The 51,748-nt window shown below is 39.7% G+C and overlaps 1 protein-coding gene and 1 pseudogene across 2 annotated transcripts; one reads left to right on the top strand and one right to left on the bottom strand.

The window, feature by feature from the left end:
• Nucleotides 1-2,988: 2,988 nt before the first annotated feature.
• Nucleotides 2,989-50,219, bottom strand: YAE1 (YAE1 maturation factor of ABCE1). Its single transcript, XM_017956764.3, is given in 4 exon segments — nt 2,989-4,091; nt 4,093-4,317; nt 45,961-46,082; nt 50,042-50,219. Coding segments are annotated over 4 exon segments (606 nt in total). The 5' UTR covers nt 50,171-50,219; the 3' UTR covers nt 2,989-3,961.
• LOC100998579 lies at nt 46,081-51,352 on the top strand (annotated as a pseudogene). Its single transcript, XR_160332.5, has one exon. The product of XR_160332.5 is annotated as a thioredoxin-related transmembrane protein 1 pseudogene (transcript).
• Nucleotides 51,353-51,748: the final 396 nt, after the last annotated feature.

Raw genomic sequence — 51,748 nt, 5'->3', positions numbered from 1 at the left:
ATTTGCCAGTCTCCACAATTATGTGAATCAATTCATTAAAATAAATCTAGACAGCTATAGCTATAGCTATATCTATGTATCTGTGTCTGGAGAGCTCTAACTGATACAGGGACAATTCCAGGATATGACAGAATCATTGTAATGTGAGCCAGGTGGCTACCCCAACAGAATATCGGTGACAGGAACAGAGATGATACACAGAGGAATGGGAAAGAAGAAAAGGGAGGTGGGAATAAGAAAAAGTACATGTGGTAAATAATACTAGAATGTAGCTACGGATTGACTCACAAGGGACTAACTAAGTTACCTAACTTTGTCCTAATGCATCATGAGTATTCACAAAACCATGATGAATATATTGAAATTGTCATCCCTTTCTAATTCAGATTATTCCTTCATTTTGAATTACTCTGTCAGCAGATGGCATGTTTTCTATAATTCATGTCTTACCATGTTTTATTTTTCTTATTTAACATTCTACAACTGGTGGTTTTATTTCCTAAATATGTCACCTATTGCTGCTATAGCAGATTAACACAAATTTAGTGGTTTAAAACAACAACAAAAAAAGTTTTATTTTACAGCTCTAGAGGTCGAAGTCTAAAATGGATTGGCATGACTGTGTTCCTTCTGAAGGCTCTAGGGCAGGGGTCCCCAACCCCCTGGGCCATGAACCCGTACAAGTCTATGGCCTGTTAGGAACCAGGTGGTACAGCAGGAAGTGAGCAGTGGGCTAGCCAGGATTACCACCTGAGCTCCACCTTCCATCAGTTTAGCAGTGGCATTAGATTTTCATAGGAGCAAAACCCTATTGTGAACTGGGCATGTGAGGGATCTAAGTTGTGCACTCCTTGTGAGAATGTAACTAATTAATGCCTGATGATCTAAGGCGGAACAGTTTCATCCCAAAACTATCCCCGCTAGCCACCCGTCCATGGAAAAATTGTCTTCCACAAAACCAGTTCCTGATGCCAAAAAGGTTGGGGACCACTGCTCTAGGGGAGAATACTATTCTTCGCTTCTTCCAGCTTCTAGAGGCTGCGCAGTCCTTGACTTGTGGCCCTCTTCCATCTCCAAAGCCAGCAGTCTCATCACTCCGTCTTCTGCTTCCATCATCGTATCTCCTTTCCAACTCTGACTGTCCTGTCTGCCTCATAGAAGGTCTCTTGTGATTACGTTGAGTTTACCAAATGATCCGGGAGAATTTCCCCATCTCAAAATCCTTAACTTAATCACATGTGCCAAATCCTTTTGCCTTTAAAGTAATATATTCACAAGTTCTGGGGTTTAGGACATAAACGTCTTTAGGTGAGGGTATTCATTGTTCAGCATTGATGCACATAAATTAAAAAATCAAATAATATTGAAAAATGCCTCTCGCCAAGGCAAGAATTTTTGGCTTTTGTATCTGTTTCTTCTAGTATTTATCTTCATCCTTCTCAATAATAGGCTTACATGGTCATTTCTTATTTTACCAGTTTTATTTTATTTTTGAGACAGGGTCGGTCTCTGTTGCCCAGGATGGAGTGTAGTGTTGCCATCTTGGCTCACTGCAACCTCCACCTCCCGGACTCAAGCAGTCCTCCCATCTTAGCCTCCCAAGTACCTGGAACTGCCGGTACACACCACCACATCTGGGTAATTTTTTGTACTTTTTGTAGAGACGAAGTTTAGCCATGTTGCCCAGGCTGGTCTCAAACTCCTGGGTTCAAGCAATCCACCTACCTTGAACTCCCACAGCACTGGGACTGCAGGGATGCACCGTGACACCCAGCCTATTTTATCAATTTTAGAAGTTATCTGTTGACTTCCTGTTTTTTTAAGAAGGCAAGGTAAACAAATAACTTAAGTAATTTATTTGTTTGCAATGAAGCTTGTTAATACCATATAATGAAAATGTACAAAGACCCATGTTGCAATTATTGGGTAGATTTAAGTTAAAGACATTCATTAATAAGGGATCTTTGAATATGAGTATTCCAGGACTATTTCTAAGCCATTTGATCAGAACATCTGTCTTTGACTATTACCTTATGTGGAAAGGTATTGACATACATTTGAATTAAGCTCAGAATTTTTCAACATAAGCCCTCATTAAAAAAAAAAAAAACTATGTTCTATATTCAAATAAATTAATATGAATAGGACTTTCCAGAAACAATAATAAAGAAAACAAGGTATCTTGTAAAATGTGGTCCTGAACAAATCACGGTAAAAAAATAAATGTACACTTAACTCCCAACTCCTCACAAAAGAGGCTACTTTCTGTGCCTCAGCCATGGAAACAAGGGGCAGAATACCCTATTAGCAACCTTGGGCAGGGGGTTGCCAACACAAAAGCTCAAGCACTTAAACATGGCTACCTCAAAATAATTTCGGGGAACCTGACCAAAGGATTCAAATTTTGTTTTTAATAACTGATACAAAGGTAAAGTGCTCCTGCAACTAGCAGTGTCAGTGGAGCCTGTCTCAGCCCAGCACTCACCTATGTTATGCCCCCGAGCAAACCCTGATACTCCTGCTCCAGGGGAGACCTTTTCCCTTTAGAGGTTCAGGACCCAGTGAACTCTTTGATTGTGTGAATGAGGTAAGCACCAACTCCATTTGGGAATTTTAAGGCTTGGTTAGAAATATTTTTCTAACACAGCTAGGCAGAGTCCATGTGTCAAACGCCGATCTCCAGTTTGTTCTAATTTCTCACTATGTATTTGTATATCTAAGACAACAGACTTTCACTGTATTGCCATAACCACAGGCAATGGCCGTCCTCACTTTTTCTTTCTTTCTTTTTTTTTTTTTTTTTTTGAGATGGGGTCTTACTCTGTCACCCAGGCTGGAGTGCAGTGGCACAATATGGGCTCACTGCAACCTCTGCCTCCCTGGTTCAAGTGATTCTCCTGCCTCAGTCTCCCAAGAAGTTGGGATTACAGGCACTTGCCACCATGTCCAGCTAACTTCTGTATTTTTAGTATAGACAGAGTTTCTCCATGTTGGCCAGGCTGGTCTCTAACTCCCCTCAAGTGATCCGCCCAGCTTGGCCTCCTCCCAAAGTGCTGGGATTACAGATATGAGCCTATGTACCCAGGCTGCATCCTGATTTATGATTCCTATTTTGCGCCTGGAAACAGTCCCTGTATTAATAATACCTACACATAAAACAATCCACTGTTACAATTTATATAGTCACAAAAAATTAAAGTTTTTCTGTAGACCAAATGTTTTTAACCATAATTTTCTGCATCAAATCCACAGCCAGAATGCCCAAGATCAAAAAAATCTGCACAATACAAACAAACCATAATCTGAAATACACTTAAGACATACACTCTCACACACATTTCTCTTACAGAACTGTGCTTGGGGAAACTCCATTTGTTGAGTGCTGCTGAAGGCGTGTTTTGCTAAACTGCTGCTCCAGGTTTTTGTTTGGAAAAATCTGTCACAGTAGGGTATGGCTATTTATTGGATGAACAGAAGAGAAAGACATACTTATGGCAACAAGAAAGCTTTAAGGTCTTTCAAGTCGTATAAAATGGACCTGCAGAAACGTTGGAATGTTCTCAGGATGCAAAATTGGAGCTGAAATGTGATATCAAACAGTTGCAAAAAATGTATAGCAACCATGCCTTGAGGTCAAACCTGATACCAAGATCTGCAACAAAAAGCTTCAAGACACATAGTTTGTTGGGCTTGTCCCACATGGTCGCATAATCTGATCATGTGTGAATTTCACAAACGACTCGTGTTGCTCTGCTAGTTTGGTATTGAGGATTTGCTCATACTCCTCCCAAATCTTCTCTTCATAGTTAAACAGACGTGTACATATTGTTACAGCTTGCCGGAGGGCCAAGGTGGGCTGGTCCATCTTCACTCAGGAGAAACCTGGAGCACTGGGTGCTGAGTGCTGAGGACTGAGGCTGGTTTTCCTAAGCACAAGCTGCCTTCTGATTAAGAACAACTTCTAAATGTGTCCACCTCTGATAATGATTCTATTATGTGTTGAAAAATGTGCTTCGGAGTTGGAAGGTGCCTCTGGTGGCCAGGCGGGGCAGGCTGCTGCAGTGTCGCGGTGGGGTCTGCGTCTGAAGCGACGGGCCTGGGGCCCGGAGCCGGGCAGGGAAGCGGGGAGTGGCGCGGCCGCTTTGGGGAACCGGGCTCAGCAGCGTCGCCTCGAGCTCTAGCTCCGTGGGCTGCTTCCGCGTCGCCCCGCTCGCCATGTGGCCGGCGACCCGGAGGGAGTGCGGCCGTAGTTGCATCTCAACCTCCGGGCTCCTCAGCGGGCCTCTCAAGCCCAGTAGGCTCCAATCCGTTGATTTCCTGTTTTGATAGACAATTGGACAGACAGAGATTTGGCTCTGTTATCACTGTCCCCACAAGTTTCCCCATTCTCCCAATTCGATAACATCATTATTTTCTGATAAACGTATAACGAAGATTTGTCTCTGTTACAACCCCCCCAACTTTCCCCATTCTCCCAGTTTGATAACATCATTACTTTCTGATAAAATAATAACCAGTGTTCCCACATGATAGTGATGTAAATATGATTCACTCCACGGCTTAATAGAGAAGTATGACTGCATTTCCTTTTAAAGGTTTTTGTTTGGCTTTGGTATCTGCCTTATTGTTTCACTTATCTAATTTTCTACCCAGATGTTCCTAATGCTTTCCAAATATTTCATCACATTATCTGTGGGGTCTCCCTTTTCCCGCAGCTCTTCCCCTGGGGGCTTCCAGTCCTCCCGATCTCTGGCCTGGTTATTCTCCCCCTCTACAGCACAATTAGATCCTGTGATTCTTCTTCACTGCTTTCTTGGATAGCGCATTAAAGGGGCTGGAGGGCCGGAGTACATAGAAAAGGTGACAGCTTTTCTGAAAGTGAGATTTCTGACATACTGGACTGAAATTGTCTATATGTTCTACAGTGATGGGAAGGATTTTTAAATCTGACTTAATTATTAAGCTCATGTCAGGCTTGACTTTGGTATAAAATGAACACTGACTTAGTATTTCTGACAATCAAGTAATAGTCAGAATGAGTATTGGTTGTTTTAATTATATAACTTCTTCAGTTACAAGCCCAAAGTCTTTTATGTAATGAGTGAAAGAGTAATTAAAAGCATTTGTTTACACTCCAAATCTGAATGCTTTCTGAAGGAAAGCATTGGTAGATCCCTTATCAGTAGTTACTGAGAATTCATACATAATTAATAAACTTCTGTAATATAGAATGAAATCCTAGAAAATGTAAAATTTTGTTTAGACTCTAATCATGTCTAAAATGTATGTTAAATAGAATTAGCTAATTTCCTGGCTTTCCTCTTGGAAGAAATCACAGTCCCTCAAATCGGTCATTCTGTAAATACTTGTTCGGTGGTTATTATGGTCAAGTGACCAGATCTCCTGAGAGATCTTATCTTTGCACATTCTCTTCCTCTCTTTGTTTTCTATCCTTTTCTTTTTCTTCTTTCTCAGAAATCATCCCTTAAACTTTCTCTATCTCCTGCTCCATCTGCTCTTCACTTCCTGTATCTCTCAATCCCTATGTCTTCTCTTGTCAGCAGTCACTTGATCAACGCAGGTGCCGTCTGTGAATTCCCAAGAACTTTGCCATATGTATTGTCCCAATTTTTAACTTCCTTAGGGTACTGTGCTGAATACTTTACAGGCATTAAAGAAATTATTGAAAGGCTTTAGAACTATAGGCAAATGGCATTTCACTTATGTCCTTGTTTCTAAGAAGTCAATTTTTAAAAGTTGCATACCTTTATAACAATGGCACCTTTGTTGATTTCAGGGTTATTCAGTAGTTTCCTTAATTAATTTTTTTTGACAGAAATAAAGGAGTCAAGGGAGGGTGAACATGTTCTATGATCCTTGGATTTGGCCTGAAGGCTATTAAGGATTTCAACAGAAAAGGAATCAGTGCAGAGGAAAGGCCAAAAACAAAACAAATATATTAGGTCCAGGCGCCCTGGCTCACTCCTGTAATCCCAACACTTTGGGAGGCCGAGGCAGGTGGATCACATGAGGTCAGGAGTTTGGGACCAACCTGGTGAACATGGTAAAACCCCGTCTCCACTAAAAATACAAAAATTAGCCAGGCATGGTGGCATGCGCCTATAGTCCCAGCTACTCGGGAGGCTGAGGCAGGAGAATTGCTTGAACCCGGGAGGCAGAGATCTCAGTGAGCCAAGGTTGCGTCATTGCACTCCAGCCTGGGCAACAGAGTGAGACTACATCTTGAAAAGCAAACAAACAATAACAACAAAAACCAAATATATTAGTTTTCTATTGCTGCTGTGATCAATTACCACAAACTTAATGGCTTAAAACAACAAAAAGTGTATTATCTTAGAGTTCTTTATTGAATTCAAAAGTCCAACATGAATCTTACTGGGCTCAGATCAGTGTCAGCAGGGTGTAGCCTAGAGGCTGCCTGATTTCTTTGGCTCATGGCCTCCTTCCTTCACCCTCAAACCCAGCAATACCAGGCCGAGCCCTTCCCATGCTGCCATTTCTCTGGTTCTCCAATTCCCTCTTCCGCTTTTAAGTATTCTTGTGATTATAGGATAATCCAGGATAACTTCCTATTTTAAAGCCAGCTGATTATCAACCTTAATTCCATTTCCAACATTCATTCCTTCCCTGTATAATCTAACATAGTCTCAGGTTCCAGGGAGTAGGACATAGACAACATTGGGGAGGGCAACGAACATTATTCTATTGACCACAGTGAATAAAGGAGAGGATCCTGACAATCCCAAAGAAAGGAAAGACTATGACATTAAGTAAACCTCATAATTTGGAGATATGGAAGATAACAGAGAAGCATTGAAGACAGTATAGCCCATGATACAGAGAATACTTGACATTTTCATAGAGCATGAGGCTGAGAAGAAATTGGATATGTCACGTAATTGTTGATAGAAAGCAAACCACTAGAGTCAATTTGCACTGGTATAAATACCAACGTTTTAGAAAGGAATAAAAATTTTATTTTTCTACTGAAAGACTCAAACTTAAAATAATGACAGTAGGCAACTCTATGCAAATCACCCTGAAACAAGAAAGTACATATTTTTGAAGCTCAATACAGTTTACTAAATGATTATATTCTGCAGTTATACAATTTGATGAAATTTGGATTTTAACTTATTCAATAGTTCATTCCGTATGGCTTCTCATAAGTACTGCATAATGCTATCTTGGATTTTGATTTTTATAGTGCTTTTTTGGTATTAAGTCTGGAATCTTCTAATTTGCCCTTAAGCCTAGATAGAAAATTGTGGGCACACCCTTGTGTGTGTGCACAAATATAGCAACTGGAATGTTATCTGTGTACCACTATTCACCCGGTTCCACCTCCATGCTCAGCAGAAGTCATCAGGGTGGAGTAGATTTATAAAGCACAGAATAATAGTTTCATTTTCTCCTTTGTTCTTGCTATGAGCCACAAACTAATCACTGTCAAAGAGAATGAGAATAGAATTATCTGTTCCTTTTGAATGTACATGAGGTTCCTCAATGTTAAACTAAAAATTTAACTACACGTAGGTGTTTAATACACTAGCATTCTTTTATTTGCTAAATTTCATTAAATGAAACTTGAAGTCAAAATCCCAAATGTCTCTATATTTTTGAAATGGTTATTTAAAAATAACCATTTTATTGTTGTTTAAAAATACAATCTGTAACTGTTCCTTCTAGTCTACTTCTGATTCTTTGTGCTTAAACTTTATCTATTATTTTTTTTGAGCACAAAAAGTACAGCTAGAAGTCCCAAAGGAAGAAAAACAATTGGAAGCAATAAGTAAATGTAATAATGAGATTTTAAAGTTGTAGGAGACTTTTGAAGTGGTTTTCTTGAGAGAATTTCTAAAAAAAAAAAAAAAAAAAAATTGTTTACCGTGATTCTTGGGGGTAGGGCAAAAGACCCTGTAGCTTACCTGTTTCAATTTTCTAGGAAAAAGAACTCTGTGATGATGAATGAAACAATAAAAATTGAAGCAGAACCATAATTCTAGTCATTCTCAAAGCCCAGCAGGAAGTAAAAAGGATAATCTAGAGAACGTACTCAGTTTACCTATAAGAACTTGCTTTGGGAGAAGTTCTCAGCCCATGTCATAGTGTTCTGCAAAGAAACAGAACCAACACAGAGAGAGAAAGAAAAAAGCTTGGCTCATGCAATAATTGAGGCTGAGAAGTCCCCAGATCTGTAGGCAATGAGCTGGAGACCCAGGAGAGCCAATGTGTAGTTTGTCTGAGCCTGAGCGCATGAGGACCAGGACAGCTGATGGTGTAAGTTCCACTCTGAAAAACAGCTGGCTCAAGACCCCAAAACAGCCAATGTTTCAATTCAAGACTGGAAGAAGAAAAGATTAATGTCCCAGTTCAAAGCAGTCAGACAGAAGTTCCTTCTCACTTGAAGGAGGGTCAGTCTTTTGTTCTATTCAGGCCTTCAACTGTTTGGACAAGGGCTACCCATAGTAGATAGGACAACTTGCTTTATTCAATCTTCTGATTCAAATGTTAATCTCATCCAGCACTAACCTCACAGACACACCCAGAATAATATTCAACCAACTATTTGGGCACTTTATGGCTCAGTCAAGATGACACATAAAATTAACCATCACATCTCATAGGTTAACCACAACCTACCTCATAGTAGGTTGCAGACCATGCTTACAGTCACTTTGACCTTGTCTGGTTTCCCACCCAAAGCAAGAATCTCTCAACAACATTGCTGCTAGATGGCCATATAGGGTCCTCTTCAAAATTTCCAATGGGGAAATCAATATTTTGTGAGAAAGCTCAGGGGCAGCTTTAATTATTTTAGATAGGGCTATGTTATTTTGAACTGAAGAGTATCTCACTGTAATTTCCAGACATTTGTCCTTCTTCTAACCTTTGGAACTACTCAGAATAAGTCTATATTCTATTCCGCACACCAACTCTTCAAGCAAATGAAGATTCTGTTATATTCTTCCAAACACTTTTTTCCCAAGTTAAACATTCCCAGCTTATTTTTCTAATCCTCATAGTATATGATTTCTTTGACACATTCTAGTTTTGTCAGTTTTCATAAAATGTGATATCTTAAACTGAACACATTTTAAATGTGTTCTAACTCCTTTATACTAGGGAAAAATCAACTCTGTGGCTCCGCTTCTCTTATTTTCATGTAAGTACAAGAAGTTTTCTGTTGAAAAAAACCCACTGAAACCATTATTTGTGATTATATCTAATTAAACTAGCCTTGATATTATTTTAAGTTGTCCAATCCAAGTAGTTTACATAAATGCTTTCCCAAACTCCTCTAAGATACATAATATTTCACATATATATTAACACAATCATCCTGCAATGTATTGTTTTCCTTGAGACTCAAATGTCAATGGAGGTCACACTGCATACCTAAAGCCCTGATTTTGTTAGGTTTCGACTTATCCCCCTTGTGACACTAAAGAAGTAAAGGTGACACTAAAGAAGTAAAGGTGACACTAAGAAGTAAAGCCTGATTGGTCTAAGCTAATTAAGGTGTTTCAGAATAGGAGCAATCCTTCTTGCCAAAAGAATGTTTTAATGGCAGGCATATGATATAGCTCTGGCCAATTAGATGTGTAAGAAACTCTGTTGAGTTGCTTCTTGAAAAGGTTTCCACATTTTTCAAAAGGAGATGTTAGTAAATGGCCTCTTTCCTTCCTCTGAATGTTCTGTGTGGATGTGTTGACAGGCACAGCTATAGCCATTTTGCTCTTAGCTGGAAATGTCAGAGGAACATATTGAAAGAACCTGTGTCCCTGACGTCAATCAACCCTTCCTCCATATTTCCTGCCCTTCCTCCATACTTCCTGTTATGTAGATATAAACTCTCTGATTCTTTAAGTCAAGTTGAATTAACGTTTTCTGTTACTTGCAACCAAAGTCATCTTAATTGATAGATTCTGCCCTTGAACATATCAAAAACTGAGTTAACCCTCATCTCACAGTTGGAAGATCTAATATCCTCCCGATATATCTTTGAATTTCCTCAGAATGACTTCCTCCAAATCCAACTTCCTGATACTGAACTCTTGAACACTGTGCAGATCCAGCTGTGGAACATGACTTCTTTATCTCAATTTATTTAAAAAAAAATCTACTCCCATAATACACACTAAACTTTGTGTGTGTTAAATTTTATTGAAGATTCAGACTGAGGGAATAGATTTTATATTACTCTGGTGAAACATCTTAAAAATGAATCATTAGATATTCTTGTTTTTGACATCCTCAGCAAATCCATCTACTGGAATTTTTTACTGGTCATCTTCCGTGGTCAGCAATCTCTGGTTTCATTCTCCAGGCTAATATCTTCAGGAAAAAGCACTTCAACACAATTCCCACTGCTTAATTTTCTAAATAATTTAGTTTTCCACCTACTTAGGGACTCTGGTTTATTTTTGCACATCGAAACTCATCACATGAGCTGGGCATAGTGGCTCACGCCTGTAATCCCAGCACTTTGGGAGGCCGAGGCGGGTGGATCACGAGGTCAGGAGATCAAGACCATCCTGGCTAACAATACAAAAAATTAGCCCGGCATGGTGGCGGGCACCTGTAGTCCCAGCTACTCGGGAGGCTGAGTCAGGAGAACGGAGTGAACCCGGGAGGCGGAGCTTGCAGTGAGCCGAGATCGCACCACTGCACTCTAGCCTGGGCGGCAGAGAGAGACTCCATCTCAAACAAACGAACAAAACAAAAACAAAAACGAAAACTCATCACATGCTCTGCTAAATTAGAGGACATCTACTTTGGGTCTTTTCTGGGGCACAGAATTATTGGCAGAAACTTTGAAATTTAGACCCGGCACAGTGGCTAACGCCTATAATCCCAGCACTTTGGAAGGCAAAGGTGGGCAGATCATTTGAGGCCAGGAGTTTGAGATCAACTTGACCAACATCGTGAAACCTCATGTCTACTAAAAATACAAAAATTAGCCAGGTGTGGTGGCGCATGCCTGTAATCCCAGCTACTCGGGAGATTGAGGCACGAGAATTGCTTTAATGTGGGAGGCAGAGGCTGCAGTGAACTGAGACTGTGCCACTGCATTCCAGCCTGGATGACAGAGTGAGGCTCTGTCTCAAAACAAACAAACAAACAAAAAGCAAATAAAAAAACACAAACTTTGACATTTCAATCTCTGTTTTCTTCTTCTTCTACCTGCCTCTGCAAATGGAAAGAAACAACATAGAGAGGAATTTTCCCATTGATATGAATTCAGCCACTCCACCTTAGAAGAATGAAGCTGCTATAGTCATTCTGGGTTTTAAATAACACATTTTTTTCTATGATAGACAAGAATGCTAATATAATGAGTAATTGTGCTAAGATATTTGCAAAGTGAATCTTCTCAGAAACTTTGAATCTTTTTCTGATGCTAAAGAGTTCTACAACGCGGAAATCCATCATTCATTATGAGTTTCTATTCATGGTAAGACTTGTTTTAAATCTCAGAAACTTATTGTCTAACTAGCTCTGCAGGTCTCTTAGGTATTAAGGAAGCCACACTGTGCCACTGTGTTTGTTTCAGCAATCTATTGGCTGCATTGGGCTGGAATATTCTACCTTTCTAGCATTAACAGTTTGATGATTTTTCAATGATGATAGACTCTATAGAATTAGTGCTGAATTTAGTAATGCATCTCTAACCAGATGTTCTCTCAAGTTTCTTATGTTCTTTCTGACTGGCTATCTCTTTGAGTCTTCTAGTTTGCCCTAAAAAGGATGGAAATAACAAACATGATTCCAGGACAATTAATACTCCACAAAAATTCCTGTTAATTACTCCTAGGTAACACAGTTTTTTCTAAAGTAATCTGCTCTCTTAATCCATTCATTTTTTTTCGTTCATTCATTCAGTACCTATTGACTGTCTTCTATAGATAACCACTTGCTGGGCACTCTTTGGCATTATGCCCCTCGAAGTTAGAATATTCATGCAAATAATTTAACTTTTCTAATTTCGTATCAGTGTCAAACCTATATAGTGCTCTACCCAAGCATCTGCTTAATTCAAATGCGATTCGATGCAAAAAAGGATTAAGTCAAAGAAGTTGGTCTGTTCGTTATAGTTGTTTTTTTTTTTCAAGATGGAGTCTGGCTGTGTCACCCGGGCTAGAGTGCAGTGGCTCCATCTCGGCTCACTGCAACCTCTGCCTCCTGAGTTCAAGCGATTCTCCTGCCTCAGCCTCCCGAGCAGCTGGACTACAGGTGCCCGCCACCATGCCTGGCTAATTTTTGTATTTTTAGTAGAGATGAGGTTTCACCATGTTGGCCAAGCTGGTCTTGAACTCCTGAGCTCAGTCTCCCAAAGTGCTGGGATTACAAGCGTGAACCACCGTGCCCAGCCCTTTATAGTTTATTGTTACATTTATAGTCTGTTATTCTTAAGAATTAAAAGGAAATACTGCCATAATCAGAAGCTTTGTTTACTTGTGTTAACTGCCCTGTAAACCTGTTACAATGTTTTTGTAATAGTATTAAAGGTGGTTACAGAATTTTGACTTGAGGAAAATTAAACAATGAAAACTGTTCTGTTGTTGTTCTCAGTCTGCTTACTGTAGCTACAAATTTAGCATTTATGTCAGGAATTAAGCATGTTCCTGGCACAGAACTTAGTAATATGATGCTGGTCCCCAAAAAACTTACTTAGATAACCTTTTAGAATTGTGCCTAACCAAAGAGCATTTTCACTTTGTGCTTGCTTTTGTTTGGTTTGAATAATGCCTGCTTATATAAAATAATATAGATGAAACCTTCTCTTTCAGACTAGATTTAAACCAGTCAAAATGACAGCCTATGAAGATGATGACAGTACTGACTTGCTGTCTTAGTTTGGTAGGGTTGCCATAACAAAGTATCACACACTGGGTGGCTTAAACAACAGAAATAGTTTGTCTCATAGTTCTGGAGGCTAGAAGTTCAAGATCAAGGTGTTGGCAGGGTTTGTTTCTTCTGAGGGCTGCGAGAAAGAATTTGTTTCATGCCTTTCCCTTAGCTCCTTGTGCTTTGTTGACAATCTTTCCCATTTCTTGGCTTGCAAATGCGTTACCTTCTGCCTCCATCTTCACACGGCATTCTCCCTAGTGTGCATGTTTGTCCCCAAATTTCCCCTTTTAATAAAAACAGCAGGCCGGTGGCTCACACCTGTAATCCCAACACTTTGGGAGGCCGAGGCAGGTGGATCACCTGAGGTTGGGAGTTTGAGACCAGCCTGACCAACATGGCGAAACCCCGTCTCTGCTAAAAATACAAAAATTAGCTGGGCGTGGCAGCACATGCCTGTAATCCCAGCTACTTGGGAGGCTGGGGCACAAGAATCGCTTGAACCCGTGAGGCAGAGGTAGTGGTGAGCTGAGATAGCGCCACTGTACTTCAGCCTGGGCGACAGAGTGAGACTCCATCCCAAAAACAAATAAATAAATAAAATTAATAAAAACACCATTCGTATTAGATTAGGGGCCCATCCTATTCTAGCATGACCTTACCTTAATTATATCAATAACTCTATTTCCAAACAAGGTCACATTCTGAAGTACTGGGGGCTAGAACTTCAACATAGGAATTTGAGGGGACACAATTCAACCATAACACTTACAATCAAAGCTATGTTTTATATTAGTGGTTCTTCCACTTCCTTAAGAAATATTTACTGTCTGTGTGCTAAGCCCTATGCTAGAAACTGGAAATACAATAATAAATTAGATACGGTCCTTATTCTCAAGAAACTTCAGTTCATGGATTTATGCCTCTTCCTTTACAGTCTTTTCACTTCCAAGGAAATGAAATAAAAAGGGGACTACCAATGTTTAAGGACCATATGGCAGAATACCTAAAAACAATAATAATGGCCAATATTTGTTGAATACTTGCAAATATCATCATGTACATTATCTCATTTAATCCTTAAAACAACACTTCAGGCCAGCAACGGTGCCTGACGCCTGTAATCCCAGCACTTTGGGAGGTTAAGGTGGGCAGATCACTTGAGGTCAGGAGTTCGAGACCAGCCTGGCCAACATGGTGAAACCCTGTCTCTACTAAAAATACAAAAATTAGCCGGGTGTAGTGGTGCATGCCTGTAGTCCCAGCTACTCAAGAAGCTGAGGCAGGAGAATCTTTTGAACTCCAGAGGCGGAGGGCGCAGTGAGCCGAGATTGTGCGACTGTACTCCAGCCTGGGCAACAGAGCGAGACTCCATCTCAAAAAAAACAAAAATGACAACAAAAAAAAAACACTTTAAAGTAGAAACTATTATTATCACCCCATTTACAAATGAAGAAATTGAGGCTCTGGGAAGCCTAGCAAGTGGCAGAGTGAGGATTGAGTTATTTATTTAATTAATTAATTAATTAATTAATTTATTTATTTATTATTCTGAGACCATGTCTCCCTCTGTCACCCAGGCTGGAGTGCAGTGGCATGAGCTCAGCTCACTGCAACCTGTGCCTCCTGGGTTCAAGTGATTCTCATGCCTCAGCCTCTCTAGGAGCTGGGATTATAGCCATGCACAACCACGCCTGGCCAATTTTTGCATTTTTAATAGAGACACAGTTTCACCATGTTGGCCAGGCTGGTCTCAAACTCCTGTCAAGTGAACTGCCGGCCTTGGCCTCCCAACAGAGTGAAGATTTTAGCCTAAGATGGCCTGGCACCTGAGCTAGATACCATTGCTACAGAACCCCTACATTATACATCTTCTAATGGTGGGGAGAATTGAAAAAAAAAGTCTTTCCTTTATCTTTAAACAGTTTATGTAACATAATACCTATTGTCTAATTTCTTCTTCTCTTTGTTGCCTTCTTTTTTTTTTTTTTTTTTTTGAGACAGGACCTCAGGGTCTCACTTTGTCACCTAGACTGGAGTGCTGTGGCATGGTCATAGCTCACTGTAGCCTTGACCTCCTGAGTTCAAGGGATCCTCCTGTCTTAGCCCCCCAAATAGCTGGGACTACAGGCATGTGCCACCACACCTGGCTAATTTTTGTATTTGTGGTAGAGATGGAGTTTTGCCATGTTGCTCAGGCTGGTTTTGCACTCCTGAGCTCAAGTAATCCACCCTTCTTGGCCTACCAAAGTGCTGGGATTACGGGTGTGAGCCACTGCACCTGGCCTGTTGCTTTCTTTTTTACTTGCCAACACATACAAGTTCATTTGTTTCTTCCATCAACATTTCCTTAAAAACAAACAAACAAACAAAAAGAAAATGGAAAAAAAACTGGACCCAGGTGTGGTGGTTTATGCCTGTAATCCCAGTAATCTGGAAGGTGAGGCGGGCGGATCACTTGAGGTCAGGAGCTCAAGACCAGCCTGGCCAACACAGTGAAACCCTGTCTCTACTAAAAATACAAAAATTGGCTTGGCATGGTGGCATGCACCTGCAGTTCCAGCTACTCTGGAGGCTGAGGCAGGAGAATCGCTTGAACCCTAGAGGCGGAAGTTGCAGTGAGCTAAGATCGTGCCACTGCACTCCAGCCTGGGTGACAGAGTGAGGCTCCATCACAAACAAACAAACAAACAAACAAACCTGGCAGGGCATGGTCGCTCATACCTGTAATCCCAGGACTTTAGGAGGCCAAGGAGGGAGGATCCCCTGAGCCTAGGAGTTCGAGACCAGTCTGGGCAACATAGTGAGTCCCTGTCCGTATTTAATAAAAAGAAAAAGAGAAAAAAAGAAAAATTTTTCTTATCTCACTTCTTTCCTTCCCATTTCCCTAGAGGACTCCCCTTTCTACCCAGAAACTGAATTTCCTCCACAGAACGTGCTGGTAATACAGAATTATCTGCTGGGAAATTGAGTGGGAAGTGGTTGGCTTACTATTCTGGGACAAAAACCAGCATCTCACTTTTAAAAGGTAAACCTTTTGGGAAGTGAAAGGATGAGGTTAAGTTCTTTCCAGAAAGGAAAACAATCCTATTTTCGGGCCATATCTATTGGCCCAACCACTACCACTACTATTAAAAACCCAGTTTCTCGGCCCTGCTGCTAACACTGGTTTTACATTGACATGGTGACAGTGGATAAAGGTTTGCTGGATGATCAGAAGTATATTTTTCCCCAGAGTCTGAAGCAAAACATAACTTACGAATGGCACTGCTATGAGGAAAAGTGAGATGTAATAACCGAGACCAGCTAATTATCAGAACTAAGTATCCAATATTAACCTCACAGTAAGTTAAACAGGTTCCCACTAATACATTCCAACACCTCTTAAAAAAATTTTTTTTAAATAGAGATGGAGTCTCACTATGTTGCCCTGGCTGGTCTCCTCCTGGGCTGAAACGATCCTCTCACTGCCACTTCTCAAAGTGCTGGGATTACATCTGTGAGCCACTGTGCCTGGCCTCAACCTCTCTCTTTTCTAATCAGTGACAAGATTCTGAGAGAGAAATGAATAGTGTTATGTAGCACATTATGAATAATTAGAGAAAGGGTTACTAGACTAAATATTTTCTCTTACATTTCTAAAGATTTTAGTAGAATCCTTTTTACTATGAAGAAGCCACAGTTCAAAAATGATTTCCTTTAAGGGACAAGTCTTGCATTTCTAATCTGTTAAAAGATGGCAAATGCCATAGTCATCATGACTTATCACAGAAATGTCTTTTAAAAGTCCAGGTACAAATTTTAATTGCAAGCACAAATTACAAGAGAAAGAAAGTCAGTTTCAGAGACGTCAAATCATATTTGCTTCTAAAATCTTTCCCTTGAAATTTTTGTGGACATGGCCTGTTTGCTTAGCATGTTAGTTAATATTCCTGTGTTAGTTGTGTCTTGTATTCATTTATTTATTCAACAAGTATGTATTGAGTATCTATTTTATTCCAGGTACTGACCTAAGGGCCAACATACAAAGTCAAGTGAGAGACAGAGCATATCCTCAAGGAGCAGATTGTCCGATGGGGAAGAGAGGTAAGTAAATAGGCACTTTTTATGTAATGTCATAAGTAATGTAATGTAAATATGCACAGGGAGCACAGAAAATGGTGCCTGAGCCAGGGAGTGAGGTGAACAGGGTTGGGAAAGTTGTTAAGGAGAAGGAAACATTTAAGCTACATAATGAGGAATAATTATTATTGGAAGTGACTTAAAGCTGGGCATGGTGGCTCATGCCTGTAATCCCAGCACTTTGGGAGGCTGAGGCGAGCAGATCACCTGAGGTCGGGAGTTCAAGACTAGCCTGGCCAACATGGTGAAACCTCATCTCTACTAAAAATACAAAAATTAGCTGGGTGTGGTGGCTGGCACCTGTAATCCCAGCTACTTGGGAGGTTGAGGCAGGAGAATTGCTGGAACCCGGGAGGCGGAGGTTGCAGTGAGCCGAGATCATGCCACTGCACTCCAGCCTGAGCGACAGAGTGAGACTCCATCTCCAAAAAAAGAAAAAAAATAAAGTGAATTACAGATTGCCAAATCTGGTAAGATTTTATTTTGTTACTTTTCAAATGTTCCATGTGATAAATGCCTCTCTTTTGCAAACTCTAAAATAAACAGTAGTTTGATCATAGAGAATTCAACCATGTGTGACCACCTTTGTCTCTTGTAGCTCTGTTATTAAGACCAGATATCAAGAAAAAGACATAGCCAATGGAGAAAATTAATGATTAGGTCTGGAATTTAGCTGCTGGAGTTAGAGAAAGAAATAACTGCTGTATATATCTGCTGTATATAGATTTGACCAGAAAAAAAGCAGAGATGATTTCTTCTCATCTCAAGAAGACTTGATGAAAGACAGCTTCCAAAATGAGTTCCTTGAGTGCTGAATCTCTATTCTTTTCATTTTTAAACTCATGATTCTAGGCTTGAAACTCACCCATGTTGATGCCACCACAGACAGCTTTGAATATGTACAAGGGCATCTCCAATAATTGTACTTGGTAGGAGGAGATAAGGCACCATTTCCCTCTTTATCTGCAATTGAGTAGTTACTGAGAGAGTTGTTTAAAGAGCTCTTTATTCATTCATTCAGATATTATTCATTGTTAAAACATATATAATTTGATATGTAAATTATATCTTAAGAAAACTGTTTTATAAAAGCCATTTGTAGTATACTCTCATGTCTTTTCCCCGAGGCCAGCATAGTTTGGCACATAAAGGCTTCTTGACTAAGTTGACTATGTGGCCTGGTTGGGTCCCTCTGCAGTGTTTACCAGCTCCTCTGGCATATGTCCCAGAACGACAATCCTTTTTCCTTTCAGATTATGACACTGTATGTGAACTCAAATCCCCTTAACTCAGAAACTTACTGTTCAAACCTCCAGAAAAACGCTGGACAAAATCCTCATCAATAAAAAGAGAATAATTGAACATGATGCTTGGAAATGTTCCCAGCAATGTCCTTAACCTTGGAAAAAAAATTCCTAGTCTATAATGTTTCTACTCACTTATCCACAGGAGTAAAATTGAAGGGTGAGTCAGAACAAGCAAAAGTCCTATTAGTGTGGAGGTTCTGGAGAAGAGGTTGCCTTGTTACTTTTTTCAGCAGAGAAGTTAGAAAAGAATACCACAACAGGCCGGGCGCGGTGGCTCAAGCCTGTAATCCCAGCACTTTGGGAGGCCGAGACGGGCGGATCACGAGGTCAGGAGATCGAGACCATCCTGGCTGACACGGTGAAACCCCGTCTCTACTAAAAAATACAAAAAAACTAGCCGGGCGAGGTGGCGGGCGCCTGTAGTCCCAGCTACTCGGGAGGCTGAGGCAGGAGAATGGCGTGAACCCGGGAGGCGGAGCTTGCAGTGAGCCAAGATCAGGCCACTGCACTCCAGCCTGGGCGGCAGAGCCAGACTCTGTCTCAAAAAAAAAAAAAAAAAAAAACAAGAAAAGAATACCACAACACGAGGGGGAACATAGTCCTCCTTCCAAAAGTTTATCTTTAAAAGATTAAAAACAAAAACAAAAAACTCCGAAGTATAACATTGATAACCCGGAGCAATCAGGTTGATTTAAATATATAAATATGATACAAATATCTAAACATGGAGCAGATTTTTCTTGGTTAAAAAAATGAGGTTCTGGCCGGCCGTGGTGGCTCACACCTGTAATCCCAGCACTTTGGGAGGCCAAGGCAGGTGGATCACTTGAGCTCAGAAGTTCAAGACCAGTGGGCCGGGCGCGGTGGCTCAAGCCTGTAATCCCAGCACTTTGGGAGGCCGAGACGGGCGGATCACGAGGTCAGGAGATCGAGACCATACTGGCTAACACGGTGAAACCCTGTCTCTACTAAAAAAAGTAGAAAAAACTAGCCAGGCGAGGTGGCGGGTGCCTGTAGTCCCAGCTACTCGGGAGGCTGAGGCAGCAGAATGGCGTAAACCTGGGAGGCGGAGCTTGCAGTGAGCTGAGATCCGGCCACTGCACTCCAGCCTGGGCGACAGAGCGAGACTCCATCTCAAAAAAAAAAAAAAAAAAAAAAAAAATGAGGTTCTACTTCCATTAATGGGAGAGTAGCATGTATCAGACCAACCATTCCACATTCCACAAGTAATGCTTATAAACTCTGAACAAAATATATGTATATATAAAATGTGAAGGCATTGAGAAGGGACCAAAGTAGGCAGAAAATGGAAAGGAATCAAATTTAGAGGAAAAGAAAGACATTGGGTGAGTTTTCCCATTTCTTATGACTGTTTACCTAAGGGTGGGCTCCAGCAAGCCTTGCACAGGGTAGCTAATGCTCACAGACTGATAATCATACAGGTTATGTATTAAGAGTCAGAGTTTGGAGCAACCACAGCTGGAATGTAAGGGAGAAGATTCTAGAAAGCAGAGAGCCATAGAGGAGGAGCCCCAGTTTGTGAATATAAAATCTGCTTGAAAATCTGGCTGACTCCTGCACTATCCCTGTGCAGGGCAGAACCTGAGAAGCCCATACATGGCTAAAAGAATGGAACAAAGATTTCAGCTACTGCTCAACATAGAAGGGGTAGAGTATGGAGTTTGAGTTCTGCCAAGTTATCTGTCTACTAAAACAAAAATTAATACTCTTGAGAAGAACATAACAGAGTCCAGAGTTTCTCCAATTTATCATTCACTGACTATGTCCAGGATACAACCCCAAATTACTAGACATAAGAAGAAACAGGAAAATGCGAACAACACTCTAAGAAAAAGACAGTCACTAGAGACCAACCACAGAATGCTTCATATATTGTAATTAGCAAAGATTTTAAGGCAGTTATTTTAATTATACCTAAGGATGTAAAAGAAAACATAATTTAAATGAATAAACATATAGGAAATCTCAGCAGAGAAACAAACCATAAAGAAATAACCAGGCTGGATGCAGTGGCTCATGCCTGTGATTCCCAGCACTTTGGGAGACTGGGGTGGGCAGATTGCTTAAGCTCACAAGTTTGAGACCAGACTGGGCAACGTGGCAAAACCCTGTCTCTACTAAAAGTACAAAAAATTAGCTGGGCATGGTGGTGTGTGACTGTAGTCCCGGCTACTTGGGGGCTGAGGCAGGAGGATTTCTTGCACCCATAAAAGGCTGGGCACAGTGGCTCATGCCTATAAATCCAGCACCTTGGGAGGCCAGGGCAGGCAGATCACTTGAGGCCAGGAGTTCAACACCAGACTGGCCTATATGGTGAAACCCCATCTCTACTAAAAATACAAAAATTAGCTGGGCATGGTGGCACTGGCCTACATGATGAAACCCCGTCTCTACTAAAAATACAAAAATTAGCTGGGCATAGTGGCAGGCATGTGCAATTCTAGCTACTTGGAAGGCTGAGGCACAAGAATCGCTTGAACCCAGGACTTAGAGGTGACAGTGAGCCAAGATTGTGCCACTGCACTGCAGCCTGGGTGACAGAGCAAGACTGTCTCAAAAAAAAAAAAAAAAAAAGAACCAAATGGAAATTATAGAACTAGATATTAAAGTATCTGATATTTAAAAATTCATTAGATAGGCTTAACTGCAGATCGGAGATAAAAGAAGAAAGAATTAGTACCCTTGAAAATAGATCAATGTAAGTTATCCAGTTTGAAAAAAGAAAACAGAGAAGAAAGCCTGGGAGAAAATGAGCAGAGTCCCAGTGACTTGTTAAACAATATTAAGAGGTTTAAATATGTGTAATTGGAGTCCCAGTAGAGAGAGAATGACCAAAAATTTAAAGAAGTAATGGCCAAAGCATTTCCGAATTTGGTGAAATATGTGATTTTGGCAAATTCTAAGCAGGATAAGTGCAAAGAGAACTACATCTAGGAAAATTGTAATGAAATTACTGAAAACGAAAGTAAAACAAATCTTTAAAAGAGCCAGAAAAAGCAGCACATTGTAGATAGGATAACAATGATACATAAACAGCTGACTTCTTACTAGAAGCCACAAGGTAATGAATCATATGTTTAAAGCACGAAAAGGATAAAACTTAGAATTCTGTATCTATTTCATATCTAGTAAAAGTACATATGGTTGCCTACATATGATGTTTCAACTTGTGATTTTTTGACTTTACTACGGCTTTATTGGGTGGTAGTACGTGCATTTTTGACTTGTGATATTTTTGATTTGTCATGGGTTTACCATGGGTTAAATCCATCACAGATAAATTTATCATGGGTTTATAACTCCACGGTAAGTTGAGGAGCATCTGTATCTTGCATTTTACATATAGCAAAAATATCCCTAAGGAAATGCCAATTAAAACAATGAGTTACTACTACAAATAGATGACACTAAATGCTGATGAGGATGTGAAGCCACAGGAACTTTCATTTATTGCTTGTAAGAATGCAAAATGGTAGAGCAACTTTGGAAGACAGTTTGGTGGTTTCTTTAAAGACTAAACATACTGTTACCATATGATCCAGCAATTGTACTTTTTGATATTTACCCAAAGGAGTTGAAAACTATGTTCACGCAAAAACATGCACAAAGATGTTTATTGCAGCTTTACTCATAACTGCTGAACACTGGAAGAAACCAAGAAGTCCCTTTGTAGGTGAATGGATAAAATGACTGTGAAATATCAACTATGAAATATTCAGTGCTAAAAAGAAATGAGCTATCAAGCCATATAAAGATATGGAGAAAACTTAAATGCATATTGCCAAGTGAAAGAAGCTAATCTGAAAAGGCTACATAATGTATGATTCCAACTATAGTAAATGACATTCTGGAAAAGGCAAAAATACATAGGTGTAAAAAGATCAGTGGTTGCCAGGAATTAGGTGGGGAGGGAGAGATGAATAGGTAGAACACAGAGCATTTTTTAGGGCAGTGGAAATACTCTGTGTGATACTGTAATGGTAGATACATGTCATTATACCTTTGTCAAAACCTATAGAATGTACAACACCAACTGAATGCTAATGTAAACTGTGGACTGTAGGAGATAATAATGTATCAGTGTAAGTTCAGTAATTGTAACATATGTACCCATCTGGTGGGGGATGTTGATAATGGGGGAGTCTATGCATGTGTGGAGGTAGGAGGTATCTGGGAACTCTATCTTCTGTTCAATTTTGCTGTGAACTTAAACTTCTCTAAAACATAAAATCTATTTTTAAAAATGCTTCAAGAATAAAAGGGAAATAAAGGCATTTTAAGATAAATGAAAACTAAGAGAATACATTGTCAGTGGACCAGACCCACAACAAATGCTTAAAAAGTATTTAGTACTATGTGTCAAGCAGTATCCTCCATGTTTTAGCTTGTGTTTCCCAAGGCCAATGCTGAAACAAAATTTCAAGTGAGGTGGTTTATTTGGTAGGTGTTTTGCACTGAATTGTGTCCCCCCACCAATAAATTGAAGACCCAACCTCTAGTACCTCAAAATATAATCATATTTGAAGATTAGGTCTTTTAAAAGGTTACTAAGTTAAAATGAAGTCTTTAGGGTGGGCCTTAATCCAGTCTGACTGGTTTTCTTGAAAGAAGAGAAGTTTGAACACAGAAAGAGACACCCCAACACATGCACACACAAAGGGATGACCACATGAAGACACAAGAAGGCAGCCGTCTGTAAGTCAAGGAGGGAGGCCTCAGAAGGAACCAAGCCTGCCAACACTTTCATCTTGGACTTCCCAGCCTCTAGAACGATGAGAAAATAAATGTCTGTTGTTTAAGCCACCCAGCCACCCAGTCTGTGGTTTTTGTTATGACAGCCCTAGCAAACTAATACAGTAGGTGATCTCAGGAAATGTGGTAGAGAAGTGGGAAACGAAGAAAGGGAAAAAAGGGCAGCCAAGGTAAGATGTTATTACAGGTCGAGTGTCCCTAATCTGAAAATCTGAAATCCAAAATTCTCCAAAATCTCAAAGTTTTTCAGTGCCAATATGATGCCACAGGTGGAAAGTTCCAGACCTGACCTCATGTGATGGGTGGCAGTCAAAATTTTGTTTCATGCACAAAATTATTTAAAATAGTGTATAAAATGGCCTTAAAGCTATATGTATAAGGCATATATGAAACATAAATGAATGTCATGTTTAGACTTGGGTCCTACATAATGAGATATCTTTATCTCATTATGTTTATGCAAATATCCCTAAATTAAAAAAAAAAAATCTGAATTCTGAATTTCTGGTCCTAAGCATTTTGGATAAGTGATACTCAACAGCATTGGAGTCAGGCAGATATGGGTTTATCCTCTTAGCTCTTTAGTTGTAAAATAGGAATAATACTGCCACTTTATGAGAATAAAATAACGTAGTCCATATAAAACTCTTAGCCATTATCTGACGTATCTTAAGTACTCAATAAGCATCTTAAAAAAATCATTTAATTTCATGACAACTCTAAGATTACAGTAAATGATTATTTGTTTTAAAATATCTCCATTAATTAAAAAGATTACCATTTAAGTTGTGTTGGGAATCTTAATGGTATTATTCTGGTGTATTATGTTTAGTGCAATGGCTTAGTAAATACTTAATGTGCTAAATACTTAAATATATAGCATACATTCAGTAATGATTCATTTATACACACTTTTGATCTTCCTATTCATGTGGCTGGGCTGGGCTCAAATTACATTCCCTTGTATTCTGTATTTTCCTATTTCTGCAATCACACACTGTAAACTACAACACGTACATATTCTGTTATGACACATGTCAGGTGTTTTCTTCCTCTAAGTCCCAAGGTTTTTGGAAAGGGACTTTTGGTGAGTCATAGTCTCGGTCTCTTGTGGTGAAGTGTGTGACCTTATCATCTGCCTACCGACTCTAAGCATTGTTTCTTGAAATAAGGCCACAGTTCCCTAAATGTGACTGCCTGCAGCTCCTTTGGTCTTGCTGTAGCTGCATTCCTGGAATTGCCCTTCATAGGTCTCCAGGGGCCTCCTGGGAACTGGAGAGCATTTTGTAATGGAGATGTCAGATACCTAAGTAAATTACCTTTAATTATGGAAAGCACAAAAGCTCAGAACAGAATTAGTGATCAAAATGGATTAATGGATTATCTTTCTATTAGTAATAATTAAGAGAAATACAAATTTAAATACAGAACTCCTACCTTCACATTTAAAAATACAATCTCAGACTGGGTGCAGTGGCTCACACCTGTGATCCCAGCTCTTTGAGAGGCCAAGGTAAGGGGATTGCTTGAGCTCAGGAGTTTGAGACCAGCCTAGTGAAACCCCGTCTCTACAAAAATTTAAAAAATTAGCCAGGCGTGGTGGTGCATGCCTGTAGTCCCAGCTACTTGGGAGGCTGAGATGCGAGAAATGCTTGAGCCTAGGGAGGTCGCACCACTGCACTCCAGGCTGGGTGACAGTGACCCTGTCTCAAAAATAAAAAATGAAAACAACTCTCAGATTGTGTAACTGAGTATGAGAAAGCCAATTTACTTTTTTAAAAGTTTATTCTTTAAGAAAATATTAAAAACACATTTGTAATGGTTTTATTGGATTACAAGCATGTTAAGAATTTTGCTGGTTTCAAGAAAAGAAAAAATCAGTTTGTGTGTATATTAAACCAGTACTAGGAGTTGAGACATTAAAAAAAAGGATTTGATTTATAATGTTCACTCATTAATTGAACAGATATTTATTAACCACCCAATATCACCAGGCACTGGTCTAGCTGCTAAAGTTATAGCTGTGAATAAAAGAGACAGATGAAAAAAAAAATTAGTACCCTCACATTTGAAAAAAAATATTTCAATAAACAAAATATTTAGAAAAAATGGTGAAAGAATGATGAGCCAAAACAACTCTTTAAGTTCAGCGAATGTCAAAGAAGCAGTCAATCAAACCCCACATGATGAGTCAGGGATAGCCACATTATTTCCAATACAAAAGATTATTTACAAAAACAAAACAAAGTTAAAAATAGAAACAGGCTGGGTACAGTGGCTCATGTCTGTAATCCCAGCACTTTGCGAAGCCAAGATGGGCGGATCACTTGAGTTCAGGAGTTCGACACCAGCCTGGGAAACATGGCAAAACCCCGTCTCTACCACAAATACAAAAATTAGCCAGGCGCGGTGATGCACACCTGTGGTCCTAGCTACTAGGGAGGCTGAGGTGGGAGGATCATTTGAACATGGGAGGCAGAAGTTGCAGTGAGCCAAGACTGTGCCTCTGCACTCCAACTTGGTGACAGAATGAGACCCCATCTCAAAATAAATAAATAAATACGAAAACAGAAACAAACACGCATTACAGACAGCTAAGAAAATTACCTTGAAAATGACAATAATGAGCAGAGTAGTCAATGTTAGCCATTTAAAATGTTAAACTTAATGTATCCACAAGTAATGCTAAACTAATCTATAAATCCATCAGATCCAGTGAGACAAGATTCCAGGGATCGAATAAATTAAAAGTTAAGATGAGAGAAAATGAAACAACCATCTGAATGCTCTGACAAGGTATATATCTTGATGAGGTCCCTTGGATGCTTGATAGGCCCTTACTATGTATTCAGAAATTCTATTTATTTTATTTTATTTTTATTTTATTTGCATTTTTTTATTCCTCCTGTAAACCTGAAATAAGGAATTCTATTTCTTTTGTTCAATAAGAGCAATTGTGTTCTGGCAGCTTGGGCCATATGAACTAAACTCAGAAGAGACCTAAATTGACAGAGCAGGAGCATTGCCATCTTGGACACGCAATGCCATTTTAAAGTTCCCCTTGATCAAATACCACCTAAATCCAAAGGGCATCAGCCTAATGGCTAAGGTCAGCATGACTATAAACCACAAATGACATTTCTGACCAGAAACATTCCAATCCTAAGATAAACCCCTCCCTGACCAGAGACATGCCATCCCTGATATAACCTCCCCACCGGCTGGAGAGATGGCAGCCCCAAGATAACCTCCCCTCCAACAATCGACATCCAACCCTGCAATAAACTTCTCCTCCACACAGAAACATTCCAAGCCTGTGATAAGCTCTCTCATCCTAAAACCCTTAAATAGTCTGTAAGAGAGAGTACTCCTGACCAAAAATCGGCCAGAAGCCCCTCTCAGGTTTATTCTCCAAAAGAAACCCATCTTTGACTGTTGAGCCGCTTTTTGTGTTTCTTTCCTCAAACTCTTAAACAAGCCAGACTGTTTATGTCACTTTATTCATTAATACAAAATCCTCATAGATATTCAGGAGACCTTCCTTCAGATAAAAAGGGACTTAGGGCTGGGCATTGTGGCTCACGTCTGTAATCCTGCACTTTGGGAGGCTGAGGTGGGCAGATCACTTGAGGCCAGGAGTTTGAGACCAGCTTGGCCAACATGGTGAAACCTGTCTTGACTAAAAATACAAAAAAATTAGCTAGGTGTTGTGGTATGCACCTGTAATCCCAGCTACTAGGGAGGCTGAGGCAGGAGAATCACTTGAACGCAGGAGTTAGAGGCTGTAGTGAGCCAAGATCATGCCATTGCGCTCCAGCCTGGGCGACAGAGCAAGACCATCAGAAAAAGAAAAAAAAAAAAGGGGACTTGGATGAATTTAAGGAGGTCTTCATCTAGACTGTGGAAGAGCTGAAAGAATTATCCTGTGGAAAGCTGTTCATTTAAAACATGTATGCTGAGTACTTACTGTGTACCTAGCACTGTACTAAGTGCTGAGGATCCAGATTTGAATAAAATCAGTTCAAACCCTCAAAGAGCTCACAATTTGATGGGGCAACACTGAGGAATCATTATAATACATTAGGGGGGATGTAGGAGGCATTAGATAAACAGACGAAAAAGTGGTGATCTGGAGAATGAGTAATGGCTTCCTAAAGGTGATATTTTAGTTGAACTGTAAAGGACAGATAGTGGAAAAAATTCATTCAGGCCTCAGCAACCAATATTTACAAGGACATAGAGTAGGAAACAGCAAGTGTTACTATCAGTGATGTGTGAGGCCCTTTGGTTGTACTAATAGGAAATGACATCAGAAAGGAAGGCTGGAACTAGTTGTTTCAGAGCCATGGAGAGACAAGGAAAAGAACAATATGATCAAATTCACATTTCAGAAAAATCCTTCTGGCAATGTTGTGGAGGACAGGGGAGCTATGGGAAGTAAAGGAAGGAAGATAGGAGGGCTGTTCCAATAGACCAGGCAAAAATTGATGAAAGTCTGAATTAAGTCCATAGAAGTTCAAATCTGTGGGATTTTATCTGAACATAAGTGAGCGTTTAGCTAAAGAAAACCCATTTTGAAGGACAGCATTGGACATACACCAACAAATATTTTTGCGTGGATTCTCTTTTTTCTCAAAACCATCTGAACAATCAGCAAACTACTTGGTATGTTTCTCTCTTATTAGACATTAGATTTCTGTCTGTCTAGTGGTGTTCAGGAGATAACCTAAATCACTGACAAGATTTTCAGAGGGAATAGACTGTAATAATATTAAATCTACCTATTAAATACTGAAGTCTAACAATCACCTAACCAGGTAGTAGGAAACTGAGGTCTTTGATTGTACCAAGATTTCTCAAAAGTTCAGAACTGGTAAGGGAGTAAAATTAGATCATGCTGGTTCTTAAAAACTATGGAGAAGAAAATAGGGTTTCTTGCACAGTTAAGAGCTAGGTTTGGCAGGCACAGTAGTTCATGCTGGTAATCCTAGCATTTTGGGAGGCCGAGACAGGAGGATCTGGTAAACACAGGAATTTGAGACCAGTCTGGGTAACATGGTCAGATCTTCCCTCTACGAAAAATAATGATAATAAAAAGCATGTCCTTCCTAAGCAGTCTGTGAAGCTTCCTTTTTTTTTTTCTTTCATTCATTTTTTTCTTTCAAGAAAGAATTTTTTTTCTTTTTCTTTTTTTTTTTTTTTTCTCATTTTTTTCTTTCAAGACAGGGTCTCCTTGCTCTGTTACCCAGGCCAGAGTGTTAGTGGTGCAACCATGGCTCACTTCAACTTTGACATCCGGCTCAAGAGATCCTCCCACCTCAGCCTTGCAAGTAGCTAGAACTACGGTCACACACCACCATGCCCAGCTCATTTTTGTAATGTTTGTAGAGATGGTGTTTCACCATGTTGCCCAGGCTGGTCTCGAACTCGTGAGCTCAAGCGATCTGCCCACCTCAGCCTCCTAAAGTGCTGGGATAACAGGTGTGAGCCACCATGCCCAGCCAATGAAGCTTTTTAAACTTTAACTTTAAAGTTCATATTCTAAAACACATGTGTTCATGAGGGCACTGAAATAGCTATATAGAAAACTACATAGTAAAAATTTTTATTTATTGACATTGTTTTTCAAAACTTCATCAATCTATAAGGTAAATGAATAATTTCTAAAGTTAGTATGTGGCTTATTTTATAATAAAAAGCCCTTGTTTTAAATTAAAACTAAAATTGGCCAGGTGCGGTGGCTCATGCCTGTAATCCCAGCACTTTGGGAGGCCAAGGCAGGTGGACAGCTTGAGGCCAGGAGTTCGAGACCAGCCTGGCTAACATGGTGAAACCCTGTCTACTAAAAATACAAAAATACTCTGGGTGTGGTAATGCATGCTTGTAATCCAAGTTATTTAGGAGGCAGAGGCAGGAGAATTGCTTGAACCCAGAAGACGGAGGTTGCAGTGAGCCGAGATCATGCCACTGCGCTCCAGCTTGGGCGACAGGTAAAGACTCTGTCTCCAAAAAAAGAAAAATATAATAAAACTAAAATTATACACTGTTTACATTTTTAAATTCTAAAATCAGTGTGATTTATTTAAAACTCGGAAGCAGGCAAGGGAATAAACAGGAAGCTTTGCTTAATCTGTTAATAAGACCAAGTAAGTGGATGTAAACAATGTTAGTACTAAGCAAATATCTACATACTTGATATATGTGTCAAAGCCTTCTCCTTTGAGAGGAAACTTTCATTACTAGGAAAGAAACCCTGTGGAGGTTCTTGCTACCGCTGTGCAGTGTGTGTGGGGTAGCTGCCATTTTTCCCTTCTTCTTCTTCTTTTTTTTTTTTTGGATGGAGTTGCCCTCTTGTTGCCCAGGCTGGAGTACAATGATAAATGATGAGATCTGGTGTCACTGCAACCAGTGATCTCCTGCCTCAGCCACCTGAGCAGCTGGGATTACAGGCGCCCACCATCACGCCCAGCTAATTTTTGTATTTTTAGTAGAAACAGCGTTTCACCGTGTTGGCTGGGCTGTTCTCGAACTCCTGACCTCAGGTGATCCGCCCACCTCAGCCTCCCAAAGTGCTGGGATTACAGGCGTGAGCCACCGCATCCAGCCCATTTTTCCTTCTTCTAAACTTTGTCAAGCTTTCAAGCCCACAACGTGTACAAAGAAGGACTAAGTAATACTAGCTTTTCATAACTAAATAGTCCACAGAAATATGTTAATTAAAAGTTTAGACTGGAGCAAAAGGAAGATTGGAGAATTTTTAACACCTCAAAGTGACAACCATATAGGGGTTGGGAGCGACTGTTATTAACAAGTCCCAGAAACCAGCAGAGACTAAGAATGAATTGGAGCCAATTGGTCAAGAAAACAAAATGAGATTAAATCGTGCTTTTAAAAAACTAAAGAGTAGTAAGGATACATACAAAAGTTTTTGTTTTCTAAATTTTATTCTAAGTTATCTTTAAAGCAGGGTTTTTAGACACAGCACCCCTTTTCATAACGAATATATTGTAATGCTCCCTGTACTGCCTTGAAGTGAAATTTACAGACAATATAACTTACCTACACACATGATTTTTAAAAAGTTATAAGGCCTTGCTTGTAATATAGAAGATAAATAAAAGGGAGATACTCAACAGCAAAATAATATGTATTTTGATACGTAAGTGTTTGTACACAACCCCATTAAGGCATCATAAAGGAACCCAAAGCAGGGGATGTGGCAGGTGTGTTGCGTGGGTGACCCAGGACGCAGAGCAGTGCTGCTGTCAGTTGGTAAATTCCAAATACAACGTGGTACAACAGGGTGCAAAATTCCTTCTGTTTAGACATTAGTCATATCCCTGGAAAATTCAGTGTATATTAAACTATACCTAAAATTATATATATATATATGTGTAATAGTACAAGAGTGGTAAAGGAAGGAGTTGTAAAAAAAAAAAAAAAAAAAAAAAAAGATTAACTGAAAGTCAGGACGCTTGATTTCTTTTTTTTTTCTTTTTCTTTTGAGCTAGAGTCTTGCTCTGTTGCCCAGCCTGGACCAACAGCCTATAATCCCAGCACTTTGGGAGGCTGAGGGGGGTGGATAATTTGAGGTCAGGAGTTTGAGACCAGCCTGGGCAACATGGTGAAACCCTGTCTCTGCTAAAAATACAAAAATTAGCTGGGTGTGGTGGTGCGTGCCTGTAATAACAGCTGCTTGGGAGGCTGAGGTGGGAGAATCACTTCAACCCGGGAGGCGGAGATTGCAGTGAGCCAAGATCATACTACTGCACTCCAGTCTGGGCCACAGAGTGAGATTCCATCAGAAAAAAAGGAAAGAAAGAAAGAAAGAAAGAAAGAAAGAAAGAAAGGAAGAAAGGAAGGAAGGAAGGAAGGAAGGAAGGAAGGAAGGAAGGAAGGAAGGAAGGAAGGAAGGAAGGAAGGAAGGAAGGAAGGAAGGAAGGAAAAAACCCCACTCTTTCCAGGTTTTAGGCTGGTGGTGAACCCATGACCTACAGCTGTGGAGAGAAACCCCTTTGTATTTCGCTTGAGCTTTAGCGTTCCCACAGGGCTTGCACGGATATCATCTCATCCATAAGATGACTACTCCAAGGCAACGTAAGCAAAGTGTTTATCCTGTGTCCCTGAACATACAAAGCCTTCCTACAAGAAATGGCTAGTTATCAGTAAGGCCAGGAAGTCACAACACCTGTAATCCCAGCACTTTGGGAGGCTGAGGCGGGCGGATCACGAGGTCATCAGGAGATCGAGACCATTCTGGCTAACACAGTGAAAACCCCCGCTCTACTAAAAAATACAAAAAAATTAGCTGGGTGTGGTGGCGGCACCTGCAGTTCCAGCTACCGGGGCTGGAGGCAGGAGAATGGCTGAACCTGGGAGGCGGAGCCTGCAGTGAGCCAGGGGCGATAGCCACTGCACCTCCAGCCTGTAATGAGCCGATCCCATGTCTCAAAAAAAAAAAAAAAGGAAATGAGAAGTTATCATGCTACTGTCAGGCGTGGTGACTCACGCCTGTAGTCACAGCACTTTGGGAGGTCAAGGCTGGCAGATCATGAGGTCAGGAGATTGAGACCATCCTGGCTAACACGGTGAAACCCCATCTCTACTAAAAATACAAAAAACTTACCGGGCGTGGTGGCGGGTGCCTGCAGTTCTAGCTACTCAGGAAGCTGAGGCAGAAGAATTGCTTGAACCTGGGAGGCAGAGCTTGCAGTGAGCAGAGATCGCCATCAAAATTCCAGCCTGGATTATGACAGAGTGAGACTCTGTCTCAAAAAAAAAAAGGAAAAGAAAAGAAATGGTAGTTATCATTACCGACATAGACTGATACCTAGGATATATATATTTCTTTGAGATAGGGTCTTGCTCTGTCACCCAGGCTGGAGTGTGGTGGTGTGATCATGGCTCACTGCAGCCTTGACCAGCCTTGACCTCCAAGGTTACAGCGATCCTTCCACCTTGGCTTCCCAAGTGGCTGGGACCCCAGGTGCACACCACCACGCCTAATTTTTGTATTTTTGGTAGAGACGAGGTTTTGCTATCTTGCCCAGGCTGGTCTCGAACTTCTGAGCTCAAGCGATCCACCTGCCTTGGCCTCCCAAAGTGCTGGGATTACAGGTGTGAGCCACTGCTGCCGGCAAGATATATATTTTAAGTGAAAAGAGCAGGCAGCTTTTGTACATTTGGTATGATTTCATTTCAGTAGGAACTTTTTGTCCACCAATGTATCTATTCCTCCTGAAGATAGTAGGTATTTAATAAATATCTGTGAAGAAATACATTTCTATAAAAGGAAATTGTGCCATTTGCTAGTCTGCACATAGAAAAAATCTGGAAGAATCTGGAGGAGTAGTGTATGAGCTTGCCAGGGCTGCAATAACAAGGTACCACAGACCGGGTGGGTTGAACAGACATTTATTTTCCCCCAGTTCTGGAGGTGAGAAGTCCAAGATCAGGGTGTCAGCTGGTTTGTTTTTATCTGAGGCCTCTCTCCTTGGCTTGCAGATGGCCACTTTCCCTGTGTTCTCACGTGGTGTTTTCCTCTGTATATGAGCATCCCTGGTATTTGTGTGTCCAAATTTCGTCTTCTTGTAAGGATACTGGTCAGACTGGGTTAGGGCACACTCCTATCTCCAAATACAGTCACCTACTGAGGTACTGAGGACTGGGGCTTCAACATGGATTTTGAGGGGACACAATTCAGTCCATAAAAGGTGGGATTATGAAATATTCATTTTTCCTAAATAATATTTCCTACAGTGTTTCTGAATATCTAAATATTTTACTAGAAGCCTATATGGCAGACATACCTGATAATAATAACTGAAGCATAGCCTGAGAATGACTCTATGGCCTAAGAAGAACGGGTTGGTCAGAGTCTCCACCTAAGAAATTGGGAGTGGCCAACCTGGAGATTCACTCCTTATCTATGAAGGACCTTTGAACCTCTGGGCCATTCCCTGTAATGCAGGACATCCAAGGAACTGAGGCCCTTTGTTTTGGGTTAAATGGAGGTTGCTAGGTAGAGGTTGCTAGGTGGAGGCTACTAGGTGGAGGTTACTAGGTGGAGGTGCTAAGTGAAGATGCTATATAAATTGCATGGTTTTTTTTGTTGTTGTTGAGATGGGGTCTTACTTTGTTGCCCATGCTGGTCTCAAACTCCTGGCCTCAAACGATCCTCCCAACCTGGCCTCCCATAGTGTTGGGATTGCTGGCCAGAGTCACCATGCCTGGCCAAACTACATGCTTGTTACAAATGATAGCAGTCTTCCTGTCCAGCCCACTGCCACTGGACCACCCCTGTATGTAAGTCCTCAATAAACGCTATATCTCGTTTGCTGGCACCAGGTCTCTTCTTTGGCCTCTTGGACACAGTGCCATCCCTACAGGAGTTAATAGGGGTCAGTACGATAGACCCTAATTATTTTATAATATGAAAAGGCAATAAATTAGAATAAGGCAAAAATACTGTGTTTATATTTAAAATATAGTTAGATTATAGGCTTTGATACTTATAAACAGATTTTTCATTTATAAGAACATCTCCTGGGGCATTTGAAAGTCATGAAGGATGGAGGGCAATTCTTTTTGTTCACTATTGACCCAGACATTGCAAGACATACAGCATCTCCTCCTCATAACCATTGCTAGTAGTACCCCCTTTTCATCCCTCTGGCAAACAAAAAATATGCCCTGAGAGTTTCCAAAAACTATCTTATTGATAACCACCACTTTAAAGTATAATTTTATATGAACTTTGCAAATGTTTAAAACATTTTCTTCTTTTCCCTCCTTCCTTAGTTTTCTTTTAAAGTAATAATGGAGTGGGGGGCGGTGAGGAGAAATCATGCTAATTACCTTTAGTTCTGCCAGCGGGAAGCTTGACTGTGTCTGAGTCATGGCAGAGTTTCATGATGGCTGTTGTGTAAAGACAGTTAAACCTCTTGTAGCTTATTCAAATTCTTGCAGTTTATTCAAATTGCAGGTATGATGTTCAGGAGAAAATATGATAATAATACTAACGTCCAGTGAGTTCTGAACATGTAGCAGGCACTGTCCTAAGTGCTCCACATATGCAGATTCTTTACAAAAACCCCAGGAGGTAGGTTCTATTATCTGACAGATGAAGAAACAGGCACAGGAAAGTGAACTGACCTGTAAATGATGAAGCTGTGCTTCAAAGCAATCACCAAGCAAGTGCTTTACGTACATTATTGCATGTAATCCCCACAGAAACAATGACATCACTGCCATTACCTCCATTTTATAGATCTTACACATTTGGAAAGTAGGAGGCTCAAATCTCCTGGGAAATACATGGCGTATATGCACACTGTTTATTAACATGTACAAAATAATGGCAAACAAGGCCAAAGTTATTGCCACAATCAAATCAATGTGGAGAACCAAATAAATTCTGTAAATATCATATTCTCTTTCAAATCTATTTAAGTTAAAGATCAGTCTCTTCTCATAGAATTTTCTGAGGTTCTGCCTGAGTATCTTATTGGATATTGTGGAGAAGTGACTTGTAAGTATGATATTCATTTTACCCTAGAGTTAATGAAAAATCACTCAGTTCAGCTAAGAGTTGTCCCAGTTTTGAAAACTCGTCTTTCTCTTTTAAAACAGAAGCAATATTGTGACAAATGCAATAAAGAACTTTACTTTCATTTCGTTAAGAGCAGGCAGTCCCAGAGTTTTATCTGCAAAATACACATTTTTGTATAATATGTTCACATGGATACATACATTTTATATTACTTTCACTTAAAAATATAACATTTTCCTTGTTTCTGTAGTTCTCATAATGATAAATTTTAATGGGTGCACAACATTTCTTTGAGTGGATGTTATAATAATTTACTCAATTTTTTAAATTGTTGATCATTTGGGTTATTCTAATTTTTCTCTACTCTAGACTGAATGCAGCAACAAAGAGCTTTGTGCTGAAAGTTTTTAAAATCACCTTTATAATTCCTTTAACTAAATTCCTAGACGTGGGATTTTTAGGTAAATATATGTAAATGGCTTTGATTTGATACATCTTCTGCTATACCAAATCAAAAGCTATACTGATCTTCGGCATCTTTCTTTGTCAGTTTCTCCACTCATTCTTTCCATCAGCTGAACACCATCTGTCAATGGCCACTTACTTTGCCTGACTTTCTCAAGTTGTCCCTGGTTACTTCCTTGGAGACAAAAGCAACCTGTGATGAGGTCAGAAGTATCATGTTCACACTAAAGAGGCAAGGCCTCTGATGAGTAGCTGAGTGAAATCCCATCTCTGACCTCAGTGCTTCTGCTACCTTTCATGAAGGCCATCCTTTGTTCCAGCACACTGACAGAAATAAAAATTCTCTCTAAGCTGACAAATGGGGTGGGTCATTAGTGAACACTGTGACAGATTTCAGACATCATACAGACCTCATATTGGCCTAAAAGATAAAAATCACAGACAATATATCGTTTGGCAGCTTGAATGACAAAACAATGTGATTTTAAATGAAAATACTTTTAATTTGCTCCTACAAATGAATTAATGAGTTTTCCTTCTACAATCAATTCTATTTGCTGTAATTTCTAAACAGCTGATAGATTAAAATTATATGGTTAGTTAAAATAACTATTTTTTTGTTAAATTTTTTTTTGCCTATAATTCAAGCACTTTGGGAGGCCGAGGGAGGAGGATCGCTTGAGCCCAGGAGTTCTCAACTAGCCTAGGCAACATAGTGAGGCCTATCTCAACAATAACAACAACAAAAGCAACAATAACGAAATTAGCCAGGCATGGTGTAGTCCTATCAATAGTCTGATCTTTCCAGAAAGAATATCACCAAAGTACTAATCAGAACTACCTACAGATTCAGTTTTCAGAAGCTGGTGTAGTGCCTGTAGTCCCAGCTACTTGGGAGGCTGAGGCAGGAGGATTGCTTGAGCCCAGGAGATTGAGGCTGCCATGAGCAGGAATTGTACCACTGCACTCCAGCCTGAGTGACAGAGTGAGACTCCATCTCTTAAAAAAAAAAGAAAAAGAAAATTAACTTTTACTTTTTAAAAAGCTATTTTTATGGTTATTTTCTTGTTTCTTCTTTTTTCTGAGACTGGGTCTCACTCTTGGCCACGCTGGAGCACAGTGGCAGGATCATGGCTCACTGCAGCCTTGAACTCTTGGGCTCAAGCCATCCTCCTGCCTCAGCCTTCCAAGTAGCTGGGACCACAGGTGTGTGCTACCATGCCCAGCTAATTTTGTATTTTTTTGTAGAGATGGGGGTCTCCCTATGTTTCCCAGGCTGGTCTCGAACTCTTGGGTTCAAGCAATCCACCTGTCTCAGCCTCCCAAAGTGCCGGGATTATAGGCATGAGCCACCATGCCAGGGTGGTTAGTTGTTAATAAGCAAATAATTTGCTGTTCTATGGTATAATTTTTAATTACAAGTTAGAGAGTTTTTGGTTATTTCAGAATCTGATTTTGGAAGAAAGATGTTGTGCAATGCCTCCAAATAAGAAAAAGAAGATATTTTATTTTCAGGTTATTTACAGTATATCCTCATTTCAGTCATTTTGCTTTATTGGGAAAAGCTATCATTATACTATTGTCAAATCACTCATATTTCATTATTACGAGAGATTTGACAACTCATTTGTTTTGTGTTTAAAAAACTATCTAGAACTGTATACTTCTTTTATAAATAACAAAGCCATGTTACATAGATAACGAGGATTAGGTCATTAATAAGGAAACAGGCTTAACTGTTCTAGAGTTGTATTTGATGAGAGGAAAATCTTCCTGGTTGTCCATTTGTTGACTAAAAAGAGAAGGTTGTGATATATTTGAGTAGGTTAACAAAGTTGTTGTCTCTCCCTATGGTTACATCCTGAAAAGTTGTGTTTGTGTGTATGAGAGAGACAGCTGAAGAGTGAGACCAAGAGATGAACTGAAAGTATTGTTTGAAACAGTTTAGGTGCAGTCCTGCTTGCAAGTAGAGACGCTTCCTGCAGGTAAGATTAGATTTTTACATGACTTCTGATTGAAGGCTGCATGCTTTGGGTTCTAGGTGTTTACTTTTAGGCCTCAGAGCTTTGGAAAAACGGTGCTTTTTTCTTTTGAACAGGTTTTCTTACTGATCGCTTATTTTGATTTAGAAAAATTCTCAACCTAGAATTTAAACAAGAACAGGAGGATCCTGATTTCTTATTTGTTGACATACCCCAAAAGCCCTCCTCATCCACTCAACTTCACAAATGGCTCAATCTGTCTGGTATAGCTTTAGGGATAATCACTAGCTTCTTGTACTTGGGACTATGAGGTCTAAGCAAAGGGCACATCACCAAGGAATGAAATACGGACTAGTTTATCAGGTGCACCAGCACCACCTAGTGGTCTTGAACTAACTCAACAGCTTCTTCGAAAGAAACAGGATCCGAAGGTCCAAGGCCTCTCTCAGTGGTGACTTGCATACACACGCATGAAAGCACCAGGATTCAATTTCCGAAGAACTCAATCTGTAGGTACTTCTGATTAGTACTTTGATCTTCTTTTTGGAAAGAGCAGACTATTTATAGGGCAAGAAAACGGAGTGTTACACACTGAGGACTCTTGGCTCTTTCTGGCAGATCTGTAGCAATATGCACATATGTAAGAGGTGAGCTAACACCCTTCTTTTGAGTTGAATAGGAATATGTAAAAGCTAGACACATCATCACAAAATGAGTGACATACAGTATCTTCCCGTTTGGAGGGTAGAAAGTCTAAGAAGTCCGAGGAGAATTTAGTTTCTCCTTTAGTGTATGTGCTAAACCACTTTCTACATAATATTCTCCCAGTAGGCAATGGACCTTCTCTTTTTCTACATGTATAGCAAACAAATTTCTGGTAAATTTTTCGTTCCTTATAACTGTTTGTTATTATACTTTTTTTTGTTTTTTTAGACACAGGGTCTCACTCTGTTGCCTAGGCTAGAGTGCAGTGGTGCAATCACAGCTCACTGCAGCCTCAACCTCCTGGGCTTAGATGATCCTCCCACCTCAGCCTCCTTGGTGGCTGGGACTACAGGTGCATGCCACCATGCCTGGCTATTATTATTATTAATTTTTTTTTGGTAGAGATAGGCTTTTGCCATGTTGCCTGGGCTGGTCTGGTCTCAAACTCCTGGGCTCAAGTCATCCTCCCACCTTAGCCTCCCAAAGTGCTGGGATTGTAGGCGTGAGCTATATACACATAGCTTGGCTATTATATACATTTTTAAAATAAACATAATACTTGCTGACTGGGAAAGACTTGAAAAATGCAGAAAAGTAGGTTTTTGTTTTTGTTTTTGTTTAAAAGACAGTCTCACTCTGTTGTCCAGGCTGGAATGCAGTGGCGCAATCTTGGCTGACTGCACCCCCACCTCCTGGGTTCAAGCGATTCTCCTGCCTCAGCCCCCTGAGTAGCTGGGATTACAGGCACCTGCCACCATACCTAATTTTTGCATTTTTAGTAGATATGGGTTTTTGCCATGTTGGCCAGGCAGGTCTCAAACTCCTGACCTCAAGTGATTCACCCGCCTCGGCCTCCCACAGAAAAGTAGAAATTAACAGCAAAGGAAACACATAGCTCACAGTTCCCCTTCTAAACACAGTCACTGCTACTGTGTTATTATTTAGTAAGCATCTACCCTGAGTACACACTCTGGAAGCAGGCTTGCCTTGGGTTAAATCTCAAGTGGGCCATTTAGTAGCTAGGAACTGGTCAAGTTACTTAGCCTTCTTGGTGCCTCGATTTCTTCATCTCTAGGATGGGCATAACAATAGCTCTGCAGGAGAGGGCTATTATGAGGATTAAAGAAATTAATATATGTAAAGCTTTTAGAATATACTGCCTATATGTAGTAAACACTATCTGCCTTAGCCATTACTTTCCCTCTCCTCTTCCTCCAGCTCCTTGCTGTTATTAGAACTATGCACCAGGGAACCTGCTAGAAACTAGCATCTTGGTTTGTTTTCACCTAGCTTTTGTCTTTGTGTAGTTTCTTTCTGTCCTTTCTTTCTTAGTAGCTGAAACTATACTAAAACATAATTTTGTATCTTTTAAAATTTTGCTATATTGTAATATTATTCATTGTAAAATTTGTAATGACTGGTAAATGCTATTATCTTAATGTAACTATTTAGCCTGGTGTAAGATAATAACAGTTGGGATATGTGGATTTGTATGCAAATGAAGATAAACATTTTTTAAAAAGGCAAACATAAGGCAGGTGTGGTGGCTCATGCCTGTAATCCCAGCACTTTGGGAGGCCAAGGCGGGTGGATCACCTGAGGTCAGGAGTTCGAGACCAGCCTGGCCAACATGATGAAACCCCATCTCTACTAAAATTATACAAAATTAGTTGGGTATGGTGGTGGGCCCCTGTAATCCCAGCTGAAGCAGGAGAATCACTTAAACCCAGGAGGTGGAGGTTGTAGTGAGCTGAGATTGCGCCATTGCACTCCAGCTTCGACAACAAGAGTGAAACTCCATCTCAAAAAAAAAAAAAAAAAAAAAAAAAGCAAACATAAGGTTTACAAAAGAATGTAACATGATGTATTTTGGAATTCTGTTTCTGGTTATATTTCCATGTTGGCTAGTAGATTCATTTTTTTTTTTCTCTCATCAAGCACCACCTATGCATCTATGTAGAGGGCATGATGCTGAATGCTGGCAATGTAACACTAAATAAGGGATTTTCCTGGAGAAATGTGAAGAGGCACTCAAAGTGATGCAGGTGAAACATTGGGAAGAGCAATCAGCTCTGCCTGATGAAGCTGAAATTTAAGCTGGTATTGGAGGGTGACTGGAATTTGCTGGGAAAGGACGTGGAATAAAGTATTCTAGGCAGAAGAGTCAGCAATGAGTAAAAATCAAAGTTGGGAGTAAGCCTAGTGTGTCCATAAAGCATTGTAGTAATGCCTGTAAAGAAGAGTAGTGTGCATGGTGGGGTGGAAAGAGACAGGTGGGAAAAGAAGACTGACAACACTTCTTTTGAGCCCAACACTTCAACAGGTTTGGGCCCAGACCTGGGGAAAAAAAAAAAAGGAATAAATCCAGGTTTTAAGTCAGGGAGGGAAACAGTTTTGGGAAGATAACATGGGTAAGGGAGAGAATGGACAGGAAGACAGCTAGATTGTAGGTACTGACATTAGTGATGAGGCTGGTACCCAAATTAATTAAAATCTAAGTGATTAGAATGAAAGGAGGCCAGACTCAAACTGTTTGAAAGATGTAAAGCAACTCAATTGGAAGTAGTTGATGGCAAAGGAAAGGCAGAGGAAGAGTTAAAGGTTTCCAGCTACGGATGAACAGGGATGACATTAATAGGTGAGACCGTCTAGTCAGAGTATAAAAACAAAGAGGTCTAACAGTGAAAACTCTGGGGAATCCCTACATCTAAGCAGCAGTCAGAGTCGGGGAGAGTTAGCAAAATGATAGGGAATAGTAATAAGCAGGACAAGAAAAAGGGTTGCTGGAGAAGGCAAGGAGAAGGGATTGTATGTATAATCAGTAGATGGTTCATGTCCAATGATGGAGAGGAGACAAATGGTAGGACTGAAAACAAGTCAGTGATGGGCAGTTGTGTGACTTTAGCAAAAAGTAGTTTAAAGCTGGAGAGTGCATAAGGGGTTAAGAATTTGAGACAGTGATGACAGATTCCTACTCCAGCATGTTTGTTCAGAAAAGGCATTAAGTAGGGGCAGAAGCAAGAAAGGCAACTATGGTGGTAAAATATCTTCATGACAGAGATTTGGGAATTTCTGTAGAACAAGAAGCCTGCTTGGTGGATCACTTCCTCTACACACACACACATACACACACATCCCTACACCCACACCCACACCCACACTCTCTCTCTCTATCTCTCTTTCTCCTGTGTCTTAGACTGGAACCTTAGTTCTAAGAACAAAGCTCTAACCTTTGTTGGAAGAGGGTAAGAATCACTGCTCAGACTTGGCTGAGGCTTTTATTTTGGTTTCCCACAAAGCAGTTAATAAGCAGTGTAAAGGATATATATTAGGTAAGGACACAGGTACGTGTATTCAGCTGCCTGCTCCCTCTACATATCACATTTTTGGTGGCGTCAACAGTTCTAGTAACTGAAATGTCAGAAAAGTGTGGTGCTGTGGGCTTCCTTACCACCCTTTTTAAAAACCTCAGATACATCAGCACCTGGAAGTAACTTATTTTAGATGAAATTTGTTTCTAAGGAAGCCACACCACTCAGTTTAATGTCTGGGTTCTGGGCCTTGAAACTCTGGTTGTGCCAGCTCTGGGGCAATCTTGCTTTACCATTTTTCATTTATGCTTATGCAGGGTCTTCTCATGGGAAGACCTGGCAGGCCTACAACATGTGAAGCAAGGCAAGAAACCCAAGGCAAGTAAGCTTTCTTTGCCTTCATTCTTGGTTTTAGTACAAAGGCTCATGTTCATGGAACACAGGTAGAATGAGCATGCCATTAACATTCCTCTGCAGTCCAGTAACTTCTGTATTTCATATTTTCAGAGATAGGGTATTGCTTTGTTACCCAGGCTGAAGTAGAGTGTGGCGATCTTGGCTCACTGCTGCCTCAACCTCCTACACTCAAATGATCCTCCCAGCTCAGCTTCCCAAGGAGCTAAGACTACAGGGACTTAACGCCATGCCTGTTGTCTTTTTTTTTTTTTTTTTTTTGAGACAGAGTCTTGCTCTGTCACCCAGGCTGGAGTGTAGCGGCGCAATCTCGGCTCACTGCAACCTCCACCTCCTGGACTCAAGCAATCCTTGTGCCTCAGCCTCCCCGGTAGCTGAAATTACAGGCATATGCCACCATGCCTGGCTCATTTTTCGCATTTTAGTAGAGACGGGGTTTCACTATGTTGCCCAGGCGGGTCTCGAACTCCTGAGCTCAGGCAATCCACTTGCCTTGGCCTCACAGTGTTAGGCTTACAGGTGTGAGCCACTGCACCCAGCGGATTTTTTTCATTTTACTAGAGACAAGGTCTCACTATGTTGCCCAGCCTGGTCTTGAACTCTTGGACTCAAGTGATCCTCCTGCCTTCACCTCCCAAAGTGTTGAGATAACAGGTGTGAGCCACTGTGCCCGGCCGCTTCTGTACTTTTTTAAAGGCAAAACAAGTTCAAGAGATGTTTTCAACCCAATAGTCTCAACTAGCTAATTCTCCTGATTTTATTTTCTATGAAAATCTGTACAAATACACCATAGGTAGCCAATGGTGGCAAGGGGTATTATCTTCAGGGAATCTTATCAGGAAAAGCTTAGATAAAAATCTCAAGATTTACCACACTCATGACATTTTTACTTAGGGTGGCCTTGAGATGCATCATTGGAGGTAAGTATTTCATATCTATATGCACGGCACAGCAACATTAAGACTTTAGGGGCTGCTTATAATACCCATATTCCATGTGGAGTGGAGATTTTGGCTGTGTCCATAAACATGGAAAGATACATATAACTAGACAAACTAGTAAATCTCTGAAACAGTCTTTACATCTGGAGAGACAGAAGAACTTTTTTTAGCCAGCTGTCAAATGGCACTGGTATCTTCAGTGGGTTTTAATAAATCCTGAAACTTAATATGGCTTTCTGATTTCAAGTTTGTTGCTTCCATTTCTTAATGTTCTTCTGTGAACTTTGAGGAGGGTCATAAGATCACAGTAACACATTTTTAATCTCTTGAAAAGATATACTTTGTCAGATTCTTCATCTCAATATGCCTGTCTTTCAGCTTAGATGGTAGGTATAAATAGGGGCAAAAGGGCAATTAAGGCTACCAATGAGGGACAATTATTTCAGTACCTTTGAAGTCAGGTATCTCATATAAACTTGTGTTTCAGGTGAATAAAAGTGATGAGAAATCCTCTCCTGATTCTGATATGCTTAGGTCCTGGAGCAAAAATTTGAATCTAATTTTGTCCATGCAAGACTAAGAATATCGGTTCAAGGTAATATAGAAGTCAGTGGTTTCAGTGTTTTACTCCTATGTGAATATGAAAAATACTGCAGTTTAAAATAATCTGGCACAGTTAGGCAACATTAATTCCTTACTACTTAGAAAAACTAGCTATTTTCCTTAAACTTTAGCATAAAATATATTTTCTATATTTTTTACAAAACTGAATGTCCTTACTTTTAATTAACACAAAACCAGAACATTTTAGTATTTTGCTGTTAATCATTTAATCAACAGCATAAACATTGCTTCAGTTTCTCACAGTCTCTTGATTTCAATATATATCTACATCTGTCTGTCTATATTTATGTTAACTATTAGGTTATTTTTATAACTTTGGTTTGGTAAGGTCTTGACCACCTAATAGTGACAGGAGGTAGAAGTAGGGATAGGTCCTTCTAAATATGTTTAATTCTTGTTCACTTTTGCTAATGAGTCTGAAAACAATTCATTTTGACCACAAGTTTGGAAATGTCAATAACAATGGAAATTTCTGACCATATCTTAAACTACATAAAAATTACCAGCGACAAAGAAAAAAGGCTTATATTACATTTAATAGTGTTAATTTTGAAGACAATAGTGTTAATTTCAAACTTCCATAAAGGATAACCCTACTGTTGAGGTGTCTGATGCAGAAACCAGTACAAATTTTGATTGTTAGGAAACCAAATGTTCTGAACATTATTTTCATTAGAAAAGGGAAGATAATTTTATAGTTGTTTGAGGTGTTGTAATACATCTACTGATAGGCCCAGCTGTTTAACTAAACCGGCTGTCTGTTCCAAAATCCACGTGGGGCTTGGGTTTTCTGAATGTGCATGCTCCTGTGTTCTACAACATTCTAAATATGAACAATCTATCCCACTATGGCTCTTGCTACAGTTGTTAAACTCAGCATTATTTTCACAGAGTCTTTCATCTTTAGCTTCATCAATCTTTTTCTCAGCTGGAACTACATGACAAATGTCCATATCCTCAATGGAGTCCAATAAATCTACAACATGGGACGGTGGAGTGACTGATTTCAGATGTTTGAGCACATACTCTTCACACTGGCCAACTGCATCCAGAAGATTGTTTATTTTATTGATCAAAGTTGAATTATTATTATGAAGGTGACACCAGGAGAGCAAAGCACTAAACAAAAATATAAACAAGGGTTAAATAGCAAAATAGGACTTAAAAATATAAGACTGTTTATCAATTGGACTTAATCATAAAACTGTTTATAATTCATAACCCCTCTTTCACAACTCTATATACACTTTTCCTGATTTTATACTTTTCTCTTATGACTATGTAATATCTGTTGAAGATGAATACAACTCCAAGAAAGAAAAATTAGTTTCTTCTTTAAGGACATTAAACAGCTTCTAAACTAGCAATTCTCAATCATGGATGCACATTAGAAACACCTGAAGAGCTCTGCGACCTATCAGGGCCCAGATTATACTCCAGACCAATTAAATCAGAATCTCTGGGGTATCTTTTTTTTTAAAGTTTCAGAGTTTATTTCAAGGTGCAGGGCGCCTGTAGTCCCAGCTACTCAGGAGGCTGAGGCAGGAGAATGGCGTGAACCCGGGAGGCGGAGCTTGCAGTGAGCCGAGATCGCGCCACTGCACTCCAGCCTGGGCGACAGCGCGAGACTCCGTCTCAAAAAAAAAAAAAAAAAAAAGAAAACCATTGTTCTAAGCATATAGTTGCTTGCCATCAAGAATGAAGGTTAGAGAAAAAAAGTTTTAAAGAGACTTCACTTTACTGGGCTTATGTCACAGAGTAGACATTGTTTGCTGAACTACTAACAATTTCTTTGAAAAAGGTAAAAATGCTTCCAGTCCTAACAGATTTAATATCAGCCATGTCATAAAATAATGGTTATGAAAAGTATTTAAAAATAGAATCCACTGATAGAAAAGATTCAGCAGTAGCTTTCTAAGGTTATATAACATTAACTTGATGATGTGAATATTCACATTGACTATTTTCCTACTGTAGCAGACTAAATTCTGGTTCCTAATGTTGGATTTTCTAAAACGCCAAACACAATAAATTTTTCGGTTTTGTTTTGTTAACTTTTATCATCTACTCTTCTTTAAAATGAGTGCTTCTTTGAAGCATTTTTTTTTTTTCTCTACCAAGGGCAGTTTAAAGGGTATAAAACAGGGGTGTCCAATCTTTTGGTTTCCCTGGGCCTCACTGGAAGAACTGTCTTGTGCCACAGATAACATACACTAACACTAATGATAGCTAATGACTCAAAAAGAAAAAGAAAAATAATCATGAAAAAAATCTCATAATGCTCATAATGTTTTAAGAAAGTTTATGAATTTGTGTTGGGCCATATTCAAAGCTGTCCTGGGCCACATGTGATATGCCGGCCACTGGTTGGACAAGCTTGGTGTAAAGCATCAAAGAGGACAAGGCTGCTAGGCTCCTGGCTCTGTGTATCATTTGACCACTTGGCTCTGATATATGCCATTATTGCAATGGTATCCTGACAAGTATTCAATGTTCAGGACTAAAGTAAATGAAATCAATTTTCTCTTAATTACCAACTATTTTCATTATGTACTTCTAGTCTAGAGGTCTGTCATATTGTGTGGAAGTATTAAAAGTTTTATTCAAAATCTGAAGACCTTTTAATGAGATAGATAATTGTTCAGGTAGCAGAAGTATACATCTTCTTACCATTTCTTTGCACAAAAGGACGATATGTAGTTCACATATTAAAGTGGATGAGCTGATAACGATTTTGACTTTTTGAAGGCAATATAATTCTATGTTCTGTGACACACTTTAGCATATTTAGCACAAGGAAAAGCACTTCAGTTTAAACACTTTATTTTTACAGAAACATCCTCCGGTAGTATTGAGGTTAAAATGATCCAGCATTTAGACTTTAAAAATTACCTTAATGTTCCTCGGAGTCGTCCATAGTTTAAAATGACTTCTGCGCCTTCCTTATAACCTTGATTGAAGCCCTGTTGAAGAGTAACTGCTTTTCCAGCATCTATTCCATCTCTATAACCTTCCTAAAAATAAGTAATGGAGAATTGCAGCTGTAACTAACACCGAGTATACCACATGTAGGCTTTTCTAGAAAAGTACAGAACCAATTTAGAAAGCTGATGAGTTGGGCCTTTACTGTGTTACTGACCATAATATGGCATAACAATATAACTAAAGCAGACTATGCTTCTCATAAGTTTATTATTGGTTTATCATTACTTATCCACTTTTGAAGTCTAGAGTTACTGGGCAATTTTCAAAACACTGGTAATCACAGTTTTTAAAAAACTTAGTATTGGGCCTCCACTTTTGCTGTGAGGTGGGCAAGTGGCAGACATGGGACCTTCCAGGAGTCTTGTAGTTCCCCTGGCAGTCCTGGTACTGTTGCTTTGGGGTGCTTCCTGGACCCACAGGCAGCAGAGCAACATACGTATCATCATGGACGAGAACTGGACAGAGCTGCTGGAAGGAGACTGGATGATAGAATTTTATGCCCCGTGGTGCCCTGCTTGTCAAAACCTTCAACCGGAATGCGAAAGTTTTGCTGAATGGGGAGAATATCTGAGGTTAATGTTGTGAAAGTAGATGTCACAGAGCAGTCAGGACTGACTGAACAGTTTACAATAACTGCTCTTCCTACTATTTATGATTGTAAAGATAGTGAATTTAGGCACTTTCAGGGTCCAAGGACTAAGAAGGACTTCATAAACTTTGTAAGTGATAAACAGTGGAAGAGTATTGAACCCATTTCATCATGCTTTGGTCCAGGTTCTGTTCAGATGAGTAGGATGTCAGCACTCTTTCAGCTATCTATGTGGATCAGGACTTGCCATAACTACTTTATTGAAGACCTTGGATTGCCAGTGTGGAGATCATATACTGTTTTTCCTTTAGCAACTCTGCATTCTGGACGGTTATTAGAACTCTGTATGATATTTGTGGCAGATTGCCTTTGTCCTTCAAAAAGGCACAGACCACAGCTATACCCTTCAAAAAAATTCTTACCAGAATCTGCTCAACCTTTGAAAAAACTGGAGGAAGAACAAGAGGCGGATGAAGAAGATGTTTCAGAAGAAGCCAAAAGTAAAGAAGGAACAAAGACTTTCACAGAATGCCATAAGACAATGCTCTCTGGGTCCATCACTGGCCACAGATAAATCCTAGTTAAATTGTATAGTTATCTTAATATCATGATTTTGATAAAAACAGAAGACTGATTATTCCTTTTGGTTTGAAGTGAACTGTGACTTGCTTGTATATTACAGGGTTCAGTCTAGATTGTCATTAAATTGAAGACTACATTCAGAACATAAAAGCACTAGGTATGTAAGTTTGAAATATGATTTAAGCACAGTATGGGGTTTAAATAGTTCTCTAATTTTTGACAAATCATGCCAAACAATAAGATTTATGTATATTTGTTTAATAATAATCTGTTTCAAGTCTGAGTTTTGAAAATTTACATTTCCCAAGTATTGCATTATTGGGGTATTTAAGATTATTTCAGAGAAAAATATTTCTCATTTGATGTAATTTTTCTCAGTTTCATGTATGTGAAAAAAGGAAGATATTTCCCATAAATGGGAACTTTGCCCACTGTCTCAAGAAATATATAGTTCAGTGACAATTCAGTGGTCTTTTTAAAGATATATTCCAAAATTTCCTCGTATTTTTAGGTTATGCAACTAATAAAAACTATCTTACATTAATTAGTTACAGTTTTCTACACATGGTGATATAGGATAAGCTAATGATTTAGGAAGTTTTTAAGTCCATGGTATTCTCTTGATTCCAATAAATGATTTTCTCTTGTATTTTTCTTATTTACTATGGGTTACATTTTTTATTTTTCAAATTGGATAATTTCCTGGAAGTGTTTTTTATGTTTTAGTAAACAGTATTTTTTGTTGTTGTTTCAAACTGAAGTTTAGTGAGAGATCCATCAAATTGAACTGTCTGTTGAAAATTTAAAATTTTGGGCATTCATTTCATGTTTTAAATCATTCTTGCTGAACTTCTACTTGAATTTTTTTTTTTTAAATTTTTCTTTTTGGATGTGAAGGTGAACATTCCTGATTTTTGTCTGATGTGGAAAAGCCCTGGTAGTTTACATTTTGAAAATTCACAGAAGCTTAATATAAAACAAAGTTTGCATTCTACTCAAGAAAAAAATCTTCTTGTATATGTTTTAAATGTATCTTTGGCCTCATATAGAAAGTTCTTACTTAATTTCACAGTCTGTAATGCTTGATGTTTTAAAATCATAACTCTCTCTCTCTATATATATATTTACTATTATTATTATTTTCTGAGATGGAGTCTCGCTCTGTCACCCAGGCTGGAGTGCAGTGGCTTAATCTTAGCTCACTGCAACCTCCGCCTCCCAGGTTCAAGTGATTCTTCTGCCTCAGCCTCCCAAGTAGCTGGGACTACAGGCGCATGCCACCACGGCCAGCTAATTTTTGTATTTTTAGTAGAGACGGGGTTTCACCATACATTTTTATATTTTTTAAGAGACAAACTTCATATTTTCCTGTTCTTTCCTGACTGCTAATATTGTGTGGTATCTCACAGGTAGAAATCAACAGGATGGGACATTTAGTTTATTTTTACTCCTTAAAGAGCTAGAATACATAGTTTTGACCTTACAAGAAGGAGGAAAACCATAAATACAATGAATCAACTGACCATTATGTAGTAGACAATTTCTGTAATGTCTCTTTCTTTCTAGGCTCTGTTGGTAGGTGAATCAATTGGATTTATAGTAGATAATGTACAAGTTTTCTTTAAAGGCCTCTCCTTTAGAATATAAAATATTATATCATTGAAGAGTTTGGATGTGTAACTTGTGATGCCTTAGAAAAATATCCTAAGCACAAAATAAACTTTTCTAACCACTTCAAAAGATCAAAAAACAAAAAACAAAACCCAGGGTTAGCAATGTATTCACAAAAAGGATACATGGAAAATTACACATCTGGGCTCTTGCCAACTGATTGGAATGGTGTGGGTGGGTGAGGAGACACAGCAAAGCAGAGAGGAAATTGTTTTAAAAAAAGGATGATGAGAAGTCTGGTTTCAGAAATTTTGCATAATACCTAAATTCAACTAACCTGCAAAGGCTGTGTGGGTAGTGATTTCGTTCTGCATCTCTCACGGTGCCACAGCATTCAAGATGCTCAATACTTACTAGCATAGCCCCAGTCTCATATAAAGCATTGTTGTAATTGACAATATGGTTTTTGGGCTAAGCAAATACCACTTTACTGAAATATTAAACAAGGTAGATTCCCAACTGCAGCTTTAGCGGCAATTTAATGGTTGGCAAATATATTAAGTTGATGTGGACCTCACTACTTGGTCCTCACCCAGAACTAGGTTCTGAAGGCTGCACACAGAAATTAAGCTCAGTTTCAATGAATAGTGAGACAAATTAGAGATGAAAAACTTATATCTAACAAATAAAAAAGAAACCAACTTTAATATTCCCTTACCTAGATACCAGTATTCCACATTAGTTTTCCCTTATTGCCCTCTGACAGCATGCTCAAGTTCATCTTTTCAATATGTCTTGATAAACACCACTCCTTAACTTTAGGCTCCCCACCCATTCAAGCAACCCATTTAAACTGCGTACACGTCCTTTGACAGCCATAATTAGTACAGTTAGTGTATGTTTCTCCCCAGCTCCTTTCCCTGCGATCCTCAACAAATTGCAAACTGTTCAAAGTCTAGACACAGTTAATTTTGGTCGGTCCTCAGCTTCTAACGCACCCCCTAGGCGCTCAAAGAACGCGTCTTGTTGTTTTACACGCTTTCAAGTAACCATTGAGAAATCCTAGCAAGACGCGGGTCGGACCGGGTTCCTAGGGATAAAGAGGGCAGCACCGGGCCAGGCTGGGGCCACTCTGGACCCAGCTTCTTCACAACTCCGCGCCTCTTTCCACAACCCAGCACCCCGCGCCGTCCACACCACGTTTACTTTGACTCGTCTCTGCATGTGGCTCTGCCATTCCCGCTGCGCCAGGAGCGACTCGTCTGCCTCCTCGTCAAACACGTCCCCTTTGTCTCCAGGGCCCCGGACCAAAGACGCTGCTTGAACCCACGACATCACCGAGGCAATTACAGGGTCGCAGGCCAACGGAAGCGCCAACAACTCCTTCCGGTCCGAAGGCGGGGCGAAGACGGCGAGTGGAGGCTCGGGAGGGGCTGCGCGTGCGCATGGGCGTGCTGTGCACCGTGTCCGCCGCGAGAGCCTTTCGCGTGTGGTGATTTTGGGCTCCCTCGGTTGGCGAAGTGTTGATGTGCGCCTGTTAGTTGTGAGCGAGGCAGATTTCCTCGCGTGGCCGGCGCGACCTTCGCCTTTGCAGAAGGCAGCCGGGACCCTCAGTGAAGCACCTTCCGTTTACACCGTAGTCCTATCATGGTCTAGGTTTTACACTTGCGCGCGTTGGTAAACTATTAAAGGTAGTACAGTTGATGCGCAATTACCGCCCAAAGACTTTGTCTCTTTTGGAATCTCCTCTGCGTTTAAAGGATTTGACAAACTGACATTTTAAACTGTTAGGATTGTGGAGTAAAGGATAATAGAATCGAAAAGTGAGATACTGCAGCCAATATGAGATTAGTAAGAAATACAGAGTACATTTGTAAAGCCAATATATTTATTCATTGATCCGCAGTATCCTTCTGCCTCCCATTCCTGTTCATATGCCCTAAACTGTTGGTTTAGTAAGGGTGGGGACTTGTGTCAACACCAGGACAGTTCTGACACATAGTAGATGCTGAACTCGATCTTGGTGAATGAATGAACACCTGTAGTATTTCTGTTTTGCCCTTTGCCTAGGTAAAATGAGTCATGTGATAATTATCTAACAATTTATTGAACACCTACCTTGTGTCAGGCACCATTCTAGGTTTTGGGATACATCGGTGAACAGACGGAAGTTCCCAACCCTTGTGGACTTTATAGTCATGTAAAATTGACAGGATAAACAATAAGCTATATATAAGTAACGTAAGTTTTGTTAGAAGATCATAAATAAATGCTATGAAAAAAATTTTTAAATAAGCACAGTAAGAACCATGAGTGTGTGGAAGTGGGTGGTTGGTTCATGTTACAATTTTAAATCTCCAGAGAGAATTTGGCATCCCACAAATAAAAAATATATAAACTATAAATATGTATATTTTATTACTGTAAAAGTATTAAGACATATGTATATATCTTTATTAGGAACAAAATGGTAGTAAGCAATAAAGATAACAATGAATAAAATAGAAAACCTCAAAACTTGAATAAGTAAGCCCAATTCTTTTTTGTATTATTTGAAAACACCAATAAGATAGATAATTCTGTCATAATCCTGATTTTTAAAGAGAACAAAATTATACAAGAATGAGAAATGAGATAACCACTGATGCAGAAGGAGATTAAAATACTAATTACCAACTAAAACTCAAAAGCAACACATTTGAAAACCTGGGAGATATGAATGACTTTCTAATAAAATTGACCCAAGAAGTAGAAAACATGAAGAGGCTAATTACCATAGAAAAATTGGACATTAAATATCTACTATTAAAAATGTCACGGAGACTTGGGAGTTTCACATTAAGTCCTTTGCAATCTTTAAGGAATGATGGATTCTTAAACTATTTTTACCATTTTAGGGGAGAGAAAAAGGAA

This window comes from Papio anubis, chromosome 4, assembly GCF_008728515.1.
Source record: "Papio anubis isolate 15944 chromosome 4, Panubis1.0, whole genome shotgun sequence".
Classification (NCBI taxonomy): domain Eukaryota; kingdom Metazoa; phylum Chordata; class Mammalia; order Primates; family Cercopithecidae; genus Papio; species Papio anubis.
This window is presented reverse-complemented; position numbering and strand designations above follow the sequence as displayed.